At 54.4% G+C, this 69313-nt stretch overlaps 1 protein-coding gene across 3 annotated transcripts; it reads left to right on the forward strand.

Annotated features, from left to right (window-relative positions):
- The first annotated feature begins 6524 nt into the window (after positions 1–6524).
- LMCD1 (LIM and cysteine rich domains 1) lies at positions 6525–38503 on the forward strand. Of its 3 annotated transcripts, none has more exons than XM_042799721.1 (6): positions 6525–6553; positions 23375–23463; positions 25997–26252; positions 31549–31884; positions 37242–37457; positions 37885–38503. In XM_042799721.1, the coding sequence occupies exons 2-6, from the start codon at positions 23375–23377 to the stop codon at positions 38041–38043; spliced, it is 1056 nt and encodes a 351-aa protein (XP_042655655.1). In that variant the 5' UTR covers positions 6525–6553; the 3' UTR covers positions 38044–38503. The 3 variants fall into 3 exon arrangements, with proteins under 3 accessions (XP_042655655.1, XP_042655654.1, XP_042655656.1); XM_042799720.1 differs by lacking the exon at positions 6525–6553 and adding an exon at positions 6641–6791; XM_042799722.1 differs by lacking the exon at positions 6525–6553 and adding an exon at positions 6641–6763.
- The last annotated feature ends 30810 nt before the right edge of the window (positions 38504–69313 follow it).

The following is a 69313-nucleotide window of genomic DNA, read 5'->3' on the forward strand; positions in this document are numbered from 1 at the left end:
TACGTCAGCTAAATACCGCCCTTCACCCTGGCACATCCTTTCTGGGACATTTCTTTGCTTACGCCCACGGATTTCTCAAGAGCTTTTTGCCTCGTCCAGATCCAATCTCCTCCCTTCCTGTGGGTCTTGCCACCAGGTGGGACACAAAGCCACTCCTTGCTCGGCGGCGCGGCCGGCGGGGCCAAGGGTGCTACCCAGGCGGTGGAGATGCGATGTGGCGGCCCCGTAGCACCCTCCGCTCTCGGCACGGGGCGCAGCCGATGCCAACCCCGGAGCTTCGCCCACCACGGCCCCGGCGGTTCCAGCACGAAGCTGGTTGTGCTGGGCAGCCGCTTCCCGACGGGTCCGTCTGCTCTGGAGCAACGTCCCCTGAGCAGCGTGGCCAAGGCAAAAGGAAAAAACAGTCCTTGATTCAAAATAAAAGGGCAAAAAGGACGATTCATTTCCTTCATAAGCACTACATGTCATTTCTTACTTTATAGATAGACTTACAGAATTCAGAGACTCAGACTGATACATGATTTTAAGAGCTTTAGTCACTACAAATAATCTTTTGATGATGAAACTAACTGCATCAAGCTTTGGAAGAAAGACCTTGCATGAATATAGCCAAATTAGGAAACCCATATCGTAACAGCTGTGTTCATAACCACATGTATTGCTGTTTTATTTTTCAATCTACATTACTGGATCTATTTTTGACTACAAACTAGATGACTCATTTGATCACGACCAATGAAAAAAACACAGTATGTTGCCACAAAATATTTCTTAGGGTTGATGCAGTATGTGTTTTTTCTTTCCACTGCAATCATATATCTCTTTGCAACCAACCATGGGCAAAATCAGCACGTACAAGAATTTGGCTTGTTTTATTTAATGATCAATAGAAAAGGAGCTGCCTGGATTTAATTGTCATTTGTCTGCCTTTTTGCTTAGTTTCTTCCATTTATTTTTCTGTCTTTCGCCTTTGTATTGCTCTGATTGAGATAAAAATTTGTTCAAAAATATTTCAACCAAACCTGTAGTTTTACTACTATGTTCATGGAAGAGGGGCAAAAAACTTAAGCAAAAGCAGCTGCGGAGCTGTATTTTCTACTTCATTTATCCCTTTATGTTTGTACAAAAGAGAAAAACTGAAAGTTAGCCAAGAATGTAATACCGCGAATTCTCTCACTAGAAAATACAGTGCAGTTTGCAGTAATCCCTTTAACCGTAGCTTTGGCTTCTTGATCTGCAGCTCACCAACTCCGCTCCCAGCGAGGCGAAAGCCTTCAGCAGCTCAGGGGGACCCCACTCGTCGGGGTCTGCCCGCCGCGGCTTCATCTAGAGCATGGCACCAGAAATATTTATAGCCATTGGCCATTTCTGCTGTCTCCGGGCCAAATTTTCACTTGCATCAGTCAAGGCGCAAGTCAAGCGGCTCTTTTCAATTAAGAGCATCAGCGTGGCTCTGCCCTGGGGGGGTCACACTGCTCCGTGGGGCTCCGGCCAGCTCTGTCAGCCCAGTGACACCAGCCTTCTGGTTAACAGCAAAATTCATTTTCAGCTCCCAGGCTTCACTCCCCTTTTTACCTTTTATTTCTTCACAACGAAGCAGGTCAGCATCAATTCCAGGCAAAGATTTGGCCCTTTCCTCCATGCGGGATCCCTGAAGAAATCAAGAAATTCTAAAGAAAATCTTCCTGCTCGCCCAGCGCTGCCTCTCTCCTGCAGCAGGGCTTCAACTTTTTAGTCTGCTCTGTACACGCCTGGGCCCCCCAGCCCCCAGCCCCAGCCGGGCACCTTCAAGCCGACCTGGCTCCGTGTCACCTCTCCACCTCCCCCGGGATTGTCCCCTTCCCCTGCGGAGCCCGAGCAGGGAGAGGGGCCGGGGTCAGAGCAGGGTGCCTGGGCTCATCCCCGCACGCACGCGAGGGCAGGGAGGATGAGGTCGTGGCTCGGGGACCGCGCTCCCTTCCAGCCTTATGGCTGACGTATATCGCGTGTCCATAAAGCGCCGTGTAAGCGTGGGCAGCATCCGTGGCAGGACCCCCCCCGGGTGCTGGTGCGCAGTTCAGGACACGTCCCCACGGGCACGACCTCCGGCAGATCCCCGGGCAGGAGCTGTTGGGTCTGTGGCCCCCGCGATGGCGATCCAGAGCCGAGCTCCGGCGCTGAGCACGGCCTGACCCACCCCACGGCAGGGACCGATCCTGCCGAGGCCTGTGCCCTGCGTGTCCCCGGGTGCGTGGCCAGGAGTGCGTGCCACAGCCGGGGATGGCACGGGGTGGGCGGTGAAGGAGGGACAGGGAAGCTCTGGCCGAGCGAGCTGATGTGCTAAATCACCAGCCAGCTGCAACAACACCGGGAGTTTGTCTTAACTGAGGCAGCGCCTGTCCGCACCTCGGCACCCGATGGGCTCCTCTCCTTTTTCACCCTCTTCTTCCCACCTTTTGGTGGGTCTCTGCTGCACGAGGGTAAAGCCTTGGAGCCGGGATCGCCAGCTCCCGCCGCAGCCTGGGCACATGCAGCAGAGCCGGGCTCAGCCCCGGGGGGGCCGGGAAGGGGCAGGGGGGGACGTGACCTTCACGCTCCAGATTGAAAAGTCAGAAGGACTGGAAAGAGGCTTGCTCCATGCTTCAAAGCCACGGCTGAAACAATGCGAGTGGCAGGAATATAAATGAGGAGTAAAGCTGCAAACTCAACTGAGTTAGACCTTGCAAAATCCATCTTAGAAAGTACAGATTCTGACCTGAGAAATGGATATTGCTTAAGATGCTTTAAATCACAGAGAATGATGCACCAGGAGAGACGGCCCTCCCCAGATGACCTAATAAGTCTTTTCCTCCCTGTCCTCAGCGACTCCAATAAACTCCTGACCTTGCCGACCAATAAAGATGAACTCAAAGGAGACGGGAAGTCTGACTTCACCTTCAGCATCTTGTCAGAAGACACGAGAAGCTCTGCTCAGTTCAGAAACGATTACTAATGCCAACCTCTTACTGCCATTCTATCAGCTAGCAACTGTTTTTTTTTTTTGTCCATGGTACAGGCTTCTGCCTTCAGAGCTCAGCTGACCGCCGAGCGCACTTCAGGAAGCAATAAGCTGGTGACACCTCTGCGGGGATAGTTTTGTCCTGATAAAAGCTGCTGGTGAATCAACAGGAAGCTGAAATCTCTGTTTCTCATAATTGAGCATCTTTCCCCCTTGTCCATTTGTCGGCAATTTATGGGGAATGACTACTGCAGAGATTTAGCTGTGTTTAGTCATAGGATGATTTTGTCTCTTCCTAGCAAAGAGCTAAGTATAGCGCAGACTCATTATTCAGCGGCCGTCAGTGATAACTGGCGTTGGCATCCTTCCCGGGGCCCAGCGCGAGCGGCCGGGTCCTCCTTGGAGCCGCTTTTCTCTTGCCTTTGCCTCGCCCCGCCCGCACCTCGCTCTGCCTCGCAGCCCGCCGGGACGCCGGGGCACGTCTCGTCCTCCGAGACAACATTCATCCTTCTTTATTCCTGACGACGGGCTGAATCCTTCAGAAACCCAGAAACCAGGGCAGCCGCCACCCAGCTTGGCCGAGCTTCCCGTCTCGGAGAGCGGCCGCTCTCAGGTGCTTCTCAAGGGGTTTCTGAGCATCACAAATAATCTGCCCTCGATACGGCTCCTCGCTCTGGCTACGCTTGGTTATTGCTTGTCATGATTTATTTGTGTGATCGTTAATTACAGCGATTCCAGGTGCGTTTTACTGTAAATATAAGCATCTAGGATGTTTTAAAACCTCATTCTAATCTTGGTTTCATTATCTTCCAATATTAAGAAGTCACAGAGCCTAATTAGACACTGTGTCAGGCATTGTTTCCACGCTGATGAAAAGCCTTTGCTGCATGGGCAGAGCCTGGTCACTGCCCTGGCACCCAGAGCCTGCTGGTGCACAGCTTTACAACTGCTATTTAAAATTGAAAACAAGAAACAAACAAATGAAAAAAAAAAAAAAAAAAAAAACAAAAAAAAAAAACATCATTTGGACATGTAAGGTGTCCCTGGGAGCGCGGGGGCTGTGGGGACCGGCCACAGCTGTCCCTGGGGCAGAGCCACCGCTCCCCGCTGGGTGCTGGCCCGTCACCCCGCGCCTCGTGGCTCCCAGAAAGCCCTTTGGAAGTTCTTTCCTATTTCCCAGGCCGGCATGTGCGTGTGTGCATTGGGAAAGTGAGATAATGTCACCCCATTGCCATTTCAAATGTCTCCTCCTGGGGCTGCCAAGCGCTTCGTGGCACGGGTTTGAAAAACAATATCCCTGCCCTGCTCCCCCTGCTCGCTCCCAAAATGCCCCTGGAAGGTCAGTTCGAACGCCCTCCCCAGAGGGACTTGATCCCAGAATTTCTCTTCTGCTTTTGCTTTTTAACCCCGATTTTTTGGAGGATGGTTAAACACCTCTTCTAAACAAATACAGACATCGCTCTGCGCGTCCGGGCCCGCTCCCGCTCCCCCGGGGGGGTCGCCAGCCTCCGATGCCCTTGGCCTGTCCACTGTACCAGAGCAGCAGCACCTACGTGGCCCCATCCCCAATATTTCTCTGGAACAGAGGGAATCCTTTTCCCTGGGCTGGATTCCTGGATTCCAGACCCAGCACCGGGCTGCAGGGCAGAGCCCAGCGGTCACCAGCTGCAGAATGATGTCGTCACCGGGTGGTTTTGAGGCATAACTGGGGAATTTAGCACCCCAGGTGCCCCTGAGGTGACATCTCAGCAGGGACCCGGGCACACATCCCCTGGCTGGAAGCAGCGGGATGTCCTTATTTTCTCGTGCAGACAGAGGAGCGGTTGAGGCAGCAAAGCAGAGCGTGGCTGGAGCCCGAGATGGGAAATCGAGGCACCCACGTCACGTCCCCGGCCTCCTCCCATCAGGGTACCACCTTTCACCACCATTCACTCATTTTCCTTTCCACGCGGCTGCTGTGAATTGTATTCCTTCATTTTGGAAAAGTCTATCCAGGTGCTGGGGACAAAACGCAGTGTGAGCTCTAATAAATCCTGCCGGGGTCAGATGAGCAAAAAGGACACAATTAATTGTGAAGCACGCTCAGAAACTGTGCACGGGTGAAAATGAGCCTGGGGTCCCTGTTTCCCTTCTCTGCAGGAATGTATCTCAGAAAAAATGTACCAGCATGTGAGATGTTAAGTCGACACAAGAGTTTAGGATTTTTTTTTGCAAACTACAGTAGTGAAGAGACATTTCAGGCCTGAGCTGGGGCTGTGCTCCCCGCTCCTGGTGTCTCTGATCACAGAACACGAGGAGGCAGTTGGATCCTGGTGTCTGTTGTTTCAGCACGGGTTTTGCCTGGACTCAGGCACGATGAGGAAGGGAGAATGGCGGGGGAACGGGAGAGGGGGGACCCGAGGGGGGAGAGCTGGGAGCGGGAGCACATGGAGCCCTCCCACCCTCCCCAGCACAAAGGGGCTTTGTGTGGGACCCCCTGGCCGAAGCAGGAGCCGGCAAGGGTGGCTGGTGAAAGCTGTAAAGACCTTGCCATTTCATGTAAAAAAAAAAAAAAAAAAAAAAAAAAAAAAGGTAATAGATTGTCATTCAACACTTAGTGTACATTGAAATAGCAAGGGAAGTGTGGTGCCGGACAGTTTCTTCTGGTAAAAACAATCCACGTCTGTCTTCTGTTGTAAACTGCCCCAGCACATTCCGGTCTGTTCGGGAAATCCGTTTCCCTGCACTTGGTGTCGGAGCCTGGGATGGCGGGACAGAGGGACAGAGGGACAGCCAGACAGGGGGGTAGTGGGGGAGCAGGACAGAGGGACAGCAGGACAGTGGGACAGCCAGACAGTGGGACAACTGGACAGTGGGGTAGTGGGGGGAGCAGGACAGAGGGACAGTGGGACAGCAGGACAGTGGGACAGCCAGACAGTGGGACAACTGGACAGTGGGGTAGTGGGGGGAGCAGGACAGAGGGACAGTGGGACAGCAGGACAGTGGGACAGCCAGACAGTGGGACAACTGGACAGTGGGGTAGTGGGGGGAGCAGGACAGAGGGACAGTGGGACAGCAGGACAGTGGGACAGCCAGACAGTGGGATAGCAGGAGAGCAGGACAGAGGGGCAGTGGGACAGCCGGACAGTGGGATAGTGGAAGAGCAGGACAGCGGGACAGAAGGACAGCGGGACAGCCGGACAGCAGGACAGCCCCGAGCCCAGCCAAGAAAGGCGACTTGGCCGGAGAGCTGCCCGCTCCCTCCCCCCGCACAGGCTCGGGCCCCTCCTCGCCCCTCCCCGCCACCGCCGCTCCGGGCCGGGAGCGCTTCAAAACATTTTTTTTTGCTGTTGTTAATTTTTTTTTTTTAATTTTTTTTTTTTTTTTCCCCTTCGCCCTCTTTTCCCGGGCGGCGCGGAGCGGTGCGGCTGCCAGCGCGCCCCGCCCCGCCGCACGCCATTGGCCAGGAAAGTTCCCTGCCGGCGTCGGATTGGCTGCGCGCCGCTGGGGAGGGGGGGGGGCAGCCGCGGCCGCCAATGAAAAGAGCCGCTGGGGCGCGGAGCCGCGGGCGCGGCGCGGGCGGGAGCCGGGCAGAAGGTGAGTCCGCGCCGGGACGGACGGACGGACGGACGGACGGACGGACGGACGGACGGACGGACGGACGGACGGACGGACGGACGGACGGACCGACCGACCGACCGACCGACCGACCGACCGACCGACCGACCGACCGACCGACCGACCGACCGACCGACCGACCGACCTGGGCGCTCCGAGCGCTGCCTTCCCCTCGTCCCGCCTCTCCGGGTGCCCCTTGCCCGCTGGGCGCAGCGCGGTACCGGGGAGCGGCTGCGCGTTGGGCTCTGTGCGGGACGGGGCGGGGGGCACGCACCGGCGGGGCTGCAAAACTTGGTTTATTTGTTTGGTTTTTTGGTTTTTTTCCCCCTCATATTCCCTCTCTCCCGCCCCGCGGCAGCCTGCGCCGTACCCACGTCTCTCGGGACACGCGGGGAGGTGCTGAGCCCGGATGCGGAGCTCCCGCCTCACGCCGGGTGTTGCGGGCGCGCATCGCTCCCGTTTCTTTCCTTTTATCTACATGGTCTGACTCAAAATTTCCCGCAGTCATCGGGAGCGAAGCTCCCCAAGTTGTTATCCTGGTTTCGTGTGAGGAACTGGAGCAGCAGTTGCAAATGGGAGGGAATGGCCCAGAGCGCGGGTATTATGTGAGTTATTAAACACGCAGGGTTAGGAGGAGGCAAAAGTCACCTCTGAAGTATTTAAATTTCCCCGACAGGGCGAATGTGGCTGCGCAGGCACCCGCCGGCTCTGCCCCGCCACGCATCTGGGCTCGTTCCTAGTTCTGCATGGGAAATCTCCTTCGGCAAAGCTTTTGCTGGGAAAGCAACTCTTTCTTGCCTAAATTAACTTGCAAAAGACTCGGAGCGCCGCTGCCCTGAGCTGGTGTCCCCGGGAGGAGCTGCCTGTCCCCTGTTAGACCCACGGGGAAGCGTCTCCTCCCCTTCACGGGCTGCCCAGGACTCGCTTTCCCCAGGAAACCCCGGGTCTCGGCCACAGCGTCTTTTGATGAGCAAAAGAACCAGAATAGCTGAAATGCCCTCTGACATGGCTCTGAGCTGAGTGGAAGGGGTTTTAATCACTAAATAAAAATGGTTTGCCGGGGAGCAGCTGCTCCTGCGACCTTCCTTGCTGTACCTTTGTCACGGCATAATTAGGAGATGAGTTAAACACTTAATGGCAGCGCTTCTCGGTTTCCACGCTGTTGTAATCCCGTCTCTTGATGCCAGGTGGCCCCGACTGGGCAATGTCGAGTGTCGTGCCCCGGGACCGGCCCCCACGGCTCTGCCAGGACCCCGGGACACCTCCGGACCTGCCCGCTGCAGGATGGCACCCTTGGCCATGAGCTTCCACAAGAAGTTTTGTGCCAGTGCTGTCCTTGGAGAGATCCCTGGCTGGCTGGCAGGCCGGGTCAGCCTGTCTCTGCCTTGGAGGTGTAGCTCCCTCAAGTCCCCTTGGGTTTGAACTGTGTGCCCCTGCTGAAGCCCAAGGAAAATGATTTGCTGGATTTTGTGGAAAGCTGGCTGCTCCGGGGAAGTGTTGGTGTGTGGCAGCGGGGGTCAGTGCCTGGGTGGCAGGCCCCTCCCTGCAGCGGGATGCTCCTGCTCTCTGTGTCCTGCCTGAAATACCTGATTTTGGGGCAGGAGTGAGGGGTTCTTCCCTCCCTCCCTCCCTCCCTCCCTCCCTCCCTCCCTCCCTCCCTCCCTCCCTCCCTCCCTCCCTCCCTCCATCCTTCCAGCTCTGCTGACCCCGTTGGCTACCACCACAGGGACCCTGTCTGTGCTTGCTGGTGAGGGCAGCCCCCCCCCAGTGTGACACCACGGGGTCACCCTGTCCCCGAGGGTGTGCGGGGGGGGTGGCCATGGCTCAGCAAGGACCTGCTGGGAAGGTTGTCTCTACTGTGTCATCCCCAGAGGCTCAGAGCAGTGTGTCCTCTGCCAGCGGGTCCCTGGTGCTGATAATCCTCGGGCACGTCCATAGGGTCCTGGTTGCCCCAGCTTCTGTGGGGAGGGCACCTTTGGGTGCCGGCTGGAGGCCCTGGGGGAGCTCTCACCAGGCATTGGGTGGAGATGGGTCTCACGGGAGGGAAAACTGACCCTTTTCCACGAGCAGCGTGCTGGGCTGCGGTCTGTCTCCTTTTGTCAGACAGCAGCTCAATTCCTGCCTCATCCAGCGCGCTGCTCACGGGGCCTGGGGGGGGGGGGGTGAAACCCCCCGCCAACAGCCCCAGTCTGTGGGTCCCTGGGAGTGGAGCAGCAGGGCAAGACCTGGGCAGCAAGGAGGGCTGAGCAAATCTGCGCCGTGAAGCAGCAATCCACCCCAGCAAAGCCATCTCTGCGCTGGACCCATCTCCCGGGAGCTTCTCGAGCATCACCCGCGGGGGACGGGGCCGTGAGGCTGCACAGGGGCACATCGGGGGCTTACAACACACCCCGAAAGGCTTGTGAGTGCAGAAACCAGCAGAGCCTTTCCAAAACATGCAGCTGGATACTTAGCTCCCCGTGGTGGAAAAGCAAAGGACAAGATGTCATCTTTAATTTCCCTTAAATCCGTGAAGGGGATAGCAGAAACGGTCTGGAGGGGAAGGGCACAGTTCTGTGGGGTGTAACAGCCCTGCGTGGGGCGAGGGGGGTACAGGGCCCTGGGGCTGCCCATCTCCTGTCACCTGAACTGGAACCGGGCATGGTGGTATAAAAAAGGAAAAGTCCCGACTAGTTTGCACTTCAAAAGAGATGTGAAATGACATAATAAAAACAAGGGGGGGAAAAAAAAAAAATACAGACCCTGGATCCCTGTCTGAATAATATATGTCCAAAGACAAATGGGCGTCTTCGCAGTAGACGGCTGTTTAATTTCCTGAATCGGGAGAAGGGCACTTTTTCTGGGCATGGGGTGGAATACTGTCAACTTTTAATTTGGCTTGGCAGTGTCGCACAACCAGTTTGAGCAAGTCGGGGAAGGCAAGTCTGGAACTCATTAGGGCTTGTTGCAAGGCTCTGAAAATTTGATTTTCAATCACTGTTGGGTTTAATTATTGTTGATGTCTTGCCTAGCGTATTATGGGATTCTTTCTGAGGAAATTAAAACAGCATGAGTGGGACAGCATTCTGTTTGGCAAATGGGTTGTTTAGATTAAATTCTAAATGGAGAGTTAAAACTCGAAACAAAGATAAAGCGTGATGGCTGGCATTTTGTGCATTACTGGAGCTGGTTCAGCTGGACTGTGCAGGCAGCAGGATTTGTGTACTGTTCTCACTAAATTCAGTCCATTTTTGTCAGGAGAAGAAAATAACCCACTAAACTAAAAGCACTATTGAAAGCCAAGGTAAAGCTTACTCAGTTAATACAAATTTTGGGTCTTTAACTTTTCCCTTCTTCAGTTCTTTAGCATGGGTTTTCGGAAATATCTGAGGCAGGCTGTAGGACAGGGAAAAAGCATTGCTGCTGCTGTGGTAAATCGGCCCCGGCGTATGCAGGGGTCTGGGGAAGGCAGAAGCCTCCCTTCTCCTTCACAGTGTCCGGACACGTGGGGACCCCCTGCACGCACCTGCAGGCGTGGATGGGAATGCTGTTAAGGACTGGGATCTTGCCCTTTGTGAAGTCCAAAAATTGAGAGCTTTTTCAAAAAACTGGAGGGTTACACTGGAGGCTCAGTCTTTTCATTCCTTTTCTCAGAAGCTGTGTCCCTTGATTGAGGTACCGGCTCCTCGGGCCGAACCCCCAGTGCGGTGAGCCCTTCCCGGGAAAGGCGCTGGGAGTCTGCTGCAGGCCACATCTGCAAAAACCCCTGTTCTGTCCAGAACCCCTTTGGAGCGATTTGGGCAGGCAGTGACAAAGATGGCAAGCGCTGCAACGGCCGGCGGTGCCTGCAAAGCCACCGAAACATTGAAACGTGCTGGTGCTCATTTGTGGGAACGCTCTGGGGAGCCGTACCAGCAATTTCATCTCTGCTGTTGGGAGCTGGACCTCGCAGTTCTTAACAATTAGACCACCAAAAGTTATTTATCCCTTGCAGACTTCTTTCCTGGTCACGATTTCTGGGTATAGTCCCCACTAGCAGAAGCTCAGAGTTCTGTTATGAAAAGTTGGTACCTTCTCTGTAAAGCCTCTTCTCGGTGGACAGGGCACTCGGTCCCGGTGTCGGTGGCAGGTTCTGTGTGGGAGGTGGCTCTGTCACCCGTGTGCCCCTCTTTGGCAGCTGGTTTGTGCTCGTGGGACGCAGACCCCTCTGCTCCAAGACCCGTGTCCTTGTGCTGGGGGAAGCGCTGCTGCAGCTGTCACGGGGAAACAGATGTTGATCTTAATGCAGAAAGCTGCTTAGCTCTGGCAGGTATTTATAGATATGAAATCATAAAGCAGCCCATGGGTTAAAGAGCTTATTTGGGGACTTGGACTCAGAGCTAAATCAAGTCCTGTAAAATACAGTTTACAAGTTACAAAATCCCTCTCATCCTGCAGGGAGGCAGTGTCTGGAGTATTTGTTTAGGCTGAGTTTTTTCTCTTTTTTTTAAAAAAGGAAATACTGCATTTCAGCCATTCAGGAAAAGAGGTATTCAGATGTTCTAGCTTGAAGCTATTGCTCCATTTAAAGATGGGGCTCAGAGAAAGGGAAAGATTTCAGGGCAGCTATTTGCGATTTTTGGAAGAGCAAGTTTCCTAATGCTGGTTACCAGCCTGAGTCCTCGTGCTTTTACCACCTCACCTACTCCGAACCCTTTGGCTTCATCCTTTCAGTTACTGGAAGCCTCAGAACTGCTCCAGAGCTGTGATTTCCCTCTGCACTGGGGGATCCTCCTCTTGCTAGGTATGCTGGTTTTGCGCTCCCCTGAGGGTCAGTGTCCGTGCTTTCGTGAGTCAAAAGCAAAGCGTGTTAAAAGCAGTTGATAAAACTGAAATGAATAGGAGCTTTGACTTAATTCCTGACAGATAAGGCATCATAAATTGTTAATGTTTAGCTCACTAGGTGCAATATCTCAAACCTGTTCAGGAATGGCTCTTCTGAATTGATCAGAGAGGCGAGGGAAAGGAAAGCCTCTTCCTTGTTCGAGGGGGTGAGTGACCCCAGGGAATTAAAATAGGCAGTAGTGAACAGGAGTGTATGGTGGCTGGCTCACTTGAAAGTCAAACAGTGTAAATAAAGCTACCAGGAGAACAGAGGAGGGTGGCCGAGTAGTAGGAAGTAAGGAAAACGGAAAGGTTTTTTTTTATTGCTAGCACTTAATTGTGGGTGCTGTTAGCTGCATCTTTCAGACATGTGAAAACACACTCTTCTAGAAAAGTAACTTTTGCTGGTGCCTGCAATGTAAAAGCCTTGGTTAAGAGAAGCACTGAAGCGCTAAAGCAGCTGGGTGGCTGTTGTGTTCAAACTGCTGTGCAAATATCATTATTAATTTCTAGCACAGTTGTATATGTCTGTTGGAAGCTCTAAATGCTGGGGGGTTATTGCCTTTGCTACTAAGAAAACCGGATAAATTCTGTCAGGATTAGCTTTTACATAGTCTTTGGCAAATTATTCCAGATAGCGTTTCATTGGGAAGGAACCTGTCGTAGGATGAAAAATCCACTGTCATCTTATCAGAGGAACATAGGAAAGCAGATTTACCCAAAAGCATTGTGGCTGGTTGCCCGTGCCCTACCAATATTTGAGGTGGCACAGCTCTTCAGCTTCTGCTTTAGGGTTCAGGTCACCACCAGCCACAAAATTAGCTAGGCCTTCTTCATTTGTTCTTTCTGAAGACCTGGAAACATGTCACTGGCAACACCTCACTTTATTTTCCCCTCTATATAAGAGGGTAACTTGTATCAAGGTTATGAAGCTCCAGACAAAGAAAAATATCCCCTGTGCTCCTATCACACGTGCTGCCAAGTCTGCATGGTCTACCAAAGAGCATCCACAAGTGCCAGCTGCAATGGAGTCTGCAGGAGGGCAGCCAGCGGGCTCCTGTCAGCCTTGTGTCTTAATCCCGAGCATCGGGATGCAGTGTCAGAGCCGTACGTCCACTTCAAAGTACCTGTCCTGGGTCTGGCCCTTTAGGACGGGAGCACAGACCTGCAGCCCCAGAGGCTGGTGTGGCAGCTTCTCGGCAGTGGTCAGAGGGCTGCTAATTTACTGTACTTCTCCTCTTAATCACGTCACGCCCAAGCCATTTTTTTTTTTTTTTTTTTTTTTTTTTTTTTTGGCATTTTTGCACAGCTGGGTGGACGTTTTGATATTCTGGAGGGGTTGGTGATAGTGGCCAGATCCTCTGGAAACCCGGGAGCTGGTACAGTGACGCTGCAGCGCTGGAAGCACGGGCTGAAGGAGAGGGCTGGGTGCCCCTGCCCTTTGCTGTGAAATGCCTTTGTGCCCCCGGGCACATCTTCAGCTTTCTCGTGTCTTGAACCTCCTCAGCTGCAAAACGTCTATAGTATGGCTGGGAAGATATTTAGGAGGACTAAATAGGTCATGTTGCACAGCAGTTTGATGGGAGCAGCTCCTGAAGTGCAAGGTGTCAGGGTACCGAGGGGACCTCCCGTTCCTCCTCCTCGAGCTGGAGGATGAAGCTGGCTCAGGGAAGGAAACGGGTGACCAGCGAGACACTTACCTGAGCACTCTGGAACCCAGCACAGCTGCTGCTCAATGAAATTTGTGGGGGTTCTTCCCACTCCATACACCTACTAGCAGCTTGGTTTGGTTTTAGAATTAAGACCAAGTGTCTGAAGAAGTGGTGTCTTGTTTATGGAAAAATCTGTTCATCTTGTTTTCCAAAGTTTGCCCTTCTCTTATCATTAATTCACACATTGTTAGTGCAGAAAGGAATGCTGCCAACTATGCGCTCTTGGAAGAGCGAGATATTTGCAGGGGCTCTGGTTCTGTTGTATCTGTCATCCTGTAGGCTGAGATCTGGCAGCTCCATTGAAATAGTTTTCTCAGATATTGGTGCCTTTTCCTGGTCTTCATGTTGCTAAAATGAAAGGCAACAAACTTCTTACTCTGCAAAGTTTAATATCAATAAGTGCTTCCAGTATCCCAGATTATACCAACTCATTCACTGGTGACTTAAATAAATCCTGTAGAGAGAATTTGAGATGAAAGACAGGCTTTTGTAAGTGATTTTTTTTTTTTTTTTTTTTTCGTGAGTGTGGTAATTTGGATAACTGCTTTGCTTGCTCAGAATCTGGCAGGGAAACAAATTATTGTCAAGTCATGATTACAATAAATGTTTTCTGTCTATGGAAATGAGAAGCAAATAAAACAATCCTTTGCTGTTCTCCGTCAAAACTGTAGTAGCAAGTGCATGTACTGATCAATGCACTTCTAAGAGTAGCCGTTTGCCCTTGCACAAATTTATTCCACTTGCAGACACTGTCAAGGAGCCCCTTCTAAAATCCAGAAAAGTTTGTGCCGCACAGCCCCAAGTTTTGCACTCGAGGAAGCCCTCCTGCTTGGCCTTCAGCTGGTCCAGGGTGCCTTTTGGACAGTTTTCTTCTGTGCTGGTACTGAGAGCCAGCTCCCAAGCACACCTGAAACTGGCCCTCGCCGGACCTCGGGTGCAGTCAAGGAGGATGTTTGCTGAGCATCAGCAGGAGGGGAAAACGTCGGTGTAACCCCCAGTTATGTAAAACTGTCAGACAGGGTCAGTGTGTTTCTGGAGTGGCAGCTCTGCTGCTCTGGTGTGTCAGTGCCCTTAGTGCTGACCCTGACAAAGTGGAAAGAAAAAACCACGTCCCCAGGAGCACCTTTCGAGCGAATATTTTCCGTACTTCAGCTCTGCATGCCGTGTATGCCTGGGGTGAGGCACGCTTGCAGCCCTCACCTCTGCTTGCTAAGCAGAAGCAGCAAACACCCTCCCGAGCAGACCAGAGCCGTGCATCCCGAGGGGGCTCTTGCACGTGAGACCTCGGGAGCCTCTCTTCCAGAAGAGAGGATGAGCCAGCACGCCCCCGGGCTGAACTCCCTGTCCTCCAGCTGGGACGTGGGGCCTTTCATCCCACCCAGGGCTGGTCTGTTGGGTTCCTTCAGCTGGCCCCGGCCCTGGGACCCGCAGTGGGCTGTGGGCGGGTGGTCTCTGGTGGCTCCTCTGGGCTCTGCCAGCTCTCGGTGTCAGGCGAGCGCCTGCTCCTCGTGCCCCAGACCGTGCTCAGCAGCACCGCATCCTGAGGAACAACTCCACCAAAAGAACCTTCTGGAATTTTTCAGCTTGCCAATGATGTCTTTTGGGGGGCTAAGTTCTCCCCAAAAGTCTGAAAAATGGTTTAATGAGAAGCAGGTGATCCCCCTCCTCAAGGAATTTATTAAGAGCTTTTCCGAGATGGGAAAAGCTATCTAGGAAAATGCCAAGTGAGACAGGTTGCCCGTCCAAACCGTGAATTAAGGCGCTTGAGGCCAGGCTCTTGAGAGGAGGTTTCTGCCACCCAGGAGAGGATTCACTGGGATTCTTCTGCATGGTAAAAGGACCTCAACTCAGTGTATGAGAATTCAGAGTAATTACTTCTTTAAATAGCTAAACAAAGCTGTGGGTTTTTTCCGATATATACAGACATTACTACTGGGACATTTGGGCCAAGTTTTCAGTCTTTTGTGTTTATCTGAAATTCTGGACCGTCATCTAGGTTACACCAAAAATGAGGTTTGATTTTTGACATGCACTTCAGTCACCACACCTTGTGACTGCGGAGTTTTAGCAGGTAGCTCAGCTTTCAGCGTGGCTGTGCTGAAATGCAGGTGGTGATACAGTGATACGCGAAGGAGTGGTAGTGCACTTAAATCTGTATACAAAAGCTAGCCACATGATTAAAATGAAAGGGCTTCGTTTAACCAAGCGCGGGTGAGTTCGGTTTGTTGGACTGATATGAACCTTTTGCCGGCATAGGAACCACTGAAAGGAAAAAACATCTTGGTGGCTTGACCAGATAGCCGAGAAACTTATTGCTTCTAGAGCATCTGCTTTTCAGCTTGAATTAGGAAATTAAAATAGGAGTGAGACTATTTGACGTGGCTTTCTTGTTAGTTCAGAGTGAATATGACCCAGGCGCTGCCTTCACTATATATAGCTGTGTGAAATGTTGATACCTTTGTAAGAGTCCCAGTAGGATGCAGAACAGGGTGGGCTCAGAACGAGGGTACCTGTAGCTGCCAGAAGATTTGGGGGGGGGGGGGGGGGGGAGCAGCAGAGGATCTGTTCTTTTGTAGCACAGCAGTGTCCTGCCTGGCCTTAAATTCCGGGCAGTCTCGCACCGTGCGTGCCCCAGGCTCGGTCTCGGTGGTGGCCCTGTCCCCGCTGCGGCTGCTCTGTGGGTTTGGGGAGGTCACCGAGCCGAGCGCTCGGCCCTTGGGGCCTGCGTGAAGGGCTCCGGGGGGAGCTCCCCACCCAGCCAGGGCAGCGCCCGGGGCCGGGGGGGGGGCTGCTTTGGGACACCAGCCCCAGCCCATCTGCGGGCGGTGGGCCTGCCAGCTCTCTGCTGGGGAGGCTCGTGCCACCGCGTTCCCCGGGCAGCCCGCAGCATCGTCTGGCTGGTGTTGGGTGCTGCTGGTACTTTATGAGGAGGGAGTTCAGAAGTCCCTCGCAGCGGCCGAGGGGGCTACGGGGCAGCTCACCCCCCCCCTCCCCGGGGCAGAACCCGTTGCACGTGTGCTGAGAAGGAACAAGTGGGTGCAACGCCTGGCTGTGTGTTGTAAGACAACGACACCACACCTGCCCTGCTGGACCCACAGTAGGAAGGAAAATGCAACCCAAGGGGCTTTCTGCATGCACCGGGCCTGGCTTTAGTCCTGCTTTTAACTCAAACACGGACCCTAGGATGTGTTACTATTTTGCTGTTGGGGTTGGCTGATTTTCTTCCTGCAGCCCGTGTAAATGCTGCTTAGCTTTAGCTGATGCGGGTGTGCTTCTGCAGAGCTTGCAGCATTCCCCCTGATGTGATATAGATACCTCTTCTGTTAGCCAGAGGGTGTAAGTGTTTATATCTATTGGAAATCCTTAAGGAAGTTTGAGTTAGTGCCCAAATATTATGCAAGCTTAGCTCTATCACAGTCAAATAGCGATAATAAATTAATTGCTATCCATCCATATCCCTAAACTCTTCTATTGTACTGAGCACACTGGTCCCACCCATGTGAATATTGACTTCTCCCTTTTTCTTTGTTCAAGGGACTTTCTCAAAGTTAGAGTTGTTAATCTCCGAAATGTGTTGCAGCTGGAGGAACCCCACCCAAGGGGTTCACGTGGCCCCTTAGCTTCACTTAAGCCCTCTCTGCCCTGGCTATGATTTATTGCGGTAGGGTATCAAATGCCGAGGCTGCATGAGGGTCTTCCAGAGGCTGCACAGAAGGGTTTATGTTGAACTTGCTGTGGGCGCTGGGGAGTGATCGGAGAGTGAGGAGAGGTGAAATGAGGACCTCTGCTCTGAAGGGCTGTTGTGAACTTGTAGTAGCTTTTGGAAACCAGTTTTTCCTCTTCCCTCCCTAAAAAGGAGGAGAAAACATACTTGAGGTAGTTACGTGTCTCCATCGCCGTTTTTAGCCTCCAAATAAGGTGTTGTGCAATAAGGGCTTTCAGGATCCAGAAACCTCTGCAGAAGCAGGAGGGCCCCGCTTGGCCAGTCCCTTCTGGAGCCGTGGCAGCCGGTCCCAGGAGCCCTCTCAGAGGCTGGGGAGCAGCAGCGCTCTCCTGGGGTCACCCCACAGCCCACTGGTGGGTCTGCTCTGGTGGTGCTGGTGCTCCCCGCTGGCACTGAGCGTGGCAGCTCGGAGCAAGCCGAGTCCTGCCTCTTGTCCCATCACTGCGTGCGAAGCCAGCTCTTGCAGGAGGGTCTGTGTTCTGGGGAGCTTTAGGAGTCTTCAGCGGTCTTTGATGAGTAACCACGTTGGCTAAACTTGCCAAAACGCTGAAGCTTGTGTCGGGCCTGAGTCCCTCTGAGGATGCTGCTCCAGATGACTCTGCCGAGCGGGCTGGGGGCTCCGCGGGTCCGCTCCCCTCCGTGGTGGCCGGTGCTGACCAAAGGGACGTCGTCGTCTGGCTGCCGCTGCCCCCGTGTTTCCATGGGGCGCGTAGCGTGCGCACTGCTAATGGGGAGACCGCCCTGCCGCGGGATACCGTGGCCGTTCAGGGTGTTTGTTTCCCATCTGCAGAACGACCACAAGCTCTTTTTGTGATTAGACCAAGGTCCCTGTGGACAGGCAGGAGGAAGGAGCTGAAGGTCTTCCAAGGGAGTATGGTCGAAGCATCCCCCATCAGATAAAGTTCTCCTTGCTTCAGTTATCATCCTTTTGTTACAGTGACTGATTTAGCAGCTGGGGCTGGCTCCACTTTCCTATTTCCACCTTGTTTGTCACTTAACTACGTCTGTGCTGTGGTCTCACGACATGTAGCATGCTTCTGCTGGAGGTCAAAACTAATTTATCAAGTCCGTCTCGACCCTGTGCCTTGTGCGTAGCCAAAGAGAGATGGTGTAAGGAGCGGTCTAGTCACAAAAGAAAAGGAAGAAAACTAAGCATCACTGAAGCCCATGTGCCAGACTCACGACTGCATTTCCCTTATGCAGTGCCAGTAACAAACTCCTCGGCAAAGGTGGATGTCTCTGGCTGGGGGGTCCAGGCTGCAGGAGGTGAAGCAGCCCCTCGGGCATGTGCTTGGCTGCATTAGACATTGGCCTGCTGTTACTGTGCTCCGTTCCCCTCATGTATCAAACTCATTAAAGTCCTTAAAGGGAAGGAGAATATTGCTGTGGGTTCTCGTGGCACTCAGTGGGTTAATCTGTGTGTTACAGATGTTCGGTGGGGCTTCCCAATTCTGCTGTGACCTGAGATAAACCAACCTCTGCAGAAGCAGCTATTAGCAGAGGACGTTAGGATGTTAGCTTTCCCTAAGCGGCCTTCTTGTAAGGGCTGTGAAAATTTAATATTGAATTTATTCTACTCACTACTCCATAAAACAACTGGATCTCCTTGAATGAGTGTCCCAGGAGCGTTGTGCTGGAGCCACCCTCTACTTCTGTGGCTATACAAAGCAGAGATGTTAAACACATCCCAAACATCCCACAGCACTTTTTTTTCCTTCCTGATGCTTTTAGCAGCAAGCTGTTTATCGCTACAGCTTTAGTGACAGGTGTGTGGGGACCACAAAACATGACAGCTGATGGGGCTCTGTGTCCCCATATATCCAGTTATAACTAAGAGGAAAATACTTGTGTCAATGCAACTTTGGAAGGAAGGAGACACTTTTGAGAGCCTGTGCTTGGATGGCTGGTGTGTCTGTTGAGCACTGGCAGGTCTGAGTTCAGCCCATTTGTGGTCTAGAAGTTTGGCCCATCTGCCTGGAGCATTAGCCTGGGCACGGGATGGCTGTTCCTAGAGGAACCTTCACTGGGAAACACCTAAGTTTAGTCTGAAATCTCTTCGTGGAGGTGCTAAATCTGTCACTGAACAGGTTGTGAAGTGAGCACGTCCTGGTTTCAGCTGCGTTAATTCTTCTTCGTAGCTAGAATAGTGCTGTGTTTTGGAAGGATTTTCGAATTATGTGGATGTGAAAACAATTTTCTCCGTGTGTCATTGAGGACAGTCCCCTTGCACCGAACTCAGTTGTCAGACCAGCTTCAGTAAGTCCTTCAGCAAAGGGTCGTTGGCCAGGGAGTGCTGGGCTGGTCAGAGGGTGATGATACCCAGAACAAAGCCTTTTGGAGCCTCAGCTGAGCTGTGAATGGAGCAGGCTGGTGGAGCTGGACTCTGACCTGCTCATAAATTCTAACCAGGCTCCATCTGCCCAGACCTGCCTGGAGGCTCAGTGCTCCTTTCCAAAGGAGTCCTCAAACTGTAAACCAAGATGGAGCCACATTTGGGCTTTTTCCCTGACATTTGTCATTATAGGTGCTCTGTTTTCCAACCATTGAGTGAACTTACCAGTGTCTAGGATGGCCCTGCCTTTGGCCAGTAAAATAGTGAACCGTGGTATTACTGGCATATTCCTGAGATTGTTCAGAGATGTTTTTGTGGGTAGAATGGCCTCAATTTCCTATCATTTCACTACCTAAGAATTTCCTCTGCATGGGCTTGCTTTCTCTCTTTTAATAGCAAGAATGATATGAGACAAAAAAGCCAAAACAGAAATCTTAAAATGCATTGTATATCTAGTCATGGTGAGCAGAATTTGTTTTTCTTCTGAGCAGTTTATTGACACGGGCTTTTTTTAAAAAGCATTACAAGTGTCTTCAAACTCTTTATCTTAAACTTTGGTATCTCCATGTTTAACACTGCTGTTCCCAAATGGGCTTGGGCGTAGGTGGAGTCTAAGATAGTTGGGGAGCATTTGTTTTGCGTTATCTTACTGGGTTTGGGTTTTTTGCTGTGTCTTTTTATTTTTTTTTTTTTTAAAGAAATCTCCTTTTATGCATATTTGAGGAGCCGGAGCGGAGCTGTGAGGAGAAGCTCCATATCTGGGCAGGAAGTCCTGCTGACCAGGCAGCCTGAAAAACAGGCAGCGGCCCCTGTTATGTTTGGCCCCCGCGCAGCGGTGGAAGTGAGTGGCTCAAACCTCCCTCCGCTTCTGCGGGAGTGAGGAATGATGCTGGCCTGCAGACAGAGACGTGGCTGGGCTGCCCGGGGGGCTCTCAGCCCGCAGGGATGTGGGTAAACGTCCCGTCCCCGTGGGGAGGGGGCTGGGGTCCCTTCGCCCGGGGCTGCCCCCGGTGTGGTCTGCCCAAGCCACAGGGATGTCCCCGAAGCTGAACGGGGGCCTCCTGAGCTGCCATCCCAGCACCATCCCCTCCAGCCGCAGACCCTCACCTCCGAGGGCAGGGGGGACCCGAGCCAGCCCAGGAGCCACGTGTTTCCCCGTTTTTTGCGTTGCCTCCCCCATGTTTTCTTACAGCTTTGGGCTCACAGCTGGCTCGGATGGCGAGGAGGGCTGAGTTGCGCCGCTGACACCTACAAACAAGAGTTTCTGAGGAGCTCTGGAGCTCCCAGCGCGCGGTCTGGTCCTGGCCAGAGCCGTGCACAAGCCCGGGGGGGGGCCGGTGACTGGCTCTTACGCGCACGTCTGAAGCGATAGGCGACCGGAGATCAGGGCGAGGAATTGTTTAGCAGCTGTGTCTTGAGGAAACGGACGACGCGCTTTGGTTGTACGACCCAAAGCCAAGGGTCGCCTGTGCGTGCCGACGGGTTTGCTCTGGGGAAACAGTGATGTCAGCCTGCTCTGTTAAACAGGATCCGTTTTACTGTATTTGGGCTGAGCAAGCGTGTAACGGCGGAGGTACGAAAGCAGTCCCGGGGGTGCTGGCAGGGGTGCCGGGCCAGGGGGTGGAAGGGTGCAGCCTGCCTCGCTCCAGTTGGGCCCAGGAAGCCTTTTTACAGGGCTGCTCTGTGCTGCAGGCTGCCCCTTGGGTTGGAAGCGCTCGTTGGCCTCGTCCATCCACCTGCGAGCTGGCTGCTCACCCGTGCTGGGGGGGGGTCACCCCGCCGATCCCAGCTCCGCCGGCTGCCCGGCTTCGGGACGCTCGCCCGGCCCTTGGCAGTGGGCAGCCACGTCCGAGCCGTGCTGTGGCAGGGGTTGGGGTCGGGTGGGTGTCTAAAACAGCCCCGGCAGCCTGGACACGGCTCCTCCGGCCGGCTGGGGTGATGGGTAGCGCCAGCCCGCTCCGAGAGCGCCGATCCGGTAGGTACTTCCGTGGGGTTTAGGCTGAGTAAAGAGCGGTCAACCTCAGTTACACCTGGGACATGGAGCAGAAGTCGTATTTGGACAAGTAGGACGAATTACCAGGTTGAATAAATTACCAAGAAAGTGTTTTGTTAACACTGAAGCAATAAAGGGAAACACTGGGTTTACGTATCCGTGTGGAGGCCCCAGGCTGGTGCCCCCCCCCCCCCCCCCCCCATGGCTGCGAGTTCCAGCACTGGCACTTGGGCTGTGGAGCATCAGGTTCTCTCGTTGGGGGTTCACACACTGGTTCTTGCTACTGGCAATGCTTTTCCCTTGCTTTCCCCTCCATATGTAATGGAACTTTTCCAAACGAGTTTATTTAACCCAGATGTTTGTATTTTAAATAAACAACCATTCATAGTCCCTTGCCTATACTCAGCTTCCGTCTGATCAGAGTCAATTAAAAAAAACCCATCAGTTAGTAGATCTCTAACACATGGTTCCAGGATGGGTAAGATTGTAAGTGGTCTGTGCTGAAATCTTAAATGCCTTTATCTCTTCTGGAGAGCTGGCACATAGCTGAAGAATCAAAAATGTCCTATTTTTCTGGATACTAGAGGCAGGGTGGACAGTATGTGCACGTTAAGACCATTTTTAAGATGCAATTTTATGAATCCCCAGGGTGAAAGGCCTTTTCTCCGGCTTCAAAATACCTGGAAAAACTACAGGTTAAAAATGAGGTGAAGACTACCGGTGAAAGCTGAGGAAAAAATGAAATAGCAGTCCTATGGGCAAAGTGAGCTGAAATGGGCCATTTCGTACCCTTTGGGCTGTGTTTCTCAAGGATGAGCAGCCTCGTATGGAGACTTAATAGTTCCGCACAAAAAAAGGCGTGTAAAGGCCCGTCGTCTATCTGAAAATTGGCAAAGCGGTGTCCAGTCCTTTCTAGAGCCACCTGCTCGTAAGAGCTTTGTCCTTACTAGCAACACTGGGTTTTCAAGGTAAATTGAATGTCTTTCCTAACCGAGCGCCGTCAAATAACCTTTTCCTCTCGAAAGCTGCAGAATATGAGTTTGCCTGGCAGAGCGGGGCGTTCCAGGGGTGTCCCAGGGGAGCTTTGGGGAGCCCGGGAGCTGGTGTCTGGGGGCGGGAGGAAGGGGGGGGGGGGCTGCCAGCATCGTCCCCGGCGCCGCATCCGAGCGGAGCTGCGGAGCCCGGCGCTGCTGGGCAGAGCTTAGGGCTGGCCACCCCCTCAGCCGCTGCCTGCCGTGCCCGGCCACCCCCCGCAGAGCCCCCGCAAAGGGGGATTTATTTTTTTTTTTTTTAATCTGCACGGCAGAGTGAAGGAGCTGAGCGCGTTCCCCCAAAGCCACACTTCAAACACCAACCTCTGCTCTTTTACCGCTATCGATTCCTCCGTCGGCGAATAGGTTTGGGCAGGGACGGCCCCTGCCCAGCCCCGTGTAAAGCTGGTGTAAAGCTGTGGGGAGGGCAGCGTGCAGGGCACGAGGGCTGCTGGGGCTGGGCGAGGAGGACAAGGAGCTGGGGCGAGAGGCAGTGTGACAAATATTGATTTAAACAGCGTATGATCTTGCAGTGAAAGACCATCGTGACACAGAAACACACGTGGACTAGATTAATATTGCACAGGCAGGCAACACCCTTCTCCAGCACTGGAAACTGCTGCAGCCTCCACTGTGCTTCTGATGCTTTCGGGAGGGTTTAGACATCCACAAGGATGTGATGAAGGGGAGCAAGTGCCAAAAAGGGCATGGGGGGGGAGACCTGTGTGTGTTAGGACTTAACGGAGAACGCAGACTGCAAGGTCTGAAATGGTCAGAAAATTGCAAGAGCCTGACGCTTTATAATGCTTCTTGAAGACTGCCAGTGTCGGGGTCTTGCGGAGGTGGATGACCACCCTGCAGTTTAATCTCTGACTGCACAGGGTTGGATCTGTTGAGGTGGGGGCAAAGCTCCTGAGATGCTGCTGTTGCTTCTGCTGGGTGTGTGTGTCCTGGGGGTGGGACTGTCCGTGCTTTAAGGTGAAAACCTTCATCCCAAGCATCCCTAAATACACTTGTAGCAGGTCTGCATGGGCAGTGGTCAGAAGGCGTTTTGGGAGGTTTGAGGCTTCACAGGACGTAAGGACAAGTGACAGTATTGGTACTCTAGTCTCAGATAATCGTTGAGGATACAGCCTTTCCAACTCGGGTGTCCTGTTCTCTTCCAGATGTCGCTGAGCCAGCCGCAGTCGGGCCGAGGTGTGCCTTGCTTACGCTGCAGAGGGACGTGCGCGGGCTTCGAGCCACATTCTTGGAGGTAATGTCTTGGCCTCGGTGGGCCCTGCCCTGACACTCTCCCTTTGGTCCTGCTGATGTTCAGATTCCGGTGACGCTGAGTGCAGAGAACTGTTGGGGGGTGCAGAGAGGACTCGCTGGCCAGCCAGGACGCCTGCGGAGCCAGGAGGGTGCTTGTGTTCCCTGCTCTCCATCCCCCTTCCCTCACTGGTCCTGCTCTTTTATTTGTTTGAGTTAAAACCTCATCCACAAGTGTTTAAACCGAGCTGAGGCTCTCATGCAGTGGGGCTTTTTTTCCGTTTTTGCTACCATTGCCTGGTCCCTGGGAGTCGAGACTCTCTCTGCGAGGCTGGGCGCAGGTCTTGGCAGCGAGCTGTGGCTTGGGCAGAGCAGAAAGCTGGGCTGCGAGATGGCCCAGCCTGCAGAGGGGCCTGTCCCCCAGCACGGCCCTGCGTGGTGGGTGCTGTTCAGTGGGACAGCAGGATGGGGACACGGGGCCGAAGCTGCTGCAAGCTGTGCTCGGCACAAGCCACCCGACGCCCTGCGCGGCGAGTGGGCTGGCGCCCGGCTCCTCTGCCCGCCAGGTGGTTTGGAGAGGGGTTAGAGAGGCGAAGCACGTCCTCGCTTGCTTCGGAGGCAGGGAAATGCTGGCCGGCTGGATAATCCCGCGCTGTCGGCAGGAGTTGTGCTGGGTTCCTGGCTGTCCTCGGGGGTGAGCGTGGGTGCGGAGTGGAGCAAAACCGGTGCTGGTCCCACTCGGCTGTTGCAGCTGGTCGTCCTGAGCATCCTGACAGCTGAGGTGCTGTGCTTAGCGCCGGAAATGTCTCGTTTTTTGAGACTTTACTTTCAGTTTTTCCTTTTAAAAACACTAATTTAGGTAGATCGGCACCAATATCAGGAGCTGGTGGGAGCCGACCCGTCCTGCGTGCTTGGCTCTGGGCAGGGGCAGTGGGCTGCTGCCCCGCCCCATCTGCTTCCAAACCCAACCGGGAGAAACAAAGGGGGCTTTGAAATGGAAGGGAGCTATCCAGATGTCATTAATTAAAAAAGCATTAGTGCCCTCTGAGGTTGCCTTGCAAAACACTGGGCTCTTTTCTGCGAGCCCCCGGGGAGCTCCTGTTTGCCGTGGGCCGAGCAGCCGGGTCCCGGGGCCGCGGTCCGCAGGTGTGCTGCTGGAATGCTTCACGTGGCGGCAAGCAGCCGTGGCCTGCAGCCTGCCCTTCCCGTCTCAGCGCCTCAGCTTTAAGACTTTAAAACGCTCCTTTGGTTGAATCACTGCTTTTGTTTTTTTTTAATTGACTCAATTCAAGGCTGGTTGGAATCATGCTTGTTCCAGGATCCCGCTGAAATACTTGGGGTTGCATCAGAGTTGGTTTGTCCTTTTTGCTGTTAGCATCTGATAGAAAAGCAGAGTGGCCTTACAGACTTATCTTTATGATTTATAGCTATTGTAATGAAAACTATAGACAACTAGTATCCATTCCTCTTTTAGCAGTCACCTCTTTTAATGGCATTCAAAGCTTTGGAAGAGCTGGGGCTAGTGCTCAGCTGTTGGAGCCGGATGAGGGTGGGAGATTTAACGATGCTTGAAGGGGTTTTCAGAGGTCCTGGGCAGCGGCAGCTCCTCGTGGGGATGGGGGGGCAGCAGTCTGCCAGCGCCGCTGCGGCTGCTTTCGCCTGGGGGAGGCACTTAGGGGTTTGCAGCTTTCTGCTCCGTGCCACTGCCGATCCCTCTGGGATGAAAAGCTGGACATGAGCTGGTAGTATGTGCTCGCAGCCCAGAACCCACCCGTGCCCCGGGCTGCAGCCAGAGCAGGGGGGGCAGCAGGGCCAGGGAGGGGATTGTCCCCCTCTGCTCCGCTCTGGGGAGACCCCCCTGCAGTGCTGGGGCCAGCTCGGGGGCCCCCAACAGCAGAAGGACCCGGAGCTGCTCGAGCGGGGCCAGAGGAGCCACGGAGATGCTGGGGGGGCTGGAGCAGCTCCCCTGGGAGGCCGGGCTGAGAGAGTTGGGGGGGTTCAGCCTGGAGAAGAGAAGGGGCCGGGGACCCCTTCGAGCGGCCTCCCAGGGCTTAAAGGGGGGGCAGGGGGGGAGGGACTGTGGATCAGGGGTGTAGGGATAGGATGAGGGGTAATAGTTTTAAACTGCCAGAGGGGAGATTTAGGTGAGATGTAAGGCAGAAATTGTTCCCTGTGCGGGGGGTGAGGCGCTGGCCCAGGGTGCCCAGAGCAGCTGTGGCTGCCCCCTCCCTGGAAGGGTTCAAGGCCAGGTTGGACGGGGCTGGGAGCCCCCTGGGCTGGGGGAAGGGGGTCCTGCCCGGGGCAGGGGGGGGCACTGGGGGGGCTTTGAGGGCCCTTCCCGCCCAAACCAGCCTGTGGTTCTGTGAATCGTGCTGAATTCCCGTGTGCAGCTCAGGCCACAGGAGCCTTTTGTCTCGTGGCATAACCCCGGTCTGCGTTTAACCTCTGGAAGAGGCTGACGCTCCGTGGCTGAGCCGTCGCGTGCCTCCCGCGGCCCAGCTCGCATCGAAAGGATGATCTCGCTTTGTCACCCGCAGGAAAATCTGCAAGTCGTGCAAATGCAGCCAGGAGGATCACAGCCTGAGCTCGGACGTGGAGGACGACCGGAAAATCGGGCGCCTGCTGTCGGACTCCAAGTACGCCACGCTCACCGCCCGGGTGAAGGGAGGTGACGGCGTTCGCATTTACAAAAGGAACCGCATGATCATCACCAACCCCATCGTCTCTCGGAAAGACCCCACCTTCGACACCATCACGTACGAGTGGGCTCCCCCGGGACTCACCCAGAAGCTGGTAAGGTGACCCACAGCGCGTTTGGCAGGTAGTGGTGTCGCTTAGCGGAAAAAGTAACTCAGCTCTGGAATAAGGTTATCGGGGGGGGGGGGGGGGGGGGGGGAATAGCAAAACTTATGGTTTGCCTTGGAGAGCAAAAACATACGTAACACTTGGTGTTTTGGAAAACCGTGTAGGTAACCAGAGTAGGTAGGAGAGGGGAATGGCTTGCCTTTGGGTTTTTATAGGTTTGCTTACATTTCTAAGAGAAGTCTTAATGGGGTTTACAACTAGAAAGCTCGCTACTTTGGTAAAGCTCGCGTCCAATAAAAACATTGCTCTGGAGAGGTCCCATCCCTGCTGTCCTGCCAGTCGTACCACGCCTGTGCAGCCCACGCAGGCTCCAAAACCCCAGGCTGGATGTGGGAGCGATCCCCCCAGACCTTCTCGGGGTGTCCGGGCAGGGGTTGGTGCCCTCCCTGACCATCCCCAGGAGGGCACCGCGGCGGCAGAAAGCCGTGCAGGCTGCGGGACACCCGCAAGGACGAGTTAACGCCAGAGCCCCGTCTCGTGCTTTTAAAACACCGCGGGGCTGGGCCGGGCTCCTGGGAGCAGCCGTGGAGACTCCAAGCTCTTCGGGTGGTTTATCTGGGCAGGACGACTTGTCCTGGGCCTTGAGCTCTCTGTTGGAGAGGCGGGTCCCGCCTTGCTCCTTGGGTCTGATCTCTTGCAAACGTGGGTGTGAGCCTGTCCCAGGAGCAGCCAGCGCGGGCGGAGGGAGGTCGCTGGGACAGTTCCCCTAACCTGGAGGGTTTTTTCAGTCAATCACTTCAGGAAATTGTGCTTCAGTCTCTTGAAAGCTGAAAAATCAAATCAGTGTGGAAAGAAGTAATGCTGCATCTAAATCCAGCGCTGTGCTTCTAAATTACTCCGTTACGGATGTGGACTTTAATAAGGGAAAAATAACTGTAGTCTTCCATATAGTAATTATTTTCCTTGCTTGCTGAGGTAGTCATTAAAATCTCTGACTTAAAATAGGCCTGGCATCTCAGATCTATTAACCAGGAGTGCAACTAGCGCTCACTTGTGCCTCTAAATGGCAGAACAGCCCCAAACCACCCCAAAACGCAGCCTTTTTTCCTGCTGGATGCTGCATCACCTCTGCCCCAGCCAGGCGTCCGTGGGAACACCGAAACGGAGCCGGAACAGGGTGTCGGCGCTGTTTACTTCATGGCTTAACGTCTTTGCCGTGCTGTTTCTGTTTTCATCTCGGCTCTGACTCGCTGGGCAAGTGGCGGGGAAGGGGAGGAGGGTTTAAGTTCTCCCCGGCAGCGGTGGGCAGCCGGATGGTTGTGCCTTGGGGGCTGCCCCTCTCCTGATTTCAGAAGAGCATCGCTTCGGTGGAAAACATCCTCTGGCCCCCCCCCCCCCCACCACCACCACCACCACCACCTCTCCGAGGTGCAGCACAGCCCGGCCCTGGCCCTGGCCCTGGCCCTGGCAGGTTTGTGGAGTTTCCCGCTGCCGGGACCGGGAGCGGGGAGGCTCGTCGTGCCGGGAGCGGAGCTCTGTGCCCGGGAGCATCCTGCCCGCAGCCCCGCCGGCGCGACCGCTGCTGCCCCCCGGGGCGGGGGGGGACCCCTCCCGCATTCAGCGCCGGAGCTTTTCCTTACAGCTCAACAGAGGCCGGTCCGAATTCCTCCTGGTGAGGTTTTGTAAAGAGAACTCGGGCTAAAAAGGGGAGATGGGGAGCATGGTCCCATGCCGAGGGCTGGATCCGAAAAGAAGCCCCCAGCCCAGCCCCACCTTCCCTCCTGTGCCTGGTTTCCATCCGGGCAAGCAATTTTGCTGTGTGGGAATGACTGGAAGTGGGTTTTGGGGTGTGGAAGTGTTAGGCAGCAGAGCACTTCTTGAGGGAAAGCATTTAACTGGGTTTTAACTGTGTTGCGGTACTAAAAAGGTTATACATTACACTGTCATTAGCGGACAGCTTTTGCTCTTCAAATTAAACAAATAGTTCAAAGCTGCTGAAAACTACAACCAGATTTTTTTTTTTTTTTCATTTTTTTTTTTTAATGAATAACCGGGGAAACAAATGTGAAATTGCAGCTGCAGACCCCAGAGGCAGACCGATTGTTTCTTCTCAAGACTCAGTTGCCCTCACGCTCTCAGAAAGGCTGACTGGGGGTGGCAGGAAGCCTGGGCTGGGGATGCAGCTGGGGCCTGTGGTGCTAATTGGAGCAGACCACTGGGCTTTAATGAGGGACCGAGACCCCCGTGCATCCCACTGCCCGGCTGGTTAATCGCAGCACTGCTGCTCACAACCTGCTCTCCCTTTGGTAGGAGCTGGCCCGGCAGGGATGTTTGTTTAACCGCTTTTTGCCTTCCGCAGGTCCCACGGGGAACTGGGAGCTGGGGAGGGACGGGGAGAACAATGGTGGCACTCTTCCCACCCGGCCTGATTCCTTAAGCACGCTGCTCAGCCCGGGATTTATCAGGAACCCGGGGCTCCCCGCGGGCAGGCTCGGCCCTTTGCCGTGAAGGATGCCCGAACTGCAGCTCCTGGGCTGCTTGCTGCTGCTCCTAGGGGCCTGAACCCCCCACCGTCCCCCCTTGTTGGGGGGAGCAATCCGGGGCCCTGCGGTGCTGGCGGGGGGGCAGCTCGGGGGGGGGGGGGGGGGAGGTTCGTGCCTCACGACAGCTTTGGAGCTCTTGACAGTGCCCGAACGGCTCTTGGTTCAAGCACACAACATTGCAGGAGCTTTGGAGACAACCTTGGTAAATTTTGGCTTGCAGATCAACTTGACAAACTTTTAGGAGGAATGCCGGGTGTCGGCCGTTCTCGGGATAGCTCAAAAGGGACTTGGGCCAAAAAGCTTTTAGTGCCTAACTGACTCGCTCCGGTGATTTCCTTCTGAAGGCAGGCTGGAAACCTGGGATTGTTTTTAATATTGTTGTCCTGAAGTGGATGGTCCAATAATAGGAGGAAATTCAGAGTGTGTTTTCATTAAGCTGTGCCTGGAGAAGTTATGAAGTAGATATTCAGTGTCCTTGGGGAATGTGAAAAGAACAGATCATAAAATATCTCCGAAATCCAGTAGTTAACAGTGAAAACTCAGAGTGCTCTTCCTCAAAATTATCTGTGCTAAGGCAAGATAGTAAAGCATTTGGCTGTGGTAATACATGGTAGCAGCAGAAGAAACAACTTTTTATTATCCTTGGTTTCAATTTTTGGTGTCAGGTTGATTTTTTTGATTTTTTTTTTTTCCCCCTGGTCTACTCTCTGGACACACTTTGACACCTACAATTATAACTTTAAGCATTCTCTTGATCAGGGAGTGAAATCCCCCCACGTGCCTGGGCAGAGACTGCAACCTGCGGCTGAGCGGTCCAACTGGACTTTTAAGAAAGACGGGACACTTTGCTTTTCCCCGTGGCCTCCAGCACAGACCTTCCGTGTCGGCGGTGGGGAGCCTGGCGCTGGAGTGGGACAAGGTGCTTCGGGCGCACGTGCTGGCGCGGTGCTGTTCTCGCAGCTCCGGTGTGAGCGCTCGCGAGCCTTGGCACGTTTGTAGTGGGTCGAGAATTCCCTCCAGGAAGGTCCCACTGTGTCCCTGGCGTGCCCCGGCGGCGCTGTGCCTGCGGCTCAGCCTCGCCGGTGCGGGCCGTGCAGCTCGAGCCTCCCGCTCACGGCCGTCCAGCGGGAAGCTCTGAGCTTTGGTCGCTTGTCCTTGCCAGCTGCCGGACGCCGCCGGGCAGTGTCTGTGTTTTGCGAGGCCTGGGAGGAGCCGTTGGGGGGGGGGGTTCTAGCCTCTTGCTTCTGTAGTTCCTATTAGGATTTCTCACTTCTGCAAAAGCCATCTGCGCACCAGATCGCTTCTGCAGCATCCCGCAGCCCGGCGGTTCCCGAGCAGCACCTTCTCCCGTGGGAGCCCTCCCCAGTAAACTCCCGGATATCAATCCTGTCACTGCGCAGAGGCACAATATACTGAGTGTTGATGCCCAATATCGCGACGTGCAGCAATGTTAACATGCACTCCAAGAAACGGGGAAGAAGCCTTGCCTCCATTAAATCATTTATCTATTGCTGTTGCAAGTCTTCAGGCCGGGATCGTGCCCTGAGACGCTGCTATCTATCTGGCTGGAAGTAGCTGAAGGGGAAGCTGACTTGGAAGTTTTTACAGGCGTGATGTGTTGTTCAGTGTTGTCCAAACGTTTCTGTATTTAAAAGGCCATACTGAACCAGGCTGTGTACTGTAAACAGTTAATTGCTTCTCTGCTTTTTTTAAATTTCAGTTTCAAGTGCTGACCAAGTAAGAAACAAATCTAATGCAGCTGGATGCTGGTCTTTAAAACGGAATGGCAGGGAGCCAACTGGCTGCCCCTTCGCTCTTCACACTACAATAGGAAAAATGTCTTGAGCGGGAAACTCCCTTCCCCTTAGCACCAGGCCAGAAGAAGTTAACTGTGCAGACCCCACCGGCCCACAAAAGCTAATTCAGCGTGGGCCAGCCCTCTTGCAAGATCATGGTTTACTCTCTCTTGAGGTAGCGGCTAGCGGCCAGCTGAGCAAGAGACTTTAGTCTGGATAGTTTCTTGGCGTTTACTTGCCATGTTGCAGGGCACGGGTGACCAAACACCTTCCCTTTCCTGTAAAATCAATAATCGGGTGGAGTTGGTGGCTGTCAGTGTCACAGACTCAGCTTCTATGTGACTCTTTTTACCTGCATTAAGTTTGTTTTTTTTTTTCTTTTAATTGATAAAAGGGGATCTTTTACTGTACACTACGCTGCATGCAGCCCATGAGGGCTGTGGTGGGGCTCTTGGTGCAGCCTCTGACCCGCTCCCCGGAGCTTTCCCTGTCCTGGCACGAGGCAGGAGGAAGCTGCCTGGGCTTGGGTTTTGATCTTTATGGCTTTCTGGTCTTTCCAGCAGCCTTGCTGTCCAATTGCCTGGAATAGTGGCCTGCTAATGCCAGCAAGGGAGGGTGTGTTGGGATCTGGGTGCAAAACAGCGAAGCAAGTCTTTGCTGCTTTGCTTTCCTGGGGAGTCTGGTTTTTTTGTTTTTTGTTTTTTGTTTTTTTTTTTTTCTGTTTGTTTGGTTCCACTGTTTTCTGAGGACGAAACGATGAACAATAGCCTGGCTGCCGCTGGCATCTGAGTAAGTTCAGCGTAGGCTGGGACAGCTCGGCGGCAGGAGGGAGGGGAAGTGGCACGTTTGCCGCCGCCGCCCCAAGGCGAGCGGAGCGTCGGTCCGGGAGAGCTCGCGCTTCCCTCGGCGGCTGGGGGGTAACTGCCGGTGCTCTCTCCCGCCCAGGCCATGCAGTACATGGAGCTGATCCCCAAGGAGATGCAGCCGGTGGCGGGGACGGACGGGGCCTGCTATCGCCGGCGGCAGCTGATGAGACAACTCCCGCTGTACGACCAGGACCCGTCGCAGTGCCGCGGCCTCGCCGAGGGCGAGCTGAAGCTGATGGAAGACTTCGTGAAGAAGTACAAAGCCGAGGCGCTGGGCGTCGGGGAGGTGGCACTGCCGGGCCAGGGCGGCGGCGGGAAGGAGGAGGGGAAGCCGCAGGGCGAGGGCATCGTTGCCGGCAAACCCCCCGAGACCACCAACGGGGCCCTGGAGAGCGCGCCCGCGGCAGGGCACTACGTGAGTGCCGCGCTCCGCGGCGGCGGGACGGGCTGGCGGGGGGTGCCCGGGGGGCTGGGGACCTGCCAGGGGACGGATCCAGCCTCGACTAGAAGGGGGAAAGGGCCGGGGTTACCTGTTCCTTGCTCCCCCCCCGGGCTCCTCCGAATCTGCTGCGATGCTCAAACTGCAGCGCCGGGGTGGGGGGGGGGGGGGGACGGGACAGGACCCCGCTGGGACCCTTCCTCGCGTGCTGGTGCTGAGCGCTGGTGTCGGTCTAGCAGGGGCGAGGAGGGGGGGTTATCCCCGTCCCCACCTCCCTCCCTCCACCGCGGGAGCTGTGCTCCACCGCCGAGGCCGGGACGTTTTCCGTCAGCTGTAGGAGCCGGCGATCTCACCTCTGGATTCCTCGGCGGCTCTGAAAGGTTGGGTGGGACGTGTCCCTGCGTCGCTGCGCAGGTGCTGAAGATGAGCAGCTGTTTTCCTGCGAGCTAGCGAGCGTTTCCAGCCCGGCTCCTAGGCCAGCACAACCACCAAGACCCCAAGCGATGGGAGGCGGTGGCTCAGTCTATTTAATGCAAAGCCTTGAACGTGGAGATAGTGCTCCCGGGGCTGGAACCGCACCGGGGAACTTTGAACAGACCGTGCCTGTCCCTGGGCATAAAAATAAATTTCCACAGGGAAAGGATTGAGATTCCCTAACACCTTTTCAGATTGATATTCTCCCAGTGCTGTCTGGAGTGGCCATTGTGGTTGCTGAGCAAATGCTTATCATGAAATATGGTGAGTGAAAATATTTTGTATTGGCCCATTTGAGGGTGCCTTTGCAGCAGATGATTTAGAGCTGGGAAAAAAAACGGTGTCTGAATGTTTTTAACGCAAGATTGGTCTAGCCATCACTGCACCAAGATTGTAAGACGTTAAGAGCAGTTTCCACTTTCATTCCATATTGGGTAATGTCTCCCCTCTGCGATGGCCACTTCTATTAACATGCATCTGACTTTGAGTCCGGTGACACAGTAAGAGTTTTCACTGTTGCAAGAAAATACTGAATTGGACAAAGAATTTTAAGCTTCAAAAATAGCCAAAAAAAGGAAAGTTCCCATTAAACTCATTAATAAAAGTCATCTTAGCAAGGAGGGTTTATTTAGACTGCAAGTTCGTCCTTCCAAAGAAATACATAACCGTGATGTTACTCTCTGTAGTTTAAAGCATCATTTCTCTAGAGACACTAGCTGAAAAATGGAACTGCTTCAGAGCTGGAGATGCTCTTCAACCAGCAGACAGTGCAGCTCTGCTCACGGCAGACCACGAAGTGTTGTGGCTTCTTGCCGTGCTGAAAACAGACCCCCCCTCTAACAAAACACCGCCTGCTTTAATCTGATCTCCCGTGGAGGAATAAATGCAGCCGACCTGCTACGAATGGACTGTGTCCCAAGAGCTGAAATGTGCTTCACTTCCAGAAAGTCTACTGGCTTTCGCAAAACTGCACTGGAAGAAACGTTCTGCCATAGAAGAAGGAGATACAGCACTTTAATTTGCAACGTGTGCGAGTAGATGTGAGCAAAATGAGCTGTATGGAGGCAGAGGATGGATGTGAAGGGACTGAGAAACAAAGCGCATGAAGCCAATGACACTTAATGTTGTTGATGTATTCGGGGTTGAAATGTAGATCAGCACCCTCCAGATGTGGAGGTTTAGTACCTCTCTACTAGGGTGCTGAATAGCTTGTTTTGGAGACCCTGACTCTCAAGCAGTTTCTGCGATGTTTCTTCACTGAGTCCATCAGAAGTAGGACACAGATTTGAATCTGTTGAATACCAAACCTCTTAGCCGGTACCAGGAGCTTGATTTCACCCTATTTCAGCTCAAGGTGTGAATCTGAGCTATAGATTTATGAAGGATGGATGTGTGTGGGAGGGGTGGCGGGGGAACCTGACAAAAAAATCCCACTACTCTTGCTCTGGAAGAAAATGAACCCAGAAAGCACCAAAGCTGCACCAAGAAACAAGCTGGAATGATTGCCTTGGGTGTTCGTGTGGTCCCTGTGCTAAAGTCGTTAAACCTCTTATTGCACACTCAGGCCAGCTGTGTTGAAATTGGTGTGTAAAGGAAAACATACAGGGCCAATGTAAATCACGGTGAGAGAGGCATCTGAGCTCCAACAGCTTTTTGAACTTGTCTCGGCTGCAGAGAGGGGCCCCATCACTAACAAGTCTGTCCTACGAGCTGAATGTTCTCCGCCGAGCATAAAATCATCTTTAACCCCCTCAGAACTGGAAAGTCTTCCGGCGTTATAAGCCACTGTGTTGGAGTCGAATCAAATCCTGAAGCAGTTGCTCAGAATTAGCCACTGTCCCACGAAGCTCGAGGCCAGCAGTGCGGCCTCGTGGGTCTGGGGAGCATCTTGTGTGGGAGCTGTCACCGCAAAACGGCAGCCAGCGGGCAGAGCGAGTTTGAAGAAGCTTAGGGGAAAGGGGCACTTTCTTCGCCAGCACCTCTGGTAACTCAGCTAATGAAGTCTTCACTCCTCCCTACACGGTGGAAATGTAAAATGAGTACCAAGCTCTAATCCCATCCTCAATTTGAAGAGCCGCTTTTTACTTAGTGTGCAGATGGCAAGGGGATGGAAGTTACATGATGCTGCGGGAAAGCCCTCTGAATAATTACCATAGAAAGAAACAGCAAAATAAGTTGTTTTTTTCAACCGTTCTTGTTGGCAAGAAACACGAGCTCGGAGTTGGAGAGCTGCTCGTGTTTGTTCTCGCTGTCAGATCTTGCAAGATAAGCAGGGCAGGGCTGGATGGGTCGGGGGGGGGGGACGGAGGGGGGGGGGCAGCTGCGGGGTCAGGCTCCCTGGTGCCCCGCGTCGCCCAAATCGGATGCCCTGGGGAGGTGTCGCGGACGTAGGGGAAAAATCCGGTCCCATCCGAGGGGCGCAGGATTCACGGGTCCAACTGCCTCTGCCGGGAGCCGTGCCCTGCCAGCCGCCCCGCGCTCGGACGTGCCCCCCCGAGGCCTTGGCCGGGGAAGGAGCCGCGTAAGCAGACGTATCCCCTTCCAGCCTCCCAGAAACGCCAAGCCAGGAAACATTTTCTCTCTCTTGCGCTGCCTTCGCTCTTCCTACTGGATTTCCTGGTAAAATAGGAGATGCCCGGCAGCGCGGTGGAACCACTCCAAGGACCGCAGGGCACTTACCGAAAATCCAGACGGGACGAAGGAGGAGGGAGCAGCGAACTGCGGGGCGTGCTAGAAATAATAGTAACAAAACAAAGAAAAGCCGCGGGTGGGGGTAGGTAGGCCTGTAACCTTCTGCTGTGTAAAGGGAGAAGTGAGATTAAGCAAACACCCTAGACACAAAGAATAGTCTTTTTGGCACCCAGGCCGTGAACGAGCAGGAGGGGCTGGACGTGCTGGGGAACTTGTCTTCAGCCTGACACTTGGGGAGCTCCCAGAGAAACCCCCAGAGAGGCCCTTTCTGCTGCTGCCCCAGGGGGGTTGGAGCGGGGGGGGGGTCGCGGCGGGGTCCTGTGCGCCCAGCACAGGGTTCCCCGGGCCGTGCTGGCATCACGATGTTGTTGCTCAGGACACGGACCACAGCTGCCCCGTGGGGGGTCCCCCTCCTCCATGTCCCCCCCCCCGCCCCATCCCCGATTCCCTGCAGCTCAGGAGCGGTTCGGTTGCCTTCAATGAGAGATTTTAATTTTGTGTCTCTTCCAGCCCCGTATTAGAAGCTCGTTGACTTAAATGGGAGCGTTTGTAGGCAAAGCCACCCTCCCCAGGGACACACACACCCCCCCGGCCCTGTGGGTGCTGGAGGGGGGCCGGTGCTCCGGCCGGGTGCAGCAGCTTAAGCCCCGCACGTGCGATGCACAGGCTGCTTCACACCAAGTCCTGGGCTCGTAAAAGCCTGAGCCAGGCTGCCGGGGGAAGTCTGGCCTTGCAGCCAAGGGCTCTGCTGGAAGACACTCCAGCTCCTACTCAAGAGCATTTCTTCCAGGCAGTGACAGAGCACAGACTCAGAAGCTATTAGCTTGCCCTGGACTACCCAGGCTTAAATGGGAACTGAAATAACAGCCCATCAGCTGTCAGCTCCGGAGAGGAGAGCTTTAAAGCCTGCTCTTAACTAATCGCAGGATCACTCTGCAGGCGCGGGTGAAGAGTGAACTCAGTTGGTCTTATGTGTAATATGCACAGACGCTAATTAATCATCAGATTAGCCAAATCTAATTCTGTCTCTTTGGACTGTTATAAATTGAAAGCGCTGTGCTGGAATCTTTGGCGTGACATCCGTCTTACGCATAGAGATGTATATCAAAAAACTGTGAGAAAAGAACAGAGTTCCTAATCTCTCTGCAAAGTAACATCTTTGACATTCCGCACTTCTGCACTATCGGATGTCTTAACTCTTTCTTGGAGAACCTCTGGATTTTAGTGAAGGTTGGTTTGAGCTTGGGGGGTGGTCCCAAAGGGCAGACACTTAGGGGTTGGTGGCTTGTGCCATTCTTACCTGCCTGAGGATCTGGCTGGAGGGAAGCAAGCAGTATTCTGGGTAGAGACTGGCAAATATATACTTATAATAACTTTTAATTATGTTATAGATAGACACTCTGTCCCTACATGGCACTGGTCCAAATGTTTGCACAGAATATGGAGCGATAGAACTTGAGATGTTGGTTCTGTTGGCTGTGGGGGCCCTGTGGTCTTCTCTGTGTTGTCTGAGTCCTGCACAACTGAGATGTTTTCCCCAGCGCTTTCCTCAAGCTGCAACCATTACTTTCTCTTCGCTTCGGCGTTTCCTTGCTCTTCCACCTCGCTGCACTGTTTCTATAATCCTCCTTTCAGGCCGGTGGGTTTCGCTGATAGAGCTGTAAACTCCGGCTTTGGTATTCTCAAGCTTCCCCTCACAGAACAAGAGCTCGAGCAAAACCAACCTAAGTCGCACGGCTTAGCAGTCCTGGAATTAAACGTTTTATTTCCACTGTCCTCCTTGGCGCTGTGGGATATGTCGAGCAGGAGCGCAGCTGGTCCTTTCAGAAGCGGGAAGCGTTGAGGATGTGCTTGGAGATGGTGGTGGTCTGTTTCGCTGTCCGTGCTTCCTACCAGCGGCGCGGGTAACAGCGATGCCTTGAAAAGATCGTAGAATGGTTTGGGTGGGGAAGGACCTTAAAGATCCTCTAGTTCACCCACTCCCCCCCTGCCGCGGGCAGGGCCCCCTTCCCCCAGCCCAGGGGGCTCCCAGCCGTGTCCAACCTGGCCTTGAACCCTTCCAGGGAGGGGGACGGTGCCAAAAACCATTGTGTCTGAGAGGTGGCTGCTGGAGGTGGCCGCCGCCTCCCCGCCCGACGCGCGCTCACCCCGCCGCCTCTCCCTTGCAGCGCTGCGAGACCTGCAAGCAGGCGGTGCCGGGGGACTGCCCGGTGGTGTACGCCGACCGGGCCGGCTACTCCCGCCAGTGGCACCCGGCCTGCTTCGTCTGCTGCCGCTGCTCCGAGCCCCTCGTCGACCTCATCTACTTCTGGAAGAGCGGGGCTGCCTGGTGCGGGCGGCACTACTGCGAGAGCCTCCGCCCGCGCTGCGCCGGCTGCGACGAGGTAGGGACCGGCCGCTTGGCCTCCCCACGCCCTTCGGGTGCCGGCGCCGGGGGAATCCAGGGCTTGTCCTGGCTCCTGCCCTCACCCCCCCGCCCCGGCATCCGGCAGCATCCTGGTGCTGGGCGCCGGGGATGGGGGGGCCTAAAAACGGGGTGAAGCGGCGCGATGTTAACGACAGTCTGGGGCAGCCCTGCCCTGTCTATCTCAGAGCAACAACCCAGCTCTAGTTGCGCTTAAAACCTGGCGGTTTTATAGTGCTTAACTGCAGCCCACGGCTGGCTCAGGAGCAGTCCCCTGCCTTTCCTTTGCCTGTTGCTAAGCCTGGCTAACGGGCTTGGTGGGGGGACACCAGGCTGGGGGGCTCCTGCCGTGCTCCGGCTTAGCGAGACGATGGAAATAAGCAATTGTCTGTCTGTCTGTCCTGTAGATCATCTTCTCGGAGGACTACCAGCAGGCAGGAGGGATGGCCTGGCACAAGAAGCACTTTGCCTGCCTGGAGTGCGAGACGCTGCTGACCGGCAAGCCCTTCGCTCTGGACAACGCCAGCCTCAAGTGCACGACCTGCAGCAAAAGCAAACGCCTCTGAGCCGAGCGCCCCGAGGTCCCGCCAGAACTGCGGTCATTCGACAAGCACAGGAGAAGGGGAAGGTTAAAACAAAATTAGAGCCTGGCTGTTCACCTGCAAGCAACTCAGTGCCCCCCTTGCATCCAGTACAGCTTGCAGGAGAGCGTTGCCTTGAGGAGGAAGCAAAGGAGGCTCGTGTGCTTGCGGGTGGGAGGTGCGCGGTCTGTCTGGCGTGGAGGGACTGAGAAGGAGGTTCTGTTTGTGCTGGGTTTTTATTAAGCGTCTCCAAGCTGCTTCTGACTAAGATCTTGCAATAGTCTTTTGGAAATAACACATCTCAAAAGTAACTTTCGGCATACTAAACCTACGGTCATGGTCAAAACCAAGAGCTGTTCCTATTTTTCGCGCTCTGTACTGGAAGTTTACACTAAGAGGCTCCTGACAACTGTACTGAATCAATGGGTTTGAAGAATTTGATGAACCAGGGGCGATTACTTTCTGAAAACAAACAGTATGTGGGGTGATTACTTTCTGAAAACAAACGGTATGGAATTGCAGCAACACGCAGCTGTGGCTTTCTCCTCCTGAGTGTCCGATAACGTAGAAGTGTCGCGCTGGCCCCCAGGGCGGTGGGTTTAACCCTGGCGAGATGAGGGGAAGGGCTCAGCCCTGCCCGGGGCAGCCGCCTGCCTCAGCCCACGCCGGCTTCAGCCCTGAAACCGGAATGCAAGAGCGTGGCTGGGGTGTCCCGTGAACGGGCCCCCACCGGCTCTCGCCGCGGGCGAGCGGGGTGCCCGCAGCGCGGCACCGCGCTCCTGCCGCCGCGCTGGGGCTCGGCGAGCGCTTGAAGTACGCGCCTACATTTCAGCTGGGTTTCATGGGGAATTTTATGGAAAGCAGCTTTGCAGGCGGAGCTGTCTTGGGGCAGGGGGTTGTGCCTGAACTGCTGCAATGCCAGTTCCTCCCTGTAGCGGGTCAATGCCCCCCTCCAGGTACCAGGGAACCGTACCTCCCCCTCGGAGCCCGCAGCACGCTCGCCCCCTTGCCCCGCAGCTCTCCTGTCCCCAGGGGACATCCCCGTCGCCTCGGGGATCTGGTAGGGGTGACACCATCCCAGGATCCGGCACTGAGCCTGCGGATAGTATTTGTTCCCTACATCAAGCGGCGCTTCTGGTGGTCACTGAGGATAGCAGATAGCCCAGGCTGGCCGGTGTCTGTGTGCTCAGTCTTTTTTCATACCGAAAATGTCTACATTATTTGCCAGAGAACTGGAATTTTTTTTTTTTTTTTTTTTTGCAGAGGTGAGTGTGCAAGGAGCTCACAATCGCTGGGTTTTCTTTCTGCTCCCGAGCACGCTGGTTTAAAGCGTGCTCCGTGCTGCGGATGTTTGCTTGCTTATGCTGAAGCAACTTGCAAAGGAGGGGTGGGGGAAACTGTGCCTGCCGCAGGGTTAGAGCGGCAGAGCCCCTTGTTGGGGCGAGACTGGTGGGGTGTAAAGACATACCTGGGGGAAGGGGGTGCGTGAGCACCTCTTAAGTTTTGTCCGGCCCTGTGCTGTGGCTGCTGTTCCTGGAAACGCTGGGGGATTCAAAGCAAGCAAACATAAATGCTGCTGCTGGAGCAGAGCAGGAAAATCCTGAGGTGGGAGCGACGGCTGTAGCCATGGGGTGACGGGGGGGGGGGGGGTGTTGCGGGGTATGGGGGTGCACATGCTCCTGGGGTGCTTGGCCCATCTCGGGGTTCACCAAGGGGAGCGGTGAGTGTCTGGGGGTGTCGCTTCTGTGAACTCGGTGGGATGCTGCAGGTCAAGAGAGGAGCTGCAGGTCACGAAGCTGTGCTAGGAACAATAAAGCTGCCTTGGCTACAGGCACTTTGGTGATAAGCAAAGCGGGAATGAAAAGTAAAGCCCAGTGCTTAGCCCTATTGCCTCTTCTTCAGTTCGTTGCAAGGAGATGTGGCTTTACATCTTTGTAGATTGTTTTAAGAGGCACGTTGCTGTTCTGAGCCCTGCGACGTTAAGGCAGCCAAAAGTGGGGGCGCGCAGCGTAAGCAGCGATGGGAGCGGTGCGTCACCTCTGCAGCGCTATTTCAGCCGGGGCAGTCGCGCCCCGAGCGGCGTTCCCCCGGGGGAAGGTCCCTGCCCGTCTGCACACCCAGCTGGTCACCACGCAGAGTGACTTGCCCACGAGGCCGGTGCACAGCCATGACCCAGCTGTCTGGAAGAAAATTAAATGCAAAAACAAAACAAAACAAAACAAAAAAAAATCAACACCACTGAACCCCTCTTTTTGTGGGGTCCCCTGCTCCCTCCCCTCCTTGGGGAGGTGCGTGGGTAAAGGGGGTTCCCCCCTTCCACCACAGCCAGGGTTATAAAACCAACGGAGGCTCGAAGGGAGGCGGTGGGGAAGAGGTGGGGTCACCCCCCCCTGCCCCGACCCTCCCTGCCACGGGACCGGTGTCTGAGCGAGAGGGGTCACGTCAGCTTTACGCGCCAGGATTGTCCCCAACGGCAGCACCTTCATGGGGCTTCTCTTGCGGGGCTGTGACCGCAGCCCCCCCAGAGCAGCATCAGCTTCCTCGCAGCCTCTTTCCACGGACACTGTCCTCCCTCACTGATGCTTTTGCTCGGCTCCTTGGGAAAAAGATCCCACCGTGGCGCGTTCTGGTTTGGGGGTTTCATTTTGTGGTCTGTAAATTGTTAATTCCCCCCTGAAGTCCCCGTTTCAGCCTGCACATGATTGCTTCGGGCTTTTTGGACTGCTGGCATCCACTCAAGCCTTTCAGGTATTTCTGCAGCTTGTAAAATACTGTCTGCTAAAAAAACTTACTGCAATTAAACAGCTTAACGAAATCCTGTGCCTCTCAAGTGTCAGGAGCAAAAGCATGAAATTAATGTATCTAACAGCTCAAAACATATGTGAGTCTTTAGTTTTGATATTAAAATTGAAATTCAGTGTAAGCATGAGAAGATATTCACCCCAAGTGAAGACATTACGCTGTGTTTTGCTGTGGTTTATCATCTAGAACGAAGGGGGCTGCTGCCGCTGCCTTCTGTGGGTTACGAGCTCTGGTTTTCAAGACAGTTAAACTGAGAGGGGTATGCTGGCCTGCCTCATAAAGAGCCATCAGCGAGCGATGTACAGAGGGTCTGTCCAGAAAGTTAATAAAAACGGAGGTGTTTCATGGGGCTGCTGTGTACGACAGGAGCAGACTAAGGGCAGACTGTTGTGTGCCTGTTTGAAAAGCATCTTGTGCCACGGCTGTGCCCAGTCCGTCGCTGCAAATAAAAGCTCCCGTACCAAGGTGTGCGTGTGCCTTGGCTGGTGCAGGCTGCCCTGGGACCCCGGGTGAGCGGGGTGACCCCCGAGGGACCCCGGGGTCCCCTTCCCCACCCCCTGGCGAAGGCGGGGGGGTGGAGGACGGCGCCAGCAATCCCAGTTGCTGATTCAGTTGGTGTCCCGGCCCCTCAGCAGCCGTGTCACCGCCGCGGGAACGCTGCTGCTCCGGGGACGGCGAGGTGGTCCCGGCTCATTACGCTGCTGCTCCGAGCTTACAAGTCTCTTGTGAAGGCTGAGGCAGCAGCGGGACGGGGTGCAATGGGATGCTCACGCCCTGCCGGGGGGGGAGAAGGCACCTCCCAGGAGTGCACCTCCTGCCCGCTCCTGGCAGGCTGCTGGAGGAAGAGCCGTGTCTGTACGCAAGCGGACGCATGGACAGCTCGGGTGTTCGTGGGTGTTCGTGGGTGTTCAGTGGATGTTCATGGATGTTCATGGATGTTCATGGACAGGGACGGGTCTCACTGTGCCGTGTCGATGGGCAAAGGCAGCCAGCACAAGGACTTTGTGCTTCCTATATGAACATTCATCTCCCATTTAAACTCAAAAGTTCTGTATAGTTGTTTTCCTAATACAACTGACTATACATGAAAATGTTCCTAAAGCTTTCAATAAACTCTTTCTGGATACGAAGTCTCCCAGGTCTGGCTTCGGTTCCCTCCACGGTCTCGGGGCGGGCGTGCTGCCCGAGGGAAGGGGGCGAGGGCTCCTGCGAGGAGGAGGAGGGAAGGAGGAAGGTCCCGAGGTGCTGCTGCTTTTCACAGGCCAGAGCGCGCTGCCATCCCGGGTCCTGCTCGACTCTGCAAAACCTGGGGATGCTTAGATATTTCTGTTGGGATAACTAACTCATCGCCCAGTGCCGTTAGTTATTTGAGGTTAATTAGTTAGCAGGCTTTAGTGAGTGCAACCACCCCCGGTGTTTCCTCGGGATGGCCGAAGAGGGGAAGCGCTTTTGAAAATAAACTCTTTAATGGAGGAGAAATGGCTACTGGAGCGTAGCGGCGCTGGCAGGGGAGGGTGGCTGTGCCTGAGCCCTGGCCCTGGGCTTGTGGATGAGCCCCCCGGGCACGAGGGGCTGCGCCAGGCACAGGGGGTCCCTCCACAGCCCCCCCCCCCCCCGACTGCAGCCCCAGCCGGGAGCGGGTGGAGGGAGGGAGGGCAGAGGGAAAATAACCATTGACTGGGCAGAAACCACATTTCAGCTGGAGTTTTGCAAGCTGAAGTTTTTCAGAGCTTAACTGATCTGAATCTACAAATATTTGCAGAGCTGTCTCATTTGCGGTCCCCCCCTTTTTTAAAAAAAAAAAAAGAAAAAGAAATATTTGAGGAAGAAAAAGGGACCATCTGTTTGTGATTTGAGAGGATTTCGGCAGTGAAAGGCAGAGGTTGTTTAAGGACAGCGGCTCTGTTTAGGTCACCTTCCTCCTCCCAGGCTTCCCACAGCATCCCCCCTTGCCACCGGGGTCATCCCCAGCCCAGGACCACACGTGCCCTGGGACCAGAGGAGGAATTGGGCCTGGCTTCGGGGGGGGGGGTAGCCGTGCACTGCCCTGCACACAACCATGGGGAGCCTTCACTGCCAAGGTGGGGAGAAAAACAATAAAGGGACAAGCCGTGGCTGGAGCGCTGCCTTTATACACCTCAGCAAGGGAGGTGGGCTTGAAGGAAGGGAGCCCTCTGCCTGAGTGGATGCTGATTCTTTGTACGTATTTGCAATATACGGCCTAAGACAAACGATATAACCTGAAATAAAATTTCTCAGCTCAGATGTGTAGGAGCAAATTAGCTATCCCTGTGACAGGAGGACAGGATCTTCTCATTAACGGGCTACAACTTCAAGGCGAGGTGTCATCCCCCCCCCATCAGTGTCGAGGGGGGAACAAGGGAGCTGGTGGGAACCTCGCAGCAAGGCTGGCTCCCACCCCTGCTCTGCACAGGGCTCCCCCGGCAGACCTGGAAGCATTTAACTGGTTTCCATCAGAGGTCTATGGAAAACACCTGGGCACTGTGATTTATTTACGGGCCCCGTAAGCTGTGAAGAGGGGGCTCTGGTGCTGAGGGAGCAGTGGCAGGGTGGGGGCTGCAGGATGTGTGGGCCTGGGGCCAGCTCTGCACCCCCTGTGCTTCTGGGACCCTGCAGAAAAGGTAAGAAAAATCCTAAAAAGGGAGGAGGGGGGAGGTATTTGCTCTACTACTGACCTTCTCCTGCAGCACGCAGCTTTTGGGTGTGAGAGCAGGTCTGCTCTGCAGGACTCCTCCTCTGGCCCTGGCGGGAGGCTGTTCTGCTCTGGCCCGGGAGGTGGAGGTTTGGGTCGGTGGGGATCGGGCTGTTTCACGTCATTCCAGGCAAGAAAAGCTGAGCAGCATTCTCCTTCACAATGTATTTCAAGAAAAAAATCTGTTTGCTTGGATAATTCTCCAATGAATTAGACTCGGTCCTGGCCTGTTAGAATCAACAGGATTCTTGTTATTTACCTTGGTGGTAACAAGCAGCGATAGAGAAGTTGTTGATCTTGAGAGTGTAACTCAATAAGAGACTGATACCTGGGTGGAAGACAGTTGCCTTAAACAGAAACTTTTAAGGAGTCTTATTACTGCAGTCAATTCTTGAGAAGGTGATTTCAGATAGCTGTAACTAATAAAACTAAAAATTCAGTGGTTTCAGGTGAGAAAAACATAAACCAAAGGCAGGCTGAGGTGGCTATATAAACACTACAATAAAACTTGCTTAAAAGCCCCAGAGAGAAAAATTTAGAGGTGAAAAAACAAGTATTCATGAAGTACTGGTGTGTTTCAGTGGAAACACTTCCAGAGACTCGCAGCAGCTGCTGCTTTAGGACTGAGCTAAATAAAGTTCGTATGGCTATGCGTTATTCTATAAAAAGTGAGGTTAATTATGCCTATATAAATCGAATTTGAGCTCTTTATTTACCTTTTAACTCAACTTCTTCAGCTAACCCGTCAAAAAGGTAGACCTCTCCACAATGAGGTTTTTATGCATTGTTGCCCCCCCTTTGGGGCGCCGGGGCACCCCGGGCAGCCCCGCACTCCTGCAGCACCCCCCGATTCACCCCTCCCCAGAGCCCTGCCCTGCCCAGGAAGGAAAACCGAAGGGAGCCGGGTTCTGCCTGCCTGAAGGATTCTCCTGCACCCCCCAGCCCCTGTTGCTGGAGTGGGGGTGAGCTCTGGCTGGGCCCCTGCAGGTTGCAGGACCAGCGCTGCAGAGGCTGAATGCTCTTTTTTTTTTTTAATCAGATTTTTTAAAATTGTGCAAAGCGCTGATACGTTTCAAAGCTCCACTCGCTTGACAAGGTTAATTCCCCCTCGTTGCTTTTCCGCAGCCTTTGCTAGAAATTTGTCCCCCCCTGGGCACCCCCTGCCCATCCCTCGCCGCGAGGCTTGAAGCAAACAGCTCCTGCGGGTGCAAGCCGTGGGGTGAAATGGGGCAAAAACCTCCACGGAGGGAGCCGGGGTCTGCAGCCCCAAACGCTCCAGGTGTTCCACCTGCCCTTGCTTTGGCTGCATCCACCACCCAGAGCGGGGAAAGGGGCTTTTCCACAAAGCAGCTTCTGTCCCAGGGCAGGCAAGCCGCAGCAGACCGGGGCTCAGGAGGTGTGCACAGCAACGTTGGTTATTTTTTCCCCGGGCCGCTCGTCTGCCCCGGCAGCCGTCGCGATGCCGGTAACGCCGGGGGCTCGCTGCCCGGGCTGAAAGGCTCTGCGTGCAGCTGTGTCGGTGCTGAGCCAGATGTTTCATTAGGGGCTTAGCAAATTCCTCCGGAGCCCCACAAGGGCGCTGAAGCATGGAAACTGTCAAAGACAGACGTTTTCTCTGCACATGAACTCAAAAAGCCAAATGAGACTCAGGCCAACTTAAAGACCAGTGAATAAAGGTCTCTTTTATAAGAGAAACCTACTAATGCTTTGCCCAGACGTTCCCTTGAGACTGCCTAAATAAATTTCCGTAGATTGACAAGGCTTGAAAAGCAACCCTTTTAGTGAAACAGGACTCAAAAGCTGTTCAACTGGAAGGCACCAGCCTTCTGGTTTTGCGGCTCTGAATTTACTCAGAAAAGAAAGATCATTTTTCAAATGCAAGGAAAACTTGTTGCAGCAATTTTTCTCTTCTGGTGATTTTACAGGGACCGAACAATCACATACTCCGGGGATCTCCAAATTAATAACATCGAGTCACCTTTAGTTAGTTACTCCGGATGACTTGACTGTGCCTAATGCTGAGGGCTTTCTCAAATTCCCTGGGGTTTGGGGTAAACCTTCCTGTGGCTGGAAGAGAGGGGAGTCATGACGAGCAGCTTCAGTAGCCCCACTGCGCTGGGGGAGAGGCGGGATGCCAGCCCCCCCAGGTTGCAGGAGAGCAGAGGGTGAAAGGAGTGGGAATTCACTGGGATCTCTCTGCGAGCGGTGTCAGTACAGCGGTTTCCTCGTGTTGGCACTGGGGCTGTGCTTAATGAAGTCCCTCCGTGTTCCTGAGCTCCCCGACTCGCCCGTAGCTGTTCCCTAGTTGCTGCGTGCCGGAGCTGCTAACTCCGTCGTGCTTGTCCCCCTCGGGATGCGCCGCGCGGTCCAAGCCACGGGGTGAGAAGCTGAGGGGAAGGGAAGCGGCGGCAGGTCGGGGTGGGGACACGGCGCTGGCTGCCTCCCTCCCCACCGCGCTCGCGGAGCCCGTGGTGGCCAAGGGCCCTGTTGGGTCGTGCCCGGGTTTGTGCCCCCCCCAACACACACACCCTGCTCTAGTCCCCCCGGGGGGACATCGCCCCCCGTGGGTGCAGAGCCTTCGTGCCCCCGCGCGGGGCGATGAGGTGTTTTTCCCATGGCACAGACTCAGCCGCCGGCTCCGGGCTGGTCTCCAGCGCTTTAGTGCCGGAGAAGGGCCGTGCAGGGACCCCCACCCAGCTGTGGGACCCCCAGCAGCACGGGGAGGCTCTTCCTCCCCCCCCCCCCCAGCGATAGGCAGCGTCTCAGCAGTCAGTAGCACAGGGAATATGATTTGGGGTTGTGTTTGTCTCGTGGAGCTGGAGCTACGAGGGACTGCTCTATTCCTATGTGCCAGCCTATATTTTAGGTCCCCCAGAAAACCACCACCCTCCTGTGTTCCTGCTTTACACAGCATCGGTAATCCCAGGAGATCGGCGCTGTTCGGTGATTCGGTTTTCCATCTTTGAAGCAACAACCACGTTGTGGTTTGTTTTGCTCTGGGGAGGAACCGCTTGCTTTCAGCAGCACCATCCTATGGAGTGCCGGCGTCCAGCACGTGGCAACCCGCTTTGGTCACTGGACCCAAAGAACCTGCAAATGCTGGAGAAAGGGAGAGTTGCCCAGTAAAGGGGGAGAGCCTAGAGAGAAAAATAACCCTTCTCGAACAGTCTACCTCAACCAGAATGGCTCCAAGTTTCGTGCCAAGTTTAATTTGCCTGCCTGTGGCACAGTGTAAAGGCGGAAGCGTGCCCGTCCCCCTGAGCGCCTGCGGGGTCGGTCAGCAGCGCTCTGCGTGGGATTTGGAGATGACCGAGTTTAATGTTGGCTCGAGGAGTCAAAACCAACACGGCACGAGCAGGAGCTGATGCCCTCGAGGCCGGTCAGCAAGCGCATCCCTCGTGTTCGCCTCCGTCGCTCTCAGGAGGAAGGGCCCCAGCGTTCATCCCACGGGAGCGCTGGCTGGCTGCGCCCGTGCCCCCCCCTGCCCCGCCGGGGCTGCTGGCGTGCCCAGGCTGTGAGAAAACCCTCCTCTGCTCCCCCCCCCCCCCCGGACTCGGGCCCAGGCTGCTTCTCTCTGGGCAAACAAGGATGTTCAGCCTGATTTCACGCCGCCATCACCACGACTAACCCACCGTGACCGCCACTTTCTGCCTTTTCCATAGCGATTTAATGCGGGAAATGAAAGACTAAATTGCAAAGGTTAACAGTTGGTGGCCTTCCCTACCCTCAGTGCAAACAAGCGCTGCCCGAGGACCAGTAATACCCCATGAATATTCAGAGCACAGCTACCAGCAACCTCAGGCTCCTTCTTTATTTTGGAGAGAAAAAAAAAAAAAAAAAACCAAACGGTATTTGCAGAGTTGCTTTCCTAATATTTTGGATGATCAGCTTAATTGTTTTTCTCCACAGCCCTTAAGCAGGTCTGCTCCTGCAGCTATTACTCAGGCATTACTTCCGCAGATATTAATGTGTATTTTGTTTAAATACCAAGTGCCAATGTCAAGCCCTAAGCCCTTTGCTGCTTGAGGAGTAGGAGGAAATCCAGGCAGTGTCTCACAGGCTGGCAAGGACTGGGGCACAGCCAGGACGTTTATCTAAACTAAGAAATGCTGGTTATATTTTAACACTGTCCAAATATTAACACTGCCCGAAGCATGTGGAGGTGTTACCTTGACAAATCAGCGTCCGGGACACCAGCGTCATGGCCAGATGGGAGATCTCTAAGACACCTCTTTAAATGCCACGCTTGGCCATAAACTATCCAAGAGAAAAGACTGGGAGCAAGCAGGGAGGAAAGCCCCTGTGACAACGGATGCCTTCAGGAGGCTCCTTCGGAGGGCTTCCATTGCGACACCTCTAAAATCACTGCTGCCCCCGTGTCCTCCGGCTCCGAGACCGGGCGAGCTCCTTCCCGGGGCCGCGGCAGAGCTGCGCTGGCCACAGCTCAGCGCTCGGCACCCGCCTCCCACAAGAATTCTTTTTCAGAGCCACACTAAGTATTTCCTGTTGATCCTGGTTTGCTCTAGGTGACGTCGGCGTTTTTTTTTTTGTTACTGCTTGCAGGTTGAAAAATGTGAATTTCTGTCACTTAGCGACATTTACCCGCTTTTTCAGGGGCTTTACATGGGAGATTGAGTACTCCAGAGGGGCTTATTGTTCTGCCAGCAGCTGATGGCCGGGGTGCCCAGTGTCATCAGAGGGGCATCAGCCAAGGCTCCAGGTTGCCCTTGGCAGCCTGACCCCCCGCTCCCCCCAGCTCACTGGGCTTGTTTGCGGCCCCTCGAGCCTGGGGGTCCCAGCTCTTGCTGCTGGAGCCTGGCTTGGGGTGGGATGCTAATAGCACAGTTGGGCTCGCTTGCTCCAGACAGGTCTGTGTTATTAAATGCAGCTGGGAGGGAAGCTGGCAGGGGGAATCCGAAGCTTGGATTTGGTTTGTTTTTTTTTTTTTTTTTTTGGAAGCGCTTCCATCCCCTGCCAGGTTTCCAGCCGCTGATGTTCCTTCAAGCCGCCCAGGTCGCCTGCTGCCTTCCCAAAAACCCCGAGCAGGGGCTTCCCCCACTGCAGCCCCACGCGGGAGCTGCCCTGCCCACAGACCTGCTCTCGCTCCGTTTGCTTCTCCGCCAGCCTGGCATCCCAGCCGGCTGCTCCGGGGCTGGATCCTGGGAGCGGCTTTCCCCCACCCCAGGCGCTGCCCACCCACCTGCAGACCCCCCCCCACCCCGGCTCATGGCCATGTGCGTGGCCCCGGGGTGCAGCTTCGCCTCAATAAATCACATCAGGTTAAGGCAAAGAGACACCGCGAGCGGGCCCTCTCGCTTCCCCTTGGCCGCCCTGCTGCCCAGGGAAATGCCAACGCTCTCGGTAAAGCTCGGTCACATCAGCAACTTGGCACATCCCCGCTAAATACGGATAAAGAGGGAATAATCCAACCCCGAGGAGAGGCCACCCCTGGTGATTTTGGAAGCCACCCCAGCTCCAGCCTGGGTGACCACCTTTGCCCTCCTCGGCATGGCAGGGATGTGCTCATTGAGGCGCACCAGCCAAAAGTAAAGCCTTTTGATTTTTTTGGGTACAAACTGAAAAAAATTGTAAATATCCTTTAAGACCTTTTTTTTTTTTTTTTTTTTCCCCCTCCAAAAAGGACAAAAGTTTCGACAAATCAAATCCTAGTGTTTACAGTTGAAAGCAACCAGCAGGGAAACTGCATCTTTTGCTTTGTTTAGAATATACAAGAACTTCCTTGACTATGGGGCACCATATTTAAACCATCGAAGTTCAACAAATGGTACCGTGCTTTCTGCGGAGCGTGGCACACGCCACGCACAAGCTGCGTGGGCTGGCACCAGCTCCCCCCCCCCCCCCCGGTGTGCGGGGCTGTGCGCCTGGGGTGCAGCCAGTGCTCGCTCCCCTGCAGCCTCTCGGTACTGACACGGCCGGGCCCTGGTGCTTGGGGTTTGAACCGCCCAGCCCGTAACACTGTGACACAGACGTTTGTTTGGGGCAGGATGTAAAGCTGCTCTTAAAGGGGAACCTCTGCTTGGTACCTATGGAAGTCAAGTCGGTTTTGTTTTCTTTCGCTTTTTCTGGAAATCCTGTCCTTTTATCTTTCGTACTCTATGGGCAGTTTGAATGTAATTGATCTATCTGAGGCTGCAGCCTGCTCTTAAATCTTCAAGAGGAAACTTTTCTTACCTTTTATATTAATTTTCCTTTGGTCTGGCTTTAAACTCTTCAGCAAGGCATGGCATTTGGATTTTGCATCGGATTTCTAGTTGTCATACCCAGTCAATAGTCCCTCGTGTGACTTGCGTCTAGGCTTTGAAAAAGCATGAAAGTGTCCTTTGATTAAGCTCATTGGGTCACATTCCTCTGTGGAAACTTGCTGCAGCCAGTTGAGTAGCGGCAGGGAAAATCTGGCCCGCTCTGCCTGGAGTGAAGAATTTTGGCATCGGGTTTTGGAGGCTGAGTAACAGCCTGGAGGAAGAGTCTGGGCTGTTGCAAGCACAAGTCCTGGAGAGATGGAGACTGTAGTCAACACTCTTCATGGCAAAGCACATATGATTCAGGGAAGAATATCTATTTACAGCACCAGAAGATTTGCTCCAGGATCTTTCACCAAAAGAAAGCCAGGATTATTCAAGGGTTTTCCTACAAATGTTGTTGCCTGGTGAAAGAAAAAGTAATCTCTTCTTTTTTTTTTTTTTTTTTTTTGATCATGACAAATTTTGAAGTATCAGTAGCTTCTGTAAAACTCTAAAGCTACTTCTCGACCAATTTTGATGAAAATGTTGTATCAGGTAAAATGTGTCTTCCCTGGAGTAGCTGCTCTTTATGGTTTCTTAGTCACCAAAAATGTGATTTAGAAAGGCTGCCATGAAAGTGAGTATTAATCTATTTATCCTCTTCCAAGAAGGAGTAAGCTTTTCATCAGAATTAAGTTCTCAGATCACCTTTGGTTCTTGATTTCACTTAGTTTGAGGCAAAAAAATAAACTCCAGGCAGAGGTAAATCAGGATCTGGAAAATTAGACAGTTCTAGCACGGAAGCGGATGGGTTTATGGATTTCAAACGCGGGGTCAGGCCAGGGGAGGGGATGGGTCCTGCTGTCCCGAGGCTCTGTGTGTCTGTCTGCACCTTGTCCCAGGCCCCCAGTGCAGCCAGCACCCCGGGGACTGGGCGCTCAGGTGGCCGAGGGGCAGAGCTCGAAACGTGGATCTGGCCGGCAGGTTGACGTTAAATACTTTGGACTGGGTTTGACCGCAATCAAATGTTTAGCCCGTACCATCTGTTTCCAACTAAGAGACAATGGGTTGGCAAAGCACCAGCCCCTTATGGAGGGGATCAAGGGATAAATCCGAAAACCCAAACCAGATGCATTTGGTTGTAACAGGAAGCCGCTGCATCGCTTTGGGCCTCCGATAAACTATATTTTCAAAGGGCTGACTATGGTCTCAGGCAACGAGCCTCTCGGTATGAAATGCTAATCGCAGACCCTGCAGAGAGCCCGCAGCCCGCTCCCGGCTGGCGGAAAGCGGAGCGTGCAACATCTGCGCGGGACCACCAGCCCCTCGCTTGGTGGTTTAGTCTTATTGTTGTTTTGGCTGCTTCCAGGAAAAATTCGCACGAGGCAGCTGCAGGTAGCTTTTCCTGGGGCTTCTGCCCGAATCCCAGAACCCCCCGGCTCTGCCGGTGTCCCCAGCCGCCCCGCTCCAAGGCCACCCCAACCTCTGCAGGTGACCTTCCTGGCACCGGGGGTCCCGGCTCGCCCGTGGGTCCTCGCGGGGGCACGGGATGTTACAGGGATGACGCTGGAAGAGCTCGCCGGCATCCTCTCGCCTCCTCTTGCCCTTCACCAGAGCTTTAGGGCTGTGCTCGGTGTTCGCATGCCGGTGCCTCCTCCTGCAAGCAGTGCTGCTGCTTTCCCGCGCACGGCTGGAACGCTGGTTCTTTGAAGCTTTTCCCCGGCCTCCCAGCTGCCACCCAGGGCCGCACACAAATTCTGAGCATACACGCAGAGGCCAACCATCCCCTCAGTGGGTGCAAAGTGACCCGCATCTGCACGGGAGGCACTAGGAAGAGGAGAGGTTGCACGTCGTTATCACAAAAAAAAAAAAAAAAAAAAAAAAAAAAAAAAAAAAAAAAAAAAAAAAAAAACAGAAAGAGTGGTGGGAGAGCATGGCCGGCCCCAGCCTCTCCACCCCGAGCCTGGAGGGCTGCCTTTGGCCAGGATGGAGTTTTTGGAGGCTGCCAAGGGGAAATCAGTGTGCCCTGGGCTTCGGTGCCGGGTCTGAGCCTGGCTGGCAGGGCTCGGCCGTCGTGCAAACGCGCTGCGGACAACCGCAGCAAACCCGGCGCCGTTTCGGGGTCGGCTTTGCTGCAGGCTCTGGGCACCACGGCCACGCTCCCGCCTGCCCCGCGTTTCATCAGGTGTCACCGTTTCGTGCAGCTTGTCCTCCGAGCCTGGCTCGAGCGTAACGGTGTGCGGTTGCTGCTCTTACGCTCCCCCCAAGAACCAACCCTGCGACCGCCCAGCCCAGCCGTTAACAGCAATTCCAGGGCTCCAGGTAACTTCCAGCTGGATTTCAGCTTTCTCGTGTTTCACCGCAATTTTTTATGTCTGCTGAGCAAATGTCCGTAATAGCGATGAAAGAAATTTTTTTAGGATTTACTGCATAAAACAGAATTTGCGACCTGACAAGGCCTGCTCCAGGGGCAGGTTCCTCATTTTGCACTAACTTTAAAGGTGTGCTGTTACCCTCCGTGCCTCCGCGGGTGAGTGCAATCCCTGTGTTTCCTTTGTTCTATTTGCTTTAGTGCTGAAAGGAGGTCTTTTCCTTCCAGTGGGTTAGCACAGAATAGACATTTTTATTATTATTTCATACCGCTCATAAATCTTTCCCTGGTAATGTCAGCAGGCGCACAAGCCCCGTCTGACAGCAGTGGTGAAGCATCCCTGAGATCCCTGGAGGGAGCAGAGGGAACCGCAGGGTGGGACACCACCACGGGGACCACCATGGCACGTGGCCGGTGGCTTGCCACCACCTCTGTGGCCACACGTGTCAGACCCGGCCTCCCTGGCCACAGAAAACGGAGCTGGGCTTGCTAGATCGAAGGCACGGTGGTCCGAGCAGGTCTGAGCCACCCCTGGCCTGGTGGGAGCAGCACCCTGGGTGCTCCCACCCGATTTTGGGTGCTCCCAGTGCCCCGGGTGCTCCCAGTGCCCTGGGTGTTCCCAGTCCCGGGTGCTCCCAATTTCAGGTGCTCCCAGTCCTGGGTGCTCCTGATTTTGGGTGTTCCCAGTCCCGGGTGCTCCCAGCCCTGCGCAGCCCCAGCAGCATCCCCCTCCCCAGGGGCCGTGGGTGGGTGCTGAGGTGGGGTCTGCGCCCCTGGGCCAGCACCGCGGCCAGGTGGTTCAGCTGGGGAAAAGCCGGAGGAGAACTGGAAAGGAGGAGAACGAGCAGAAAACCCCCGTAAAAATAAATCGCTGACAGTAAACTACGTATCCTGGCACTGCATTTAACTGCAGCTGGAAGCAAAATTCCAGTTAGTTTTGAAGTATCAAATATAAAGTGACGCGTGTGAGCCCAAATCACAGCTCTGTGGGAGAGATCCTGATTCTGGGAAAACAAATTTCAAAAAGTTAAGAAAGAAATGCAGTTGAAACACTTCAATTAACTGAAGCGATCATATTTTCTCAAATTTGTCTTGGAGCCTCCCTAGATTTTCCTTCTTAATCCCAAAATGAAATTCAATTTATTTCATGTGTTCTTAGTGCCTGAACCAATTAATGTATTTTCTTGTCCTTAAAAACATACTCATTTATGATAGTGAGTCCTGTAACTAATTCATGGTAATTTTGAACCCAAGAACTACACAAAATAAGGAGTTAGAAACACTTGCTTGTCTGGGAAAGCAAGGAGCTCCACAGACAATCACACAACCTCTTTTGAGCTGCTGCCCAATTACTAATTACTCTTCTGTTGCAAGGGCAGCCCTGAAAGAGCAAAAATAACAGAGAGCAAAAGATAACATCGCTCCTCTGCTAGGCTGTGCTTTGACAACGATAAGACTGTGCAAGCTCCCAGCTACGGCTCAGGCGGATAAACATGTCATCTGTCTGGAGAAATGGAGTAACGTGGGGGGGGGGGGGGGAAAGGAAAAAAGCAAAAGGTCTTTCGTTAGTTACAGAATGTGTCTAATTAGTGTTTTCCTTGTCCAATATTAAACATCTGATCCTGCTGTCGCTTCCCCCGGGTTCAGCCGGTGCGGCGGAGGAGGCTGTGTGGCGGTGGGGGCTCTGTGGGGGACGGTCCCGGGGGGGAGCTGGGCTGGGCTCACCGCTCCCCCAGCCTGCGACCAGGGACAGCCCGGCTGCGGGGCTCGGGGTGCCCCGGGGGGATCCCCCCGGCCAGGGGAACCCCGTCCCATCCGTTTGGTGCCCGGATCGGCGCCGAGCATCTGTAGCATCTCCTTCGGCACAGAGCGCGCTGCGGGGCGCCGCGCCTTGCTTTGAGCAGGGACCCAGAGCCAAACCCAGCCCCAGCTCCCAGTCCCCCCACCCCAGCTCCCAGTCCCCCCCTCCAGCTCCCAGTCTCCCCCCCCCCAGCTCCCTGCCCCAGCTCTCTGTCCCCCCCTCCAGTCCCAGCTCCCAGCCCCAGCTCCCAGTCTCCCCCCCCCCCCCCCCAGCTCTCAGCCCCAGCTCTCTGTCCCCCCCTCCAGCCCCAGCTCCCAGTCTCCCTCCCAGCCCCAGCTCTCTGTCCCCCCCTCCAGCCCCAGCTCCCAGCCCCCCAGAGGTGCCTCCTTGGGGGGGGGAGATGACAGCAGGCTCTCCTGTGCTGCCCCTTGCATTCACTTCTAAGGGCTTTTTTTCCCTTCCCTCTGTGCCGGGGAGAGGTGTTTCCTTGTTTTTCATAGAGCGGGGCGAGCGTGGCTAGCTGATGGCTTCACCGTCTGAGCTCTTCCATGTCGGAAATAGATCCAAGAAGTCAAGGGGGGATTCCAGCACCCACGGAGTTACCGAAGGGATTACCACAGTTCTTGCTGCTGCTTCATGAATATTGCCTCAAATATGGGGTTTTTTTTAGGTTTTTCTTCTCTCTACATCCTTCATTATCAATAGACAGAACAGCTTACGCTGGAAAATGTGCTTTATCTTCTTTGTTGTCTCCCTGCAGGGTCCTGTTTGTGCTCTGGTGGCAGGGATGTGGAGAGGTGCCCAGAGGAGCCCCCCAGGCACCTGCATCAGCCCCCACACCCCCCACCCGAAAGCTGACCCCAAGGTTTCCCCCTGGGATGCCTCCCCGAGCCATTTCATCACCCACAAGGTACGTGGCACCGAAAAATAGGGTGCCTTGAGGTGGTGGGAGTGAAGGAGCATCCATGAGGGCTGGGCACCCCAACTGATCAGTCCCGGCCGGTGGTGATGGACATCGCAAACTGAACAGCCCTCAGCCATCTTACTGTCAGAAGTACCAGCAGCACAAGCTGACAAAACCACTTCTTGTAATAAAATGACTCAGATTAATTCTTAAATGTAGCAAAGTAAATTGGTTTATCTCTTAGGAGTCATTAATATGCAAGTTTTGTTTTGTTTGGGTTTATGCAATCAGGAAATATCCCTTACCCAGAAATATCCCACTTCATCTGTTTTTTTTTTTCAAAATTAATCTTCTTTTTATTTCTAATTAGCTCTTGGCACAGGATTTTTTTTTTTTTTTTTTTTTATGGTGGGTTTCAGCCAAAAAGAGATTTATAGAGTTGGGCTGTGAATTTCTGACGTGGCAAGAAGAAAGTTCCAGAGTAGGGAAAGAAGTTGTCCCGAGACATCCCAGGGGAATAAAACCAGTTGTCCCCTGGTGGGACTGCCAGGAGGTAGAACCGGGAGCACCAGCACGGGGCACAGCCCCGGTGCCTGCGAACACGCCATGGCAGGGCTTTGGTAGCAGTTTCTTCACCTGTCTCAGCGGGAGAACGTCTCTTTCCCCACGGTAAATAATTGACAATTAAGACCCTGGTCTCATCATCACGCGTTTGTCGGGACCGGTGTTGCCCTTCCAGCCAGCGCGGCCGCTGCGCAGTCACGGGCTGCGACGCCTTGGGAGTGGGGCGGCAGCAGCAAATCTCTGCGGGCGATCTCCGACGGGGCTGGAAACGGTCCGACGTGAGGATTGTTCGGTCGCTAGCGGAGTTTGGGGGGAGCAGGATTTAGAGCAGAAGCCTTCGTGTAAGCTGTGAAGCTGGTTCATTGTTATTCTGAAGGGCAAAAGATGTCTGGCGTGTACCAGAGGAAATAGCACCTCTAATTTAGCGCAGCGCTGCCACCGATTTACTCGGCCTCGTCACCAGTAGATATCACCGCCAGCTCGGCCGGAGCCACGGGGCAGGGAGAGGAAAACCACTGACGTGGCAAAAAATTGACCCTCTGTGTCCCGGGCTCAGGGCCCCGCTGTCCCCAGGTCCCCGCCGGAGGGGACGCCGGCCCCGCGGCTCCTTCTGCCGCTGCGCGGGGGCTCGCCGGGGCAAGAGCTGCTTCAATCCGCTGCTCGGGGGGTGAGGTCACCGGAACCGCGGAGAGGAAAAGGCCAAATAAGGCAGCATTTCAGTGAAAATATGTCCTGAAATGGGAGTTTGACTGATGATTAACAAGCGCAAAACACGGATATGATATTACCATGTTGAGAGGGCAAAGAGCCCCACGCAGCCTCAGATGCTGGAAAAAACCCTTCAGGACCTGGAAAGATGAGGGAAAAGCAGCCTAATTCAGAGCAGTTTTCTCCAGAAAAGCAGGCTGTGTCAGGAGGTCAGTATGTGAAGAATCTCAGGGCTAAGATAGATGGACAGATCAATGCAGTGAGAATTTTTTTTTTTTTTCCTGGGAAGATACTGTTTTTTGAGGAGTTTCTTCAGTGTGCTTTTGGCTTTTCAATGTAAAGCAATGAACCTGCTCTAGGGGGATAGCAGAAATGTTATTTTAAAGGTGCTAGAAGCAAAAACACGTGGAGGAAGCTAAACTGGGCTGAAGAAGTGGGGAAGGGGAGCACACAGCTCCTTCCCCCAGACCCCACGCTCCTGCCTGCAGCTCCCAGGGCTGGAGCAGGCATCAGTGGCCCTGGGGGTCGCAGGGGATCTGGTGGGAAGCTGGTAGGCTTCGGTGCAAGCCTTCATCCCCCCTGGCAGGGAGGAGGTGTTTGGGTTACTGGGAGGTTGGAGCTGTGGAGGATGGAGGGAGAGGGGCTGCGGGGGGACCCCAGCCAAACCCACTGGGAACCCACCCACCTCCTGTCCTCTGAGATGCTGCACTCCCCCCGCCACCAAGAACAGGAGAGGATGAGCTGACAGCACGGTTACTGAGACCAATTTATTGTATTTATTGGATGAAATTGCACTTAGGGGCTGTTGTGTCAAAAGATTGAACTTGTTTTATAAACCCTCAAAGACTCAGGGGGCGGTGGGAAGCTTTGTACTCGCCCAGCAGAGTTTGCTCCTTGGGTCGCAGATGCGGCCCCCACCAAGACGTTACTCAAGCACGTGCTGCAGCGCCTGAAACAACGGTCAATTCGCGCAAACCTGGAGCTGTGCTCAAGCTGCAGCCTGCCTTTGTGGGATTTGTCACCCCGGGCACGGGCACGCAGGCTCGGTGTGCTCAGGAGCAGCCCGGATGAATTCCCAGGCAGCAAGTCAATAAAGAGAAATTAAAGAGCTAGCCAAGGCCCCCGAGCATCCCTCGTTATGGTGCTGGGGGACACGAGGGGAAGAGGTGGCAGAAAATGGCCCCGCTCAGGTGCTGTCCCCAAACAGCATCTCTGACAGCCCAGCCAGGCCAGGTTCCCCTGCTCCCACCCTGCAAGGCCATACAAAGCTTTGCTTTCCTTAAAACACAGGATAAGGATTTCGGCATCGTCAAGTCTCTCTCCTCGTTCCCATGCAGCAGTAATAATAAACATAGTAGTGCAGTTATTAATAACAGTAATGACCAGCCCACTCTGCTGGTGAGGACATCGGAGCTGGAGGCAGGCGGGCGGCGGCGCGGAGCTCTGCTTCCCTTCGCCCCGGCGCAGGCAAGCCATCGCCCCAGGAATTTTATAGTTTCCTGTGAAAGAGGTCCTGCTCATTCATCAGGCATTGAAAAGTGTGCTCAAGCCAAGAATGTATTTATTTTTGATCTAAATATAGTCCAAGTTCTATTAAAACAAAAAAAAAAAAAAAAAAAAAAAAAAAACACACCAGGAATGGCAGGACTCCCGGGCCTTGGCTGTCCCGGGGGGAGGTGGCGCTGGGTGTTGGTCCCTCGTTCCCACATGTGCCTTCATCCAGGGATGCTCGTCCCTCAGAGGTTCCTCCGAGCCCCGGAATGCATTTATGTCCTGGGTTGACCCCCCCTCCCCTGCCACCAAAAAAAAAAAGCAAAACCCCACCACTCACTCAACCCAGGACAATTTATCAGCCCCGCGGTGCCCTAACCCCCCACCCCTGGCCCTGGGGGGGCTGGGACAGGGGCTAGCGCAGCCGTAGGGTGCCCAGCGGCCACCCCGGCGGGATTAGGGGGGGCTCTGCAGCAGGAACACCCCGCCTGGCCCTTCCCACCCGGGCGGCAGCAGCAGAGAGGATGAAGCTTATCTCGTGCTTCACAAATGACTCGGCGAGAGCGAAGTCGGGTTTGTATTTGTTTCTGACCAGCCACTAGCAACTGCTCAGTCCAGAAGGAATCCGGCCTGAAGGATTATTTAGGTTATTTGGATTGCTTCTAAAGTTTATCCAAACTGTCTGGCCCCTCTCTGTTGGTGGCTCAGAAGACAAACACCCTCCTTCCTTTCCTCTTTGCCGCGGTGGTGCTGGGTGGTCCCAGCCGGCGAGGTGCCCGCCGCGGGTGCGAGGGCCAGCCCTCCGCAGAGGACGGGCACCTGCCTGGGGGTGCCTGCCGGCTTTTCCCTGCTGCCCCCCATCACCTCAGCAGGGCATTGCCCCCACCATCACGGTCCCACCCCCGCACCCCTCAGCACCCCTGCACCCCGTTCTCCCCGGCCAGCCCTGCCTACGGGAGCCACTTGCGCCCTCTGTGCCCTCTTCTGTTGTTCTTCCCCTCCACAATTTACCTCCTGCCTGTGCCCCGGCCCGTACCCATTTCTCTGCTGATGTGCAGCAGCCAGGGTCTCCCCACGGTTTTGTGGCCGAGCTGAGGCTGAAAAGGCTCTGGGGGTGCGGGAGCATCTCGCCCGGGTTCAACCCTTCAAACAAGACAAAGCCAAGCCCTGGCTGCGGCTGCGACAAGGCGCCCGCTGAGCCGCAGGCTTGGCTCCTCGGGTCATTTTTCAGCCTTACGCAGGTCAGGGACTTGTTTAACCTGAGTAAGGCCAGACTAAAACTGCATTAGATGCAACTGCCTGAACCAATCTGTCACTGCCAGGCAGGCAGCCTGCTGGGTTCATGTGCCGTGCTGGCCCGCTCCACTGCACCAGGCCAGAGAAAAATGAATATGTACTGCTATGTAAGGACACACATTGATATGTAAGTATATATACACGTGTGTGTATATGCATATATATATATATGTGTATATATGGGAAGAAACATCTTTGCACGTGCATCCTGCAGTGCTGCCTGGGGAAACCTGCTTTTACCTCCTTTCTGCTCTGGAGTCTTGAAGTGCTAAAGTGAAGGGATGCCCAAAAAAAATAATAAAAAAAAAAAATGACATCCTTATGGATTTTTAAAGCTTGAACAAACTTTTGTTAGAAACAGTTTGAGTGGTGTCCTGGGGCACAGCTATATGGGGATGCAGAGGGTAAAGAGCCAGGCCAGGCTTAGCCAGCAAAAAAAAAAAGAAAAAGAAAAAAAAAAAACAAAACACCCTTTTAAATCAGTGTTTTAAGGCAGTGGGTGTCAGTGCCTGTGTTCCCTTTGGCTGCAGGGCACTTGGTGGCCGTGGCAGAGCCCCCTCCGAACCCGGCGGGAGCATCGCTCAGGGCCAGAGGTGACACAGGGGGACATCACTGGGGGCCAGGGCTGACGGGGGGAGCACCGCTCGGGGCTGGAGGGGACACGGGGGAGCATCGCTCGGGGCTGGGACGGCAGCTGCTGCCTGTGTCTCTGCACCCCCCCCAGCAAAATCAGGAAAGCTCCTTTCTCCCGTGCTCCCTCTCATCCTCTCTGCTTACACATGAGCAGAACCCACATGGTTTTTTCATTTTAGAACCAGCATTAGAAAACACTTCCTGCACAAAGTAATTTTCATCTCAGTTGTTTAAAATTGGTCAGCTGCTACACATCTTTCCCCAGTCGTTTTTTTTTTCTCCTTGGGCTCACCCCTCACAATCCCCGTCCGAGCCGACATATGGGCCTTTATCTTTTAAAAATTTCCCAGCCCCTCGAGCTGCGTCCCTCCCACACGGGTTTTGCTGTGATACCCTACAAACTCAGCGGTCACTCCAGTGCCTGCAGCAGTCTGCCAGTACCACCCAGGCGAAACCCCCCGGCAGGCCCCAAACAGCACAAGAACGATATAAAAAAAAACCAAAATCACAGAGGAGGAGAAGAGGGTTGTTTGGTTTGTTTTTAAATATGAGTGTTGGTGTCTTTTTGTTTGCTTGAACATTTCTGAACTTTTTAGGGTCTGTTTACTTCGTCTCCTCAAGCTCCGTGCTGCAAACACAAGTATTTGCACTTAAATTAAATTAGCCTTAAACCCAAAGCGAGCCGAGGTTCCCCTGCAAGCTTTTCTGAGATAAATGCTGCAAGATAAAAAAGGGGAGGATGTGGCAGAACCGCCTCCCGCAGGCACTTGAGCTGATGTCCCTTGTCTGGATGAGGCCCCGGGAGCGGGTGCTGTCCCCAAGGGCAGAGCTTGTGTCCCCCCAGGGTCACCCCACGTCCTCCCCCCACAACCTCCTGCTCCCCCCACACTGCAGCCGCCCCAGGGCACCGCAAGAGCCTTTTATTTTTAGACAATAATGTTCGTATCGATACAACCACCTCTCAGATGGTATTACTGGGCATTTTAAAACAAAATCCTTTGAAGCTGGATTTGCTAATTGGATAGATTTTGAAGTATATCATTATAGATTATGTAGTAACTCAGGAAAACTGACAAATAAAACAGGGAAAGGCAGGCACCGGTCATAAACTGCAGAGCTGGACTGAAAACGTCCCTGTCAATGTGCATCACTTCAACGACGCAGCATCCCAAGGAGAAAGGAAACCATCCCCGGGGGGGATCTTTACCCAAAGGCCTGATCCTGCACCCAGCAGCAGGCCTGGCGCTGGCCCCGGCTCAGCGATACGAGCGGTTTGGGGGAAGGGGGGGGGTCGTGGTTTTCTCCCCCTTCTCCACCTCGCTGCAGCCGGCGTGGGGGGGCAAGGTGTGGGGCACCCCCCAGCCCTGCAGGAATTGTGCTTTTCTCCCAGCACCCTCCGAGGATGGCACAGCCGCAGCAGCACCACAGGGGTAGTCCAGCACGTACACCTTATTTTTGACCCTGTAGCTGGAGTAGAGTTAAAACTTCCCTGAATACTGGCAGTGAACTTCTGTGATGGGGATTAGCTCAATAGTTTGAGGCTGGGAAAGGAAAAACTCCAACGAAATAAGCAGCTTGGGGCAGACGCTGTATCTCGCTTTAGACCAACATGTGTAAAGAGGAAAAACGCAACCGCTTTTAGCCACAAGCCCCGCAGGTCCGAGCGGGCTGCTGCTTTGTGAAGGGGCAAAGCAAATCTGACGGAGACCCGCCAGCCCATCACTAACACCATCAAAAATTCCCCTAGCCGCAGGCAGCACGGAGTGAGCATGTTCTGCTCTTTGCAGACTCGACCTCCTTTGCTGCATTTGGAGCTCTTTAAGCTAATTCCTTACAGCCTTGTTTCCAGTCCGCGGTGGGTTAGCGCACGCCGCCGGGCCACGCGCCGTGGAGGTCTGTGGGTGACGGCGTCCTCACCCCGGGATGGCAGGGTGTTGGTGGGGTCTGTGGGTGACGGTGGTTCCCCATCCTCACCCCGGGAAGGCAGGGTGTTGGTGGGGTCTGTGGGTGACGGTGGTTCCCCATCCTCACCCCGGGAAGGCAGGGTGTTGGTGGGGTCTGTGGGTGACAGCGGTTCCCCGTCCTCACCCCGGGAAGGCAGGGTGTTGGTGGGGTCTGTGGGTGACTGCAGTTCTCCGTCCTCACCCTGGGAAGGCAGGGTGTTGGTGGGGTCTGTGGGTGACGGCAGTTCCCTGTCCTCACCCCGGGATATCAGGGTGTTGGTGGGGTCTGTGGGTGACGGCGGTTCCCCGTCCTCACCCCGGGATGGCAGGGTGTTGGTGGGGTCTGTGGGTGACTGCAGTTCTCCGTCCTCACCCTGGGAAGGCAGGGTGTTGGTGGGGTCTGTGGGTGACGGCAGTTCCCTGTCCTCACCCCGGGATATCAGGGTGTTGGTGGGGTCTGTGGGTGACGGCGGTTCCCCGTCCTCACCCCGGGATGTCAGGGTGCTGGTGGGGACCCACGGCCCCTGCCGGCACCTCAGCCCCGTCCCTCGCAGCAGTGGGCAGGGGTGCTGGCCCTGGGCTGCAGCACAGATTGCTGCGGGTTTAACCCCCGCTGCCCGGCTCCCTTCCCTGGCTGAGGGGGAAGGAGGGAAGCTGCTTTCATCTCCACTGATCTGGTGGTTATTATTCACGGCTGAATTACAGGAAAGAGGCTGGTGTCAGGGCTTCGGTGGCACCTTATCTCCTCATGGAGGGCCCAGCTTTGTTCCTTCTTTTTCTTTGCAGAACGAGTTTAGCAATCCCCCCTTTTCCCTAACACCAAGTTTTGGTGAATTTCCCCCCCCCCCTCCCGGGGTCAGCCAGGACCCCTGCCAGCTCGAGCCCAGAACATCCCCCCAGCCCCTCCAGCAGCTCGGTGGGCTGGGAGCGGGAGGGGGTTCCACCCTGGGAACCGAGGGCAGGCCCCCACCCCGGCTCCCCCCTCTTGGTCCAGCCACATGCAAAATCTGTTTTAAATAAAGCTCAATGAGCCCCGCAAAGCCTGCCGGGCTCCAGCCCCTCTCCCCCCAGAGGTATTTACCTCCAACACCCGGCCAACGCCGTAAGAAACCACACCAGCGTCAGCCAAGAAGAGAAGAGATTCCCTCCCTCCTCCGCCAGCTTCTTCCAAAGATGCCGATTATTAAGCGGAGGAACTTCAGCCAGCAGCAAGGAGAGGGGATGAAAAATCCAGCGGCGGGGAGAGCACCGGCAGAAGGGGTCCTGGCTCAGCGCAGACCCCGCGCCGTGCCGGGGGGCTTTCAGCACCCACTTTCCCACGGAGCGGGAGGAGCCTTTGGCGGGTGCGCAGCGAGCTAGTGAACAAACTGCCTTTGATGCTGAGAAGTGGGAATTATAGGCTGGAATGAAGTTGGAGGACAGAAATTTGCCAAAGTGCTGGTTTTGACAGGCCACATGGAAAATCAAACCATCTCCCTTTAAGTTTATTTTGGTCTTTCCGTTTACTCGTGTTTTCAATGTGAAACCTTCTCTTTCCTGTGGGTGAAAAGACAGTATGTTCTAGCTAAACTTTTGCATTTGCAATCACATTTATAATAGCAGCAACAGCGATTACAGCACTCTAGCGAGAATCAGATGGAGTGGAATCCTAATGTTTATTCAAAATTAGCTTCCAAGATTAAAATAGCGGTAATAAATAATGTTTGCCAGGGCTTTGAAAAGGTAAAAGGAACAATAATAACCACAGTCACCTACATCTTTCAATAGGTGTCGGAAAAATTATTATCCTGGTATTTCACTAGATAATTAAGATTTCTTCGGTAATTACAATTTCTTTTTCGTTTGCTAAAGATCACCTCTAAATAAAAAATGAAATCGTTTCCTATTCTCGGCACCTTGTTGTGTCCGACCAAGCTGACGAGGCCGGCAGCAGCAGCAGCCCCGGGGGGGGCGCAGCAGGCGGGGGGACGCGCTGATGGGGGACGCGGGAGGACGAGGCGAGCGCCGGCTCGCTGCGAGGCCCCGGGGGGATCTCGGGGGTGGGGGGAGTGGGTGACGGGGCACAGCCGCGAGAAGGAAACCCCTCCCCGTGCCGAGGAGGGACCCTGGCTGTGCGGCACACGCCTGGGCGCGTAACGGAATAGGTGCTGGGCTCGAAGGCCCAAAGGCATCCCCGTCCCGCCCCGGCGAGGCGTGGAGGTGGCCAGCCTAGGACCCTGCCTCCCCAGGTGGGGTCAGCGCTGCCCGGGGAGCAGGGCAGCCCCGGGAGCGGCTGGTTTGATTAAATCTAAATTAACTTTAACCAGCCTGGCAGGTTTGGTTGAGTCTGGCACTGGGTGACTCTGCCCCAACGGGACTCCCCGCCACCTTCTTCCATGTTTAAATTTGAAAGGCTTTTTTAAGCTTCTCTGTTTTCCCCCAGCATGTGGACAATTTACAGAATAAATACTGAGCCGGGGGGTGATGCAGAGCTAGTCAGGAATGCAGCTCCTGCTTGCACAGCCAGGAGTGATAGCCATTTATGTGAGAAGCCCACTGATTTCAATGCTCACAGGGCTTCAGAGCTACAGCATTCGCTGGAGAGTAAGTCAGATGCTAAAGCATCATTCAGATCCCAGAGGGATTCTGCAACACCAGATGCAAAGTCTTTGCTACAGATGTATGGCACTGAATAATAGTTCTCCGGAGGAAAGCTGGTCTGTGCTTGGATGGTGCCTATCTCCCTGTCTTGGTACATGACTAAAGTTTCGACAGGTTACTGCAGAACAACTAATAAATAATAAAAAGGCACAGTTAAATCCTCAGTCATTTGCATTCACATTTAAAAAAAAACAAAAAACAAAAAAACAAAAAACAATCAAGCTGGGGACTGAGCAGTACAGAAAAGGCATTGGCTGTAGGACAGGACATTTTCAGACAGTTTTGCCCCAGCCTTTTGCAGGTATGCGGAGATTCCCTCCGGCAGCCCGGTACCACGGGAGCTGGAGGACGAGACACGTCCAGCATTGATGAACATCCCGTTTAGGGGCCCTGCACCCGCAGATCCCCCCGGCAGCCCAGCAGCAGCACCTCTGCGCGGGATCCGGGCTGCCAAGCTGGCAGGATCGGTGCTGGCTGCGGGATGGGGGGGGGGGGGGGGGGGGGGGGGCAGAGCTGCCATCCCATGCGCTGTCCCCGCAGAGCCGGCGGTGGCAAATGCACGAGGGTCAATGCGAAAAGCCCCGGGGACAGCCGTGCTGCGGGGTGTCTCGTGGTGGCTGCAGAGATGCAGAGGAGAGCCGCTCGGGTTGGGGGGGGGGGGGGGGCATTTCTGCAAATCTGGCAACGGCCACCAAAAGGGACCTGGGGCGGCTGAGCGCTGCCGGCTGCTGCGCTTCGTCAGGCGGAAAACCCAACGATATCAATCCCGAGGAAACCGGGGCGGCTCTGCCCGAGGGGCAGGAGCCCGGAGCCACCGCGGCCAGACCGCGCAGGTCACCCCCTCCCCGCGTCCCCCTGCTCCCGCCAAAGCGTTTCTGATCCTGGCCCCCCTCCCAGGAAGGGGCAAAGTCGCGACCTCCCAGGGGCTGCGGGTGGAAAAAGACTCAGTTTCGCCGGATTTCATAAGCCCATCGCTCCCTAAGCAATGTTGAAAAGGGAAAAGCTGTGGCCCGCGAGTGGGGCCTCGGCAGCTCTGCTGCAGGAGAGGGCACTGGATGTCCCCGCGTCCAGAGCAGCCCCTGGCCACCGCAACTGGAAGCTATTTCACACCCCCCCTCCTTCACAGCCGCTCCGGGAGGGATCCCCTCCGGCCCCGAGAGCCAACCTCACCACCACATTTTCATCTTTAAATACATTCTCTCCGCCGATTTTGCTGAGCAGCTCTCCTGGGAAGTTCAGATGATGCTCAGAAACAAATTCAAAGACATCGTTCTTCCTGCAAGAAAGAGGGAAAACAACTGGATGACCCAGGCTCTGGCTCTTTCTAAATGCCCGAGTAATGCTTGGATGCTCCCTCATTTCCGAGGACAATAGTCACGCCTGCCTAACCTCTGTGCCCTCCCACATGAGTTTCTTAATAACCTTGTATATGTAACAGCCATGGATGACTCTTGCATAAATAAGCCCAAAATCAGACCTTCATGGTGATCACCTTGCCTTACGGCTTTCAGAGCCTTCTGCACCTATTAACCCCTTGCTGCAGGAGAGGTCTTGCATTCCTTTTCCAAAGCCACAGCAGCTCTGCCAGGGAAGGATTTTGCTCTGTGACCTGCAGGACATGGGCATGGTCGGCGGCTGATGGTGGCCTCCAAAGGAGCTGAAGGTCGTGTCTGACAGAGCTGTGCTTGTCTGGGCTAGTGCAGCTCCGGGGCCCCCGCACCCCCCCCCCAGGAGTCCCACCAGCGAGACAGGCACGGCTGGAGCAATTTCCAATCCTTCAGGATGGACGGAGATGGTGTTTTGAAAAATGCAGGTCTTCACACAAGGGTAATTGAAGGCATTTTGTGCAAAAACGGGAAAGTGCTCAGGAAGCACCCAGCAGGGCAGGTAATGGCTTTTTGCTGAACCTCACCAGCTAAGACCTTTTCAGCCCTATTTGCTGTCTCTGGCACTAGAGCTCCCAAACGGGACGTGCCAGGGCAACACCGCAGCCTTGCGCCGTCACGAAAGCCCCAGGAAAAGGAGCTCGGCCACTGCCCCAGCTCGCCCCTGGCTACCGGGGGCTTTGGGTCTGCCAGGCAGAGGCTCAGCCACTCCGTCTCCAGTCCTGACTTCTTGTGTGACCTTGGGCCATCCTTTACCTCTGTGAACCCACTGCAGCTCCCACCGCGGCCCGTGGACAAGACGACCCATTGCTAAGGACCAAAGCTGCCCCTCTGAGCCCCTGTTTCTGCCTGACCAGAAGCAATAAACACGCTCCCAGCCTCCCCTTAGGGAGCCCAGCTGAGCTCCCAAGCCTGGCAATAAAATAAGAAATAAAAGTAGCAGCTCTGAACTTCTACCCATGCTGCTTACCAGGTTACCACCAGCTGCTTGAAAAGTTGGAGCTTTTTCTCTCCCTGACACGTCGCACAGGTCTTGCTGCCCCGGCCAGAACAGGTATTGCACCTTTAGATCCAACAGAAAGGATTTTTTCTGCCCACTTTCAGAGGCCTGCAGACCCGAGGGTGATTTATTTCGGACTGTTTGTGCAGCTCAGCTGGGTCAGCAGCTACAGGAGTCGATGGCAGCAGATGCACCGCACATACGTCTTCCCCCAGTCTGTGACTCAAGGGATGTAACATATTTGCTGGGAAAAACAAGTGACTAATGCTAGCCTCAAATCTATTTGTAAATGTGGAATTAGTCAAAGAATGTATTTGTACATCTAATTAAGGATAATCACAATTTCCCCACACAACGGTCGGAAGGCGAGTGTCACTTTGAAGACGCTGCTGCCTGTGCTTCTAACAGATGCAGGAGGCATATGCTTATGCATGGAGCATTTTGATTGCATCAATGCAACACAGATTAGCAGCAGTTAACAACTGATTCATTAAGGCTCTTCAAGTCATCATTAGCCCCAGTGGATTCATGCTTTAAAATGACTGCCATGATTATGCACGATACCATCTCTGTTATTTTAAGCTTAATGGAGCCACATAAACAAAACAGTTTTAGAACAGTGCTTTCTCTTTTTTTGCCACTTAAAGATAATTTTTAAGCCTGTTAAGTTTCATGCTTGGCAAAAACAGAGGGTGGTAATCATAGTCGAGGCTGCGCTGGCCATGAAACCTGCCAAAGCCCAACCAAAGGGGGGGGACCGGAGAGTCCCCAGAGGGAACGGGACCGGAGAGCAGCCGGGAAGTTTGGTGCCGCCCGTCCCGCGCTGGGAGCCGAGCGGAGCCCTCCGGGACCCGGCGTGGGAGGCTGAGCATCGACCCGGAGACACTCGAAACCTCTTTCCTGCAGCAGCTCCTGAAGGCCTGGGAAAGTCTGCTTTCACCGCAAAACCCAAAGCTTTCTCCGGTTCCCCGGGGAAGCTGGGAAAGGTGACCGGCTCGTAACAGAAAGCTAAAAAATATGGAAGAAAGGCGAGCCAAAAAATTACTATTTTCCAAATGCTTAAGAGCTTCTCTCGCAAGTTTGGGATACCAGTCTGGCTTCTGAATGCTGAGGGTGGGCCACACAGACTGAATAACAGATGTTAGAATGAAAGATCATTCAAAAATCGGAGGGGGAAAAGGCTATTTCTAACCATTTGTTCCTGGAGAATAAAGCTACTGCTGTGCTGCTTTATCTGTTAGGCGATCTTCACGGTAGAAAATAAAAAAAGCACCCGGGCATGTAGAGCTCTGCACTGCAACCTCTGCCAGCAGCACGCCAGTGAAGTCATTTTGGCTCGAAGGGCTTTTTTGGCTCAAGCACACTGGATGAAGGGCTTGTTTTCCCCTACCAACTCCCCAGCCTTTTCCTCCTCCCGCCGCTGACCCCTTCCACCGAGCCAGCGGGGCCGGGAGGACTGGTTTGTACTACCCACAGCACCGCGTGAGTGAGCACGGAGTAAGGAGCCAAGCCGAGGGACGGGCAGCGGAGCCCATCGTACCTCCTGCGCCCTGCACCCGAGCAAAGCTGGCGCCTCCCCTCCTGCTTCAGCCCCCGGCGGGACCCCCTGCGCGCGGCACACCTCGGCGGCAAACACACCGAAGAATTCAAAGAGGCGGTGACTGGGAGAATAAACTCACGTCAGGTTTATAAATCAAAAGCTTTCATGTGCGTTATCAAAATAATTGCTAACTCAGGCTTGCAGGGAAAGGCATATGCCAAGTACGTGTGTTGTAAGTGAAGTGTACAAAATAGCTCATCAATCGTGGCCCTGGATTAAGGAGCTGTTCCAGTCAAACTCACCAGTGATGGAAACTAGACACACAATCTAGGTTGAAATGCTTTTTTCCTTACACGTGTGGTTTTTTTCCACTGTTATTTATTCCTGTAGCTAGTAGTATACTTTTATTTAAGTATTCGCATTTAATCAGATTAACTTTAATTAAGCGGCAAATTTCTGCAATAACAATACATCTGTCGGCTGCCTGGGAATATCTGTGCAGAAGAACAAATAAAAAAGAGGAGGGCGGATTTGTCACTGTTCTCACATCCCTGGGTTAAACCTCCTCTCCCACGCAGAAACCCCGGAATCGGGACTGAGCACATCTGAAAGGCAGCAAGCGTTCTGCTGCCTTTCCCGCGTAGGATCTGACCTCTTTTCAACGGAGCAGAAGCAAATTCCCCTTCCCTCTCCCCACCACAGCTCGCAGGCCATCGGCTGAGGACGGGGCAGGACATCTTTGCCACCTGGGCAGGATTTTGACAACCCCATTCGGCATCTCTGCAGGACCCGGGAACCTCCGCTGGAAATGGAGCGAACCCCCAGGGGCTTTGGGGGACGGCGGGGCAAAGGGGGAATAAACCAGAACACACCCTCAGATTTCCAGCCCTCGGGACAAGCACAGCACTAAGCTAGAACATCTGGGGTTTTGCAAACGAACCCCAGAATCAGAGGAAGAGGGAAGGCAGGCTGCCTGGCAGAGGGTTCCCAGCCCCTCACCCGGCCTGCCCCATGGCACAGCCCGCACTTGGACCGGCCGTGACCACGGCATCTGTGTCCTGAAATCAGAAGATTATTCATGCACAGAGCTGCCCAGGGACTTTGGATACCTCATATTATGCACAGGCACTCTTCCTGCATCTAAATTCAGTGATAAAATTCTGGTCCTAACGGGACAGAATCCGACACCGTAAAATTGTGCTGTACATCCATTAAAGGAGTC

This window comes from Tyto alba, unplaced genomic scaffold (assembly GCF_018691265.1).
Source record: "Tyto alba isolate M040663 unplaced genomic scaffold, T.alba_DEE_v4.0 Super-Scaffold_3, whole genome shotgun sequence".
NCBI classification, from domain to species: domain Eukaryota; kingdom Metazoa; phylum Chordata; class Aves; order Strigiformes; family Tytonidae; genus Tyto; species Tyto alba.

Bases quoted from the DNA above. Each gene is read 5' to 3' on its own strand.
- LMCD1 (XM_042799721.1), top strand. From the start codon at position 23,375: ATGTCGCTGAGCCAGCCGCAGTCGGGCCGAGGTGTGCCTTGCTTACGC. The intron at 23,464-25,996 runs GTAATGTCTTGG...TGTCACCCGCAG, and splicing joins TTCGAGCCACATTCTTGGAG to GAAAATCTGCAAGTCGTGCA. The intron at 26,253-31,548 runs GTAAGGTGACCC...TCTCCCGCCCAG, and splicing joins CGGGACTCACCCAGAAGCTG to GCCATGCAGTACATGGAGCT.